This window comes from Carettochelys insculpta, chromosome 1 (genome assembly GCF_033958435.1).
Source record: "Carettochelys insculpta isolate YL-2023 chromosome 1, ASM3395843v1, whole genome shotgun sequence".
Taxonomy (NCBI): Eukaryota; Metazoa; Chordata; order Testudines; family Carettochelyidae; genus Carettochelys; species Carettochelys insculpta.
In genome coordinates, this window is record NC_134137.1 from 14,578,540 (window position 1) to 14,634,965 (window position 56,426).

General features: G+C 45.6%; 1 protein-coding gene across 1 annotated transcript; it reads left to right on the forward strand.

The window, feature by feature from the left end:
• The first annotated feature begins 2,959 nt into the window (after nucleotides 1–2,959).
• RNF169 (ring finger protein 169) lies at nucleotides 2,960–55,093 on the forward strand. Its single transcript, XM_074976981.1, has 6 exons — nucleotides 2,960–3,278; nucleotides 24,336–24,412; nucleotides 45,878–46,024; nucleotides 47,575–47,687; nucleotides 49,065–49,164; nucleotides 53,898–55,093. Exons 1-6 carry the CDS (start codon nucleotides 2,960–2,962, stop codon nucleotides 55,080–55,082), a joined length of 1,941 nt encoding a protein of 646 aa, XP_074833082.1. The 3' UTR covers nucleotides 55,083–55,093.
• Nucleotides 55,094–56,426: the final 1,333 nt, after the last annotated feature.

Here is a 56,426-nt window from a genome sequence, read left to right on the forward strand (position 1 = left end):
GTCGATCCTGACATGTCAATTCTATTTACGCTAATGGCATAGCTAGAAACGCCTATCTGGGACACGTTTTGTTCCCTAGTGTAGACCAGGCCTCGGAGATTGTGAAAAAGAGATGGGCTGGCTCGCTGGGTGTACTGAAGCGAGGGCCTGAGAGCATGGGCATGGAGGAGGCAGGAGCAGAAAAGACAATGCTGCCTGATGTCATGCATTGGACACTGAGCAGACCTGTTGCACCCGCAGCAGGGATCATTCTCAGTTTCCTTTCCAAGGGAGGGCTGTAGGGCTAGATTTTGGCAGCCCCTCTGTCCCCCTGCTGGTAAAAGCTGGCTGACAGAGAGATGGGGAAGAACAGGACAGAGAGGATGGGAAATGGGCTGCCAGTGGGAGAAGGGTGGGGCTGGTGAAAGCTTCCTGCATTTCCTTCTCTCCAAGCTCACTCCTGCCCTCATTACAACCACCTTCCCAAGACATGGCTTCCCCTCACCCCAGCCCTCCTCTCGGCTCCTTCCCCAGGCTGCCCCCTATACACTTGACTAACGTCCTGGCTCCAGATCTCCTCCAGCCCTTTGCTTCTGAGGTGAGTGGGAAACAGTGCCCTGCTTAGAGACCCTGAGGGGAATGGGGAGAAACCATGGACAGGGCGGTAGGTTTGGGAGACAGCTGGGGATGCAATAAATGGGTAGGCTAAGTTAACCCTGGCCCAGGCTGGGATAGCAGTGAGGTGCTGTGAGAGCAGCATAGGCTGGGGTATCCCTGTCCTGAATGGGGGGGTGTTGGGGTGGGGCAGGCAGGGGTGTCCCAGGCTCAGCCAGGGGAAGGTTGCGGGGCAGTGGGGTGCTTTAAGGTAGGGCAGGATGAGATATACATGGCCCAGGCAGGGGGGAAGGTTCGGGGGCATTGAGACACCAGGTGCAGATCAGTCTAGGGCATCCCTGGCCCAGGCAGAGGGTAGGTGGGGATAGTAGAGAGCTGGGGGCATGTCAGGTGGGTGTATCCCTAACCTGGGTGCCAGGGTAGGGGAAGGTTGGGGGCAGTGGTTGGTAGGGCAGGCTGGGGTATCCCTGGCCCAGGCAAGGGGAGGTTGAGGGGCAGAGGGGTGCTGGGGGAGGGGCAGGCTGGGGTATCCCCGGCCCAGGCAAGGGGAGGTTGGGGGACAGAAGGGCATGGGGGTAGAGGAGGCTGGGATATCCCTGGCCCAGGCAGAGGAAGGTTGGGGGGCAGAGGGGTGCTGGGGGAGGGGCAGGCTGGGGTATCCCTGGCCCAGGCAGAGGGGTGCCGGGGGAGGGGCAGGCTAGGGTATCCCTGGCCCAGGCAGAGGAAGGTTGGGGGGCAGAGGTGTGCTGGGGAGGGGCAGGCTGCGGTATCCCTGGCCCAGGCAGAGGAAGGTTGGGGGGGCAGCTGGGTGACACCAAGTTGTTCAGGACAGTCAAAACCAAAAGGGATTGTGAAGAACTACAAAAAGATCTCAGCAAACTGAGTGATTGGGCAGCAAAATGGCAAATGAAATTTAATGTGGGTAAGTGTAAGGTAATGCATGTTGGAAAAAATAACCCAAATTACACGTACTACATGATGGGGTCAAATTTAGCTACGACAGATCAGGAAAGGGATCTTGGAGTTATAGTGGATAGTTCTCTGAAGACATCCACGCAGTGTGCAGCGGCAGTTCGTAAGGCAAATAGGATGTTAGGAATTATTAAAAAAGGGATTGATAATAAGACAAAAGATATCATACTTCCCCTATATAAAACTATGGTACGCCCACATCTTGAGTACTGCGTGCAGATGTGGTCTCCTCACCTCAAAAAAGATATATTGGCATTAGAAAAGGTTCAGAAAAGGGCGACTAAGAGGATTAGGGGCTTGGAACGGGTCCCATATGGGGAGAGGCTAGAGAGACTGGGACTTTTCAGTCTGGAAAAGAGGCGATTGAGGGGCGATATGATAGAGGTATATAAAATCATGAATGGTGTGGAGAAAGTGAATACAGAAAAATTATTTACCTTTTCCCATAATACAAGAACTAGGAGACACAAAATGAAATTGATGGGTAGTAGGTTCAAAACTAATAAAAGGAAATTTTTCTTCACACAGCGCACAGTCAACCTGTGGAACTCCTTGCCCGAGGAGGCTGTGAAGGCCAGGACTCTATTAGGGTTTAAAAAAGAGCTTGATAAATTTTTGCAGGTTAGGTCCATAAATGGCTATTAGCCAGGGGTAAAGTATGGTGCCCTAGCCTTCATAACAAGGGCAGGAGATGGATGGCAGGAGATAAATCACTTGATCATTGTCTTCTGTTCTCCTTCTCTGGGGCATCTGGCATTGGCCACCGTCGGCAGATGGGATGCTGGGCTGGATGGACCTTTGGTCTGACCCAGTATGGCCATTCTTATGTTCTTATGTTGTTCTTATGTGCTGGGGCAGAGCAGCGTGGGGTACCCCTGGCCCAAGCAAGGGGAGGTTGGGGGACAGAAGAGCATGGGGGTAGAGGAGGCTGGGATATCCCTGGCCCAGGCAGAGGAAGGTTGGGGGGCAGAGGTGTGCTGGGGAGGGGCAGGCTGGGGTATCCCTGGCCCAGGCAGAGGAAGGTTGGGGGGCAGAGAGGTGCTGGGGGAGGGGCAGGCTGGGGTATCCCTGGCCCAGGCAGAGGAAGGTTGGGGGGGCAGCTGGGTGCTGGGGCAGAGCAGCGTGGGGTACCCCCGGCCCAAGCAAGGGGAGGCTGGGGGCAGAGGGATGCTGGGGGAGGGGCGCAGCCCTGCACTGTGCGGCCGGCTGGGACACAGTGACTATTCACGAGAGGGCGGCGCTCCTCCACAGCTGCTGGTGAATATTCACGAAGGGGCGGGGACAAGGTTCGAGCCCGCGCGGGCTCATGAATATTACCGACCCTGCCCTGCTGAATATGCAGGAGGTGGGCGGCGCCCCCAGCCAACGCTCCGTCCCCTCAGCGGGTGAGAAGATGGCGGCGGCGGGCCCCGGTGGCCGGGCCGCGGTGTCGGTGCGGCGGGGCCGGCGGCGGCGGCCGGCGGACGAGGAGACCGCCGAGTGCCCGCTGTGCCGGGGGCCGCTGGCGGAGGCCGTGACACCGCCGTGCCGCCACTCGCTCTGCCGCCCCTGCTTCCAGCGCTGCCTGCAGGGCCCGGGCCTCTGCTGCCCGCTCTGCCGCAGCCGCCTCTCCACCTGGGCCCGCCGGCAGCAGAGCCGGGCCGCCGGCCGCGCTGAGCCCGGGGCCGCCGCCGCCGCGCCAGGAGGCGGGGAGCAGCGAGCGCCCGATGAAGGTGCGCCCGCCTCGCGAACCTGCCCGAGGCCTCGCCTTGGCTGCGCAGCCGGGGGGGCGGGGTTTCATGTACTGAGCGCGCGGGGCCTCAGCCGTGGGCGGGGCGCAGGGCTGGGGGCGGGGTTTCATGTACTGAGCGCGCGGGGCCTCAGCTGGGGGCGGGGTTTCATGTACTGAGCGCGCGGGGCCTCAGCCGTGGGCGGGGCGCAGGGGGCGGGTCCACGCACTGAGCACGTGGTATCTCAGCTGTGGGGAAGTGCAGGGCAGGGTTTACATTGGCTGAGTGCACAGGCCCTCAACTGGGGCCTGGGCTGAAAGTCAGGGGTTACAGCCTGTGAGTGATTGGGATCTAGCAGGGTGCTGAGCTGGAAGGTGGGGTTACATGTACTGAATATGTGAGGCCTCAGCTGGGGGTGGGGCATAGAGTTGCGGGAGGTAGGAGTTACCTGCAGGGTGCACAGGCCTCAGATGGTGGCAAGGTACTGGGCTGGCAGGTGTGGATTCGATGCACTGAGCACAGGGCTCAGCTGGGGGTGGGGCACTGGGCTGTGGGGTGGGTTTAGTGATAAAGTGGGATGTGGGAGTTATATGCACTAAGTGTATGGGGCTCAGATGCGTTGTGGAGTCCTAATCTGGAGAGGGGGATCAGTGGCACAATGAAGTGCTAGGTTATATTCAGTGAGTGTGTGGGGAAGAGCTGGGGGGTGGGGTGCTGGCTGGATCATTGGTACAGGGAAGTGGTAGGGGGTTACATGTACTGAGTGTGTTGGGCTCAGTGGGGGAGTGGGCCTCTGGTCTGTGAAGGGGCTTCTCCCCTTCTGGGGATCAGTGACAGAGAGAGGAAAAGGGGATTACATAAATTGTTTCTAGCATTCTTAGCTGTACAGTGAACTTTACAAATAAATAATCCATGAAGGGCTGTCTGCTTGAATATACCAAAAGCCTGAAATACTGACTTAGAGATGTCAGAACCCTTTTGACCCCATCTTTCTAATTGGGGTAGCTTATAAAATTGTCAAGATGTATTGTGATTATGTTTTCTCAGTGTTAGCGCTGCCTCCTCATTATTGCTTCTCAACATAAGTCGTTTCATTGTCCCATACGACTGACTCAAAAATGGTAGCTCTATACTGGGGGAGAATGTAACCTCAGGGTTACATATCATATCACATCGGTAATTAACCATTAGGCCGTAGGCCACACAAGCTTTCAATAAAGTAGAACAGATTGCAGTCCCTCTTTAATGTGCAGAGATGTGGCCCATGGAGACTACAGGTTCTTGCATATGGATCTTGCAGCTTTATGGGAGCTGATAGTGTCTCATACTGTCCGCATTGCTTATTCAACTGTAGTCAACAGACAAGACCAACTTTTTAAAAAAAAAACAAAAACTCAATGTGAGAACTGACCTGCTAAAAGATGGAAAGGTGTTATGCCACTGTACCTTTAACTATTTCATGTAATTCAGTGATGGGCAATCAAAATAGGGATTGGACTGCATGAGAGGCCCTCCTTCACTTCAGTGGGCCCCAGTGGCCCTGAAACCCCCCTGTTTTTCCCCCTCCCTCCTGGTCCTCTCACACACAGGGGCACCAGATCCTTGCACTTCGTACTTCTCTCTCTCCCTCCCAGCACTTTAGGAACACCACAAATCACCTCATTCGCTCTTGGTCTGTGCTCTTCCCTTGCCCTCCCAGAACTGGAATGCCGTAAATCAGCTATTTGTGGCAGTTGCAGCTCTGGGAGGGAAGGAGAGAAGTGGGAACTAATGCAAATCAATGGACTTGTGGCAGTCCTAAAGTGCTAGGAGAGTGGGGGTGGCAAATGGGGTCTGCAGGTGGCGCCACAATGGGCCACAGGTTGCCCACCACTGATATATTTAATCAGTTGTGCTATGTCCTCTAAATAGGTGGTCATTTTCCCATTTTATGTATCTCTCCTACCAACATGGAAGAGAAAACATGACTCTAATACAGTGTGATTTAAATGCCACAGACACTAACAGGTGTACTCTCAGTCAAGTGTAGTACCTAGATTTACTTTCAATTAACTTTTTGAAATTGATTGTGCTGGAGTTGACAACAGCAGCCATAGCCTAATATCTTGTCTCTGATAGTGACCAGTGCCAGATGCTTCAGAGAGAGTAAACAGAAGAGAACAGTTTTGAGTGATTGGTTCCCTGGGGTGCAGTCCCAGCTTCTGGCAGTTGTAGGTTTAAGGATATTCAAGGCAGAAGGGTGGTGTCCCTGTCAGCCTTAGCTAATAACCTTTGATGAATTTGGCCTCCATGATTTTAGCTAATTCTTTTTCACCTGCTTATGAGGTTCTTTTAAATAAAAAAAATTGGCATCAACTAAACATTTATAGTGCTTAAGCTGTATTTGTCCTTATTTTGTACTTTGGTTACCCCTCACCTTAAATGTTGATTGAATGGTGGATGTGCTGAGAGCAACCAGGGGCAACAAACCCCTAGATCATGGTTTCCTAAACTGGTGGGGCATGAGGTGACCCATCCCCCTCCCATCATTTGCTCTACCCAAAGAAAGTCTTCCTTTGCTTTTGGCTCTCAGCCCCTGCCATTTTACATGGGTGACCTGGCACAGCTGCTATTAAAAGGAGGCAACTGGCAGAGACCCATGTAGAGCTAGCTGCCTCTTGCAAAGATGAGTGAGTGTGGGTTGGGGAGGAGGATGGGGTAAGAGTTTGGGAGGGCTGGTGGTGCCTGGGTTTGGGGGAAGGGAGGGGAGGGGTTCAGGCAGGGGGGTTTGGGGGCCTGCATGTGGGGCTTGGATGGCTGGCCCTGGCTTCGTGGTGCTCAGGCTGGCAGGCAGGCAGGCAGCTGGTCCCAGCAGCGTGTGGCTCAGGCGGCAGGCAGGCAGGCAGCTGGTCCCAGCAACATGGGGCTCGGGTGGCTCAGGCTGGTGGGTGGGTGGGCAACTGTCCCTGGCAGCGTGGGCCTTGGGTGGGTGGCTTAGGTGGCTGGTAGAGTGGGTGGCTGGCCCCGGCAGCGTGGGCAGCTTGGGCTGCTGGACCATAGCTGGGGCAGCTGGCAGCGCAGGGCCCTGACAGCTGGTGGGCAGGCAGCTGTCCCCAGTGGCTGGTGGGCGGGTCTGTGGCTGGCCCTGGCAGCTGGCAAGTTGGTGGGCAGGCGGCTCTGGCAGCACAGGTGGCTGGCGCAGACTGCTCTGGCAGGAGGCAGCTGGTGCAGGCAGCTGGCCAGCTGGGGCTGCATGAGGCACCTGCAAGGGGCCAAGAAAAATTATTTGTACTTATTTTTAATTTTTGTGTTTGTTTTAAATTACAAATAGAATTTTTTGTTGAGGCGGAGGGGGGTTGGGTGGTGCTAAAGAAGAGGTGGGGGCATGAGGGTTTCTCAAAAATGGAAAGGGGGATGTGATGCTGAAAAGTTTGGGAACCCACTGCTCTAGATGGAAGATCCTGGAGCACCACAATTTGGTTATTTTATAAAGAGAAGAAGTCAGTTGACAGAAACAGCAGTTCTTACCATTGAATTGAATGCCTGGTTATTGTCTGATCTATTTGTGTTTTAGAGTGTTTGTCTATTTGTCTGATTGATCAAGAACTCCTCCCAAAGGTAAGAGCTTAGACCACCAATCCAGTATATCAAAACAAAAAAGCAGTCCAGTAGCACTTTAAAGACTAACAAAATGATTTATTAGGTGATGAGCTCATGGGACAGAACCACTTCTTCAGATCATAGCCATACCAGAACAGACTCAATATTTAAGGCACACAGAACAAAAAATAGTAATCAAGGTTGACAAATCAGAAAAATTATTATCAAGGTGAGCAAATCAGAGAGCAGAGGCACAGAAGGGGAAGGGGGAGTCAAGAATTAGGTAAAGCAAAGTATGTAGAAGAGTCCTTATAATTACACAAATAATTGCCATCCCAGTTCAAACCATGTGTTAATGTGTCAAATTTGAACATAAAGGAGAGTTCAACAGCCCCTCTTTCCAAATGTCTGTTAAAGTTCCCTTTAAGTAGAGCACAGATTTCAGGGCATTAACAGAATGGCCCGCTCCATTAAAGTGCTGGCTGGCAGGTTTCTGAATCAGGAGTGTTTTTATGTCTGTGTTATGCCTATTAATTCTTTGTCTAAGAGAGTTTGAAGTCTGTCCAATATGCAAAGCATGTGGGCATTGGTGGCACATGATGGCATATGTGATGTTAGTTGAGGAACGTGAGAATGTGCCTGTGATTTTGCGAATAACCTGGTTAGGTCTAGTGATGGTATCGCCAGAATAGATATGTGGACAAAGTTGGCAACGGGGTTAGTTGCAAGGAAAAGTTCCAGGATTGGTATTCTCATGGTATAGTCTGTGGTTGTTGGTGAGAATCCTCATAAGGTTGGGAGGTTGTCTGTAGGAGAGAACAGGCCTGTCACCTAGGGCCTTCTGGAGTGTGGCATCCTGATTAAGGATAGGTTGTAGGTCTTTAATAATGCGTTGCAGTGGTTTGAGTTGGGGGCTGGAGGTAATGACCAGTGGTGTTCTGTTACTGGCTTTTTTTGGGCCTATCTTGGAGTAGCTGGTCTCTGGGTATTCGTCTGGCCCTGTCGATTTGTTTTTGTTTTTTTATTTCTCCTGGCTTATTTCATTCAGGTTTATGAATATTTGGTAGTGATCTTGTGGTTTTTGGTCTCTGTCAGTAAGATCTGAACAAATGTGATTGTACCTAAGGGCTTGACTGTAAACAATGGATCTAGTCCTGTGTGCAGGATGGAAGCTAGAAGTGTGTAGTTAGGTATAAGCGGTCAGTGGGTTTCCAAAAGAGTGTGGTGGTGATCATGCCATCCTTGATTTATACTGTAGTGTCCAGGAAATGTATCTCTCACGTGGAGTAGTCAAGGCATAAGTTGATGGTGGGGTTCAGATTAGTTTCCTCTTATTGTAATTTAAAGCAACAGAAGGGTTTGGTTGTGCTAGGAAAATAGGATGTGCCTAGAATGGGAATGCTTCTCTTAAAACCATACAGAGAAGAGACAGAATCACAAAATCAAGTGCAGTTCTCAAAACTGACATAACTCAGTGAATGTTGAAAGAGACTGAACCAAGATGAGCCATGAGAATAGGATGAGCCTGGACTAGGATTGCTTCTGAATAAACCTTACAAAAAAGAGATAAAACAGAGAAATTTGGAACAGTGCTGTGTTTTACCCCAGCTAAATCAGTGGCTTAAGGTTTGGAAATTAGTAGAAGACTTATTGGAAACCAAATTGACTACATCCCTTTTTTATTAAAACAAAGTAAATGACAAGAGTTTATAGGGATAAACTAAAAATACACTTCATGGAATTTCCATTTAAAAATACTAAAAAATTAAATGGAAAGATTTTTCCCTTTTTAACGAAATCCAAAATAAAAACTTCTTAAGATAGCACTGGTTAAATACAATCATGTAAATAAAGCATGTACATTTTCCCTTTACATTTTTTTTTTTAAATTGAGTTAAGGATCCAAGCAATTCAGGTAAATTGGCTAGTATATTTATAAATAAGATCCCAAGACAAAATACTTCAGACTTTAAGCTTGTGAATATAGGGCAGTTACCTTAAACCAGTATTATTACAATGTTGAACTTTTAACACATTTCTTTGCAGTGAATTGTAATAGGTCTGGTTTTAGGGGAGGGGAATAAAAGGAGATAAAATGACTACTGTATTAAAATAGCATGTGGCTATTTTAGTCAACAGATAGTAACATCAATTTATTTAGTCAACAAATAGTAACAACATCAATTTCTTTTAGAAAAAAACAGAACAGTGGGGACTTGGGGAAGTGGATAAATATATTCTTCTTTCCAGTATATGCTTCAGATTAAATAATAATGCAAACTCTTTAAACTCATTACCATGATTTTTGGGACAAAAGTTGAAAACTTTCCTGTTGACTGAGATGGAAAGATCCCTGGTTGTGTTGTAGTTGGCAAAATATATAATCCAGAAGTAAATGATTACTGAGATATTTTCTTTGGTATCAGGTTAGTGAGCTGATTAAACGTAAGGTCAGTTCATCTGAATGTTAGGAAGGGTGTTAAGAAAATAGTTTGGTGCCAAAGGGAGTCTCTTGGCAAAATGTTTACCAGTACTAACTTTCTTTCTTCCTGTGTCTAATTCCTTGTCCATCTGTAAAGCAGGCAGCCACACAGTTGAGAGAACACTCACTACAAAGAACTTTCTTCTAAAAGATCTACCTATAACAATAGTTTATCATTTAAAAAATTAACTCTTCACTGCTGGTGCTTTGTCATTAGCAATGCGTCATTAATGCTGATGTTTACACTCTAGAGACTGGACAGTGTATTAAGATTACAGGTTAGCTGGTTTCACTTTCTCCTTCTCAAACATTAAGTAGGGTTTGTCTTCATTGCAGCAGTTACCTTGAGTTACTGTGCTCTGCTCTGAAACAACATGTGACTGCATAATCTGATTGCTAGTCCATTTGTTCTGCTTATCCAGGTGTTGAGTGTTACTAGGGCCAGGTCTACACTGGGAGGTAAAATCGTTTTTTAGATATGCAAATCCAACTACAAGAATTTCTTACTGCATAGCTGGAGTCGACTTACCTAAAGTTGATTTTTGCTGCCATTCACACGGCAGGAGATCTACAGGAGAAACTCAACTTCCTTTACTCCTTGTGACTGCCAGGAGTACTGGGATTGCATCTCCCCACTAGATGCACTAAATGGAACTCGGAAAGATTGACACACTGGAAGTCAGTCTTCCCATAAATGTAGACATATCCTAAGCCTACGTCTACACTATGAGATACATTTGAATTTAAGACAGTTAGCTCAATATTAAAACATCACTGTCTTCACTGTGAATACTATTAGTTTGAATTAGGAAGCACTAATATAAATAACATAATATCGGAACCCACTGGTTGTAGTGTCAAGTTTGAATTTAAAATTTCAAATAAAGGCCAGTGTGGAAGTGCCATGTCTTAAAATCAAATTTATTAGCCTCAAGAAGTGTCCTCATATGTATCCCACAAAGATACACGATTACCTGCCTGGTATGGCCGCTGCTTTCCAGGTACACAGGAAGGAGGTCACAGGAAGCCCACGAATTTGAATTTGAACTCATCAGCACCCAGTCCTTGAAATATAAAGGGCGCTCATAATGAAAAATTTCTTTTACCCATCGTATTACACTGCATCGGTAGCCATCTCCTTTAATTATGAGCACTCGGGGTGTGATCTGCGTGGTAATTCCCAGTTTCATAGAGAGCTCCAGCATGGAGTCATCAGGAGATTCTGGATCTTCTTGCATTTTGGGGAGATGAATCAGTGGTGAGCAGACTTGGGGTGTCCAAGAGAAACATGAACATATATGGTAAGATCTGGCAGTTGATGACTACCAGAGGTTACTCCTGGGACTCTGCCAGGTGAAGGTGAGCGACTGCTGGGTGAAGGTGAAAGAACTCCAGCAGGCCTGTCTCAGAGTTCGGGAAGCCAACCGGTGTTCTGGGTCATCTGCACAGAGTTGCTGCTATTATGAACAGCTGCACTTGCTTCTTGGGGGGCACCCCACCACATTGTCCACTTTTCATTACGACAGTTGTAGAGGCTCTGGTCTGGAGTGAGCCGACATGAGCTGGAGGGTGGGGAGGAAGAGGCCAATGGAGAGGAGGATGGGGGCAACCAGCAGGGGCTCAAGGAAGTTTTTCCTGTGAGCCCGGAGCTTTTTGCCGTAGAGCTGGAACCAGTCCCTTCTACGTGGGTCCCCAATCCCCTGGGACCAAGCTGTTCTGGTAAGTGTTTGTTTCTGAATGCTAGAAGCAGGTTGTGAGTGGATACAGGTATAGGTATGGTTATGGGTATAGGTTTTGTATGTATCTGTGCCCCTCAGAATAGCGTGTTAATATTTCGGGGGATGGAGCTCTTATCCTTTTTGGAGATCTCCTTGAAGGCCTCATCCAGGTACTCTTGTATTTTTCCCACCAGGATTTTGTGCAGACTTGACTTACTGTGGCTTCCACGGTAGCACACCTTGCCATGCCAGGCAGCCAAATAGCGATCTGGTATCATGGCGCCACACAGCATTTCGGCAAATTTTCCAGGCTTGTGGTCACACGGGATGAGCAGCTCTTCTCTGTCAATTTGTTAGTTTTAGGAGGGTAATATCTTTTTTGGCAACCTAAAGCAGCATGGGAATTTGGACTGGATTTTTTTGCAGTGCTTCCTGCCCTTTCACATTTCCCTGGAATGCACAGCCGCACTACGTGACTAGCGCACCTTCCACCTTTCCCCCCGGCGTGGGTGGCAGGCTCTTAGGACCTTCTCCCCTTCCATTTCCCTCCCCCTCCCATTTGTTTTCAGTTTACAGGGATCCCTCTGCACCCAGCCATCCATGCGGCTGGAATGGAACTCTTACCCACCCTTTCCCGTTGCCACATGGCTGCCAGACTCTATGGACCCTGCTACCACAAATCGGCATGTCCAGCACAGGTGGGTTTGACCTCCTGTACATGGCCTTATTTCCTTGATGAGGGCTGCTATAGTGAACTCTGAGAAACTTTTTTACCCTGACCCGGCAGACAGCTGGAACCCCCACACTTCCAGCAGTTTTTTTAAATTTACAGGGATCCCTCTACACCCAGCCATCCATGCAGCTGGACTCGAGCCCGTCCCCCTCACCATGCAGCTGCCGGTCTCTACAGGCCTTGCTATTTGCAGGGGATTGCTTCAGGAACGGGTGAAAAAAGTTATTCCCCTGCTCCAGGAGAATGGATGGCTTAACCTCCTATGCAGCCTTCTCCTCCCTCCCCGCCCCCCGCATCCAAAAGCAAACAGTCGCTTACCATGTCTACAACTAAATATTCTGGATAATTATGGTAAATGATGGCTTGTGCAGTGTGCACTTTAAATGCAATCCTAGTAAGCCTTAAATGGCCTTGCAGAAAGAAATTTTCCCTGATAGTAGAGACAGGCTACGTCTACACGTGCCCCAAACTTCGAAATGGCCATGCAAATGGCCATTTCGAAGTTTACTAATGAAGCGCTGAAATGCATATACAGCGCTTCATTAGCATGCGGGCGGCAGCGACGCTTCGAAATTGACGCGCCTTGCCGCCGCGCGGCGCGTCCAGACGGGGCTCCTTTTCAAAAGGGCCCCGCCTACTTCGAAGTCCCCATGAGCTCATGGGAATAAGGGGACTTCGAAGTAGGTGGCGTCCTTTTGAAAAGGAGCCCCGTCTGGACGCGCCGCGCGGCGGCAAGGCGCGTCAATTTCGAAGCGTCGCTGCCGCCCGCATGCTAATGAAGCGCTGAATATGCATTTCAGCGCTTCATTAGTAAACTTCGAAACGGCCATTTGCATGGCCATTTCGAAGTTTGGGGCACGTGTAGACACGGCCACAGAGACCCATTCATTCCATGGGTAAGGGCTTGGTGTGAATTGTATCTCAATTTTGACCTTCACTTTCCAGCTGGAATGCCCAGAGTGGGAGACAGGCCAAGGAAGCGCAAAAGGTTCAAGCAGGATCTGATCCAGCAGCACATGCAGTGGTCTGAAGCAGAAACCAGTGACATGAAAAAGGGAGACAGCACAGTGGCGGCAGAGTACAGCAGAGTGGTGGCAGAGTATGCTCTAGAGAGAGCAAGCAGCAAACCAGAGGGAGGATGCAGTAAAGCTCATGATGGCAGTAAGCAACCAAATGGAGGTCCTGTGCTTAATGCTGGAGACGCATAGGGGCTCCCAACACAGCTATTGGGAGTCCTCTGAAGATAGGTCATCCACCCCTCCCTCATCATTGCAGTTCCCCAAACGTGGGGAGGGTGGGCAAGGGCAGCCTGCCACTACAGCCCCAGGGGCCACTGCAAAAGGCTGTTCCACCAACCTTGACCACACATCTTTTCCCTGCCACTTAACCCTTTCTTCCACCCAAAATAAACTTATTCTTTTGAGCTTGGTGTGATTTTTATTTTTTTTCTTTTTGCATGCATGAGTCATTGTGGGGAACCAGGCAATTGCACAGTTGCCCACTGCTACGCCAAGGTCCACAGGGGACTCAAGGCAAAGGCACTCAGGTGGGGTGGGGAGGGCCAATAGCACAGCTGCCCTTATTTTAGGAAAATAACCCTCCCTCCACATCCATTCTTATGCCTGCACTTAATCCCTTCCCCCCACCCCAAGTAAAAGCATTTGTGTAAGACATGGTCTGATTTATTGGCTCACATTTGGAGGGGAGCATGAATGAGTTTTGTGAGTGGGAGTTGGTTGTTATTACAGCAGAGAAATACATCACAATCACGTGTGGCAGATCATATATGAAGCTATTTTTTAAAGTGTCCCGGATTGCTGCTACCTCCTCATGGTTACTGGTGAATGGCCATGTAGGCAGTTGTGAGTAAGCCCTGCCTATGGCCTGAGCTTCGATATTGCAGGAGTTCAGGAAATTCTCCTGTCTGGATTCACAAATGTGATGCAAAATAATGCACGTTGTAATGACAGTGGGGACCTAAGTTTAATCAAGGTCCAAATATGTCGATAAACATCTGAACCTTGCTTTTAAGTGGCCAAAGGCACATTCAGCTGCTATTCTGCACTTGCTGAGTCTTTGATTGAAGTTTTCCGTGCTGTAGTCTGGGGCTCCTTTGTAGGGTTTCATAAGGCGAGGGAGCAAAGGGTAAGCAGGGTTACCCAATATTACAGTAGACATTTCCACGTTGCCAATCTTGATTTTTCCAGTCTGGGAAAAAAAAGTCCCATCCAAGAGCTTTCTGTACAGCCCAGAATTTCTGAAGATGCATGTGTTGTGAACCTTCCCCAACCATCCCACGTTGATGTCAGTGAAACAACCTTTGTGATCTGCCAATGCCTGCAAGACCATGGACAAGTACCCCTTTCGGTTTATATGCTCAGAGGGTAGGTGAGGGTGGACCAATATGGGGATGTGTGTGCCAGCTATTGCCCCTCCATGGTTAGGAAATCTGTGGCCAGCAAAATCATCCACTATGGCCTGTACATGGCCCCCACTCTAGACGTGCCCACCCTGAATTGATTTGCCATTAACTGATAAGTGTTGGGTGTTGCAAATTGCCACTCGCTTCTGAACTGTTAAAGCCAGCCTCATTCTTGTGTTGCTGTGCTGCAAGGCAGGTGCCAACACATCACAAAGTTCCATAAAAGTGACTTGCACATGTGAAAGTTCTGCAGACACTGTTCATCAGCCCGCTACTCCAAAACAATGTGGTCCCAGCAGCGTGTGCTAGTCTCATGAGTCCAGAACTGCTGCTCCACTTTCAGCAATGTCTTCGGGGCAGCCAGCAGTTGTGAGTTCTTGGCCTGCAGTAGAAGGATTTTCCTCTTCAAAACCATCATAATACTCAACCATTATCTCACTTTGTAATTGACAGAAAAATTGCACTACAGTGTGTGAAATTGCTGTAACGGTGTGCAATGCCTTGAAGCATTTGAGGGTCCATCATTACACTAGCACTATCTCCCGTTCATTTACAGGCGGTTACTGGGTGCTCTGAATTCTGGGACAGTACTTTGCATTCTGGAATAGTGACATCAAAGACCCACAAACAAGTGGGTCTAAGGCACTGTGGGATACATACCCACAATGCATTGCTCACACAATCAGACTTGGATCATGCAATGGGGATGCGGAAACTCGACAGGGAGAAACAGAGGGTCGAATTTCCGGAAGGTTTGTGGACACTTAGATTTGAATTCATAATATCGAGGTTAAGAAATTGAATTTATTAAAAGTCAAATATATCTCGTAGTATAGACATAGCCTTAGTCTAGTTGTAGCCTGCTGCATATCTTCACTGCATTACTGGCTTGAGCAGCAGCACTTGAGCTTCAGTCTTTGTCCCCAGAACAGTGTTTCCCAATTTTATGTGGCCATGGAACCCTTTTAAATTTTGAATGAATTTTGGGGAACCCCATTCCCAGGTTCTACCCCCTTTGGCCCCCAAACCCACTTCAGCCTCCCTATCCCCAAGCTTTAACCCCTGCCCTGCAATTCTTCCCATCCCAGGCTTAACCCCCCCTCGCCCCACCATCCCCAGGATTAACATTAGCATCAAACCAGACCCTGAGACTAACCTATCCGTGACACTAGCTGGGGACTGTATGCCAGGAGGTCACATGCTCCCAGCAGAAGGAAGGCTGGAGTGAAGGTGTTCTGCTGGTGGAGGTGAGCTGAGGCATGTCCACCGGAAGAATACAGCCACTCAGACAGTGGGGCAAGTGAGGGACTCTCTGCGGCTCCCTGTTGTGCCGCTGCTGAGATAATAGAACTAAATTCCATTGGTTTAACAGCCGAATCCCTGCTACCGCCCTGCCAGCTGTTAAACCAATTAAATTTAGTTGTACTGTTTCAGCGGCAACAGGGTAGGGAGCCACAGAGGAATTTTGTTGCGGAACCCTTATTTTCAGTTCATGGAGCCCCATTTGGGAAACACTGCCCCAGAGAGTAAAAGGCATGGTTGAACCTGTAGACTGTTCTTTATGTATATCTTTTTTTTTCTGAAAAAGTAAGTAAATTTTTAGCTGCTTTGTTTCTGAGCAAAACATTCAGAGTGAAACCAATGAGTTGCCTTGCAGTGGGTGTTCTGAGTGATCTTTTAAATGTCCATATTGTTGGAGAAGAGTGTGTAGATCTTAAGAATATGATACTCTCTCTTGATTTAGAGTTGTGATTAGGTGTTTAACAACTGGGAACAGTGAAGGGGGACTGGATTTAGCTTTCAAAGTTTGGGAAGCTGTGTAGGGGAAGTGTTAAAACAGTGGTATTCCTCTGCTATGGTTAAGGTAATGTAGACAGGACTTTGGGGTGGGAGTCATGAGGGAAACTAAAGTGCTTAACTGCCCCCTTAGATACCTACTACATCTAAAATTTGAATCTCTGCTCAGCTGCTGCCTAACCTGATAAGTGACTGAATTCTCACAATGCCTAAGTTTTTGCTGCTGGGAATGTGCATAGCCATGTCAGTCCTGAAACCACTGAGTCCTCAGTGCTGAACTGAAGCCTAAGACTCTGCAAAGTTCACAAAGAAGTATTGGGTTCTACTGGCAAGATGCAGAAGATGTGCTCTGAGGCTACATTAGGGAATATCTACCAAACTGGGCCCCAGACAAAACACAGAAGAAGGAAAGGATGCTCTCTAAGACTGAGGGCCAGCTGGTCAGATGTGGAGCAGTTGTTCTATGAAAAATATTCACCCACAGGTGATATGGTGCTTCTGTTTCCCAGCATTTCTCTGTGTCACTTCATTTGAGAGCACAGTGCTTGACTAGTTTCATCCACATAATTATTAGGGTATTCAATATGTTGTGGTAAGCATGAGTGAAACCCATTAATTCTGAAAGGTCTTTTGGGGGGATATTGACCATTATAGCAGTGCAGATTTGTCTCCAGGTTTTTGATCTGTTGTGGTAACAGGACCTAGAGCCGCTTTGAGCAGGTGCGTCTTGTTCTGTATGGAACCTGTTTCTGCTGATGATTTCAAGGCATTGTTTGAAGGCCAGAAGAACAGGTTTAAGAAAAATTTCTTTCAATTTGTGGTCCTCGTTCATGATCCACCCTACGCTGGAAACCATAGAAGCTATGTGACAATTAGGTGCATGTAGTCATAGGGTTTATTTGTGTTTTCCCATATTGAAGCAGGTTGTCTCTGGGTATTTGGTGACCCATTCCATAATGCAATATATTTCTCTAATGGAATGTCCTTGCTTGATTAAGAGTGTTAAGGTGTGTGTCCCAGACTTTCTCCTAGGATTATAGCCTGTGGTGCCTGAGTGCCTGGCCATAGCTAACTGATTTCTTGGTGTGTTGGGTGGTTACTGTGGACAGGTCTACACATGAAATGTTGCTCTGACACAGTTGCTCTGATGCATCTAGGCAACTACGGTGCTTTAGTGAAGGCGCTCTGTGCTGGCCAGAGAGAGCTTTCTTGTCATTGGAATTAATCCACCTCTGCAAGAGGCAGTAGCTATATCTATGGCGGAGGGATGTGGACCCTATGTCCGTAGGCCAGAACCACTTGGTGGGGAGGGGAAAGGAAGCAGCTCTGCGCTGGGAACCACAGCCCTGTGCTCAATTGCAGGTTCTAACCTGTTGCATCCATGGCCAGGAATCCTGGCCAATGGGAGCAGCAGGGGGCGGTGCCTGCCAGCATAGGGCAGCATGGAGCCACCTGTGCCCCCCTGAAGCTGTGCAGATGGGTACCCCAATTCTCTACCCCCTCCCATACTGCCCTCCCACCCAGACCTCACTCCTGCACCCCTCCTATCTCCCAGATGCTATTTCACTCCAGCCTGCTCCTGCACTCCCAGCCTCCTCCACCCACTCGACATCCTAACTTGATTTATTTCTAAAATGTATGATCTAGTTAAGCTGCAAGTTATTAAGCTGGAGGCAGGAACCACTGAGTGAAATTCAGTGGCTTATTTTACATATCCATAGTACTTACGGATCCTGCTTATGGACCAGTAGCCCTCTGTGCCTGTGACTGTACAAAGAGACAGACAACAGGTGGATACTGACAGACGTGGCAGCAGAAAGAAACAGCATGACAGTAGTCAGCATGATGGGCAGAAGTCTAATCATATTTGCTGTCTCCCTGTTGTCAAGTTTTTTCAGGCAGATGATTTTGGAGATTATTACAGGTCCCATTTGTCTTTGAAATATATGAATCCTCCTCTTTGGGTGCCTTAGCCAACCTGGTTCTCCACTGCACCAAAGTGCCCTTTCACCTTTTGTTCCTTTCTATTGCAGGTTGGACCTCCCTGGTCCAGCACCCTTGGGACCTGACTGGTCTCAAGCAAAGGAGTTTGCCAGAACAGGAGAGGTCAAAGCCAGCTCCACTGCTGCCAGCTCAGCAGGGCTCCTGGTAGGTCTGCTGGTCCTGCCAGTGCCAGTACAGCTGAGCTGCTATTTCCACAGCCCTGGCAAGGCTCCTGCCGGGCCACCAGCCCCTTTCTTCCATCATGGCAGGCCCACTGCCAGCCCTGTTGCCACCAGCACAGCAGGGCTCCCAGCCCCAGCAAGGTTCCCAGCCCTGCTGCCACCTACCCTCCTGCCACTGGACCTCCTGCCTGTTGCCTCGCTATCCAGTGTGTCTCCTTCCCAAAGCCATTTCATGTCCTGATCAGCATATACAACTTCCCTTATTCCTCCTTTATGCATTTTCAGTATCCTTCACCTTTTTGCTGGCAGGGGTTCTGAATGCAGTTTCTGAAAGCTCCCTCTGTCCCAGTGCTACTGTGGTTGCTGCAGCTCAGGTCTGACTCCTGGTACTTAGTAGCTTTTATTGCCTACATGTTTTGTAATATCTCCATAGCCTTCCCAAAAGTTACAGTCTTTGGATGGTTATAAGGTGTTGTTTTCCCTACTTTATGTTCACATCATTAAATCTTTTGTAGGCCATGCTGGCTGTAAAAAATACATTATTTTTTTTTCCTGAAAATAAAAGAAGAAATAGGTTTTTGTCAGGGCATTCTTTCCTCCTAACCCGATTTCTGTACTTCTATATTACTGAAATATTAGCGTAAACAAAAGCAGCTCGATCTGAAAACATTTGCTACTTTAAAAAGTAAAAAGGGAAGTAGCGAGACCCTCAAAGTTTTGATGTCTACCAGGAGACCAAGAGTGATGAAGTGATTTAAGTGCTGGAAGAGAAAGTGGTATGTGGGTTACACTTGAAGTCATGTAACTATGAAGGCCCTAAAGGCAGAAAGACCAGAACAAATACAATTAACCCAAACTTTATTTCTGAGATTCTCATCTCATGCTTTTTGAACTTTTGCTGTTGGCACATACGGGTTCCTTCCTTCTAGCATTTAAAATTGGAAGCTCCAAATCTGTGCCCCAATTTTACCCTTGTGAAGAAGCTTGTGTTGTGTGTCTGAATCAGAATGCTGGAAAATCATAAAAGTAAAGTCATGGAAGATAGGAGAGTTGAATTCAGAATTTTATCAACTTTAAAATGTATGTACTGTCCAGCCAGCTCTGTTATCAGTTGAAGGGTTGGAAAAGCAAGTTGAGATATTGTTACCAAAAAGCAGGTAGGAAAGAGTGGTAACACTTCACTACCTAGTAGATTGGAGACTGAGTTTTTGTGTTCTTTTGTTAATTACACAGTTGTGAACTTTTCAGTTTGGACTGTAAGGATGTTTTGTTGCATTTGAGAAATAAATGTGCTTATAAACAGAATTATGTATAAAAATAATCCTAGGTTGCCCATAGTAGTAGTAGGCATCCTTCAGTCTACGTAGACTATGGATCGCGCCCTTTATTGTTTCAATTTAGGACTTCACTTACAGCGTCTACTGTGACTATGAAGACCCACACGAGAGTGACAGTCCTTGCTGCATCTCTTGCAGATGTGGTGGGTGTCTGGCAAGTCCTTAGTGTGCTTTCTGTGCGCTCGCTTCGCCTCTGCTAGCTGTCTGATCCTCATCTCACCCTTCTGAAGGCCCTTGTGTAACCCCTGCCTCCATCTGCTGCGGTCGTCTGCTAGTTCTTCCCAGTTCTCCAGCTCGATGTCTACCTCTCTGAGGTCTCTCTTACAGACATCTTTGTAGCGCAACTGGGGGCGTCCGGGAGGTCTTTTGCCAGAGGCTAGCTCACCATACAGGATGTCTTTTGGAATCCTTCCATCATTCATCCTGTGGATGTGGCCAAACCAGCGGAGCCGACGCTGCCTGAGGAGGGTGTGCATGGTTGGGATTCCAGCTTGCTCAAGGACGGTGGTGTTGGTCACTCTGTCCTTCCGTGATATTCCAAGGATGCGCCTGAGGCAGCGCAAGTGGAAGACGTTCAGCCTCTTTTCCTGGTGGGCATACAGGGTCCAAGTCTCGTTGCCATAAAGGAGGGTGCTGAGGATGCACGCTCTGTAGACTTGCATTTTGGTGTGAGTGTACAGCTTGTTGTTATTCCACACTCTCTTGCTGAGTCTGGACAGAGTTGTGGCCGCTTTTCCGATCCTCCTATTTAGCTCAGTGTCCAACGACAGGGTGTCAGTGATGGTGGACCCGAGGTAAACGAACTCGTGGACGACCTCTAACGTATAGTTGTCAATGCTGATTGATGGGGATTCAGCAACATCCTGACCGAGTACGTTTGTCTTCTTTAGGCTGATGGTAAGCCCAAAGTCCTTGCACACTTTGGAGAACTGATCCAGCAGTTTTTGAAGCTGGTCTTCTGTGTGAGACACTACAGCAGCATCGTCTGCGAACAGCATGTCTCTGATGAGGACTTCCCGCACCTTAGACTTAGCTTTCAGTCTTGCAAGATTAAACAGTTTCCCATCAGATCTTGTGTGCAGCAAGATGCCCTCTGGTGAAGATCCAAAGGCATGCTTCAGGAGGAGTGCGAAGAAGATCCCAAACAATGTCGGAGCAAGCACGCATCCTTGTTTGACGCCGCTCCTGATTCTGAAAGCATCCGATAATGTGCCGTCATATTGGATGGTTCCTCTCATGTCTTCGTGGAACGACTGGATCACCTTGAGAAACGGTGGAGGACAGCCTATCTTGTGGAGCAGTTTGAACAGACCATCCCTGCTGACCAAGTTGAAGGCCTTGGTCAGGTCGATGAAGGCTATGTAGAGTGGCTTCCTCTGCTCCCTGCACTTCTCCTGCAGCTGCCTTAGAGAGAAGACCATGTCAACGGTAGACCTCTCTGTGCGGAATCCGCACTGTGACTCGGGGTACACCCTCTCAGCAATCTTCTGGAGTCTGCCAAGGATGATGCGAGCGAACAGTTTACCAGTGACGCTTAGGCGGGAGATTCCACGGTAGTTGTTGCAGTTGCTTCTGTCTCCTTTGTTCTTATACAAGGTTACAATGTTGGCGTCGCGCACATACTGTGGAACCTCACCCTCTTTCCAGCACAGGCACAGTAGCTCGTGTAGGGGTTCCAGGAGTGTGTCCGCGGCACACTTGATTACCTCTGGTGGTATACCGTCCTGGCCAGGGGCCTTTCCTGCTGTAATGCTGTCGATGGCTCTCTTCAGTTCATCCACAGTCAGTTCCTGATCCAGTTCGTCCATTACTGGTAGGAGCTCGACGGCATCGAGGGCTGCATCAACCACAATGTTCTTGCGTGAGTACAGCTCGGAGTAGTGCTCAGCCCAGCGCTCCATCTGTTTGGCTTTGTCAGCGATGACTTCACCAGATTTGGATTTCAGAGGTGCCATCTTGTTCTGGGTGGGTCCTAATGCCTTCTTCATACCCTCGTACATTCCTCTGAGATTACCAAAGTCAGCACAGGTCTGGATGCTGCTGCATAGCTGGAGCCAGTGGTTGTTGGCACAGCACCTGGCTGTCTGCTGTACTGTTCTTCTGGCCGCTCTAAGTGTTTGCTGGGTACTCTGGCTCAGTGAGCATTTGTACTCCAGGAGTGCAGCGTGCTTCTTTTCAATGACTGGAATCATCTCATCTGAGCTAGCTTCGAACCAGTCGTTCGTGTTTCTAGCTTTTCTTCCAAACACTGACAAGGCCGTATTGTAAACTGTATCCCTCAGATGTTGCCATTTGGATGTCACATCGGTGCCCCCAGGGCTGCTGCGCAGATTTTCCTGGAGGGTCTTTCTGAACTTTTCAGCTTTCTCTGAGTTTGCTGTCTTTCTGGCGTCGATGCGGGTCCTTCCAGCAGGTTTAGAGTGGTACAGCTTCTTGGGTCTCAGCTTGAGCTTGGAGCAAACTAGCAAGTGATCTGTATCACAGTCAGCACTATGATAGCTGTGTGTCAGAAGGACGTTTTTGAGGTTATTACGCCTAGTGATGACCACGTCTAGTTGATGCCAGTGCTTCGAGCGTGGGTGTCTCCACGACACTCTGTGCTGTGGCTTCGTTTGGAAGAATGTGTTTGTGACGCACAGATTGTGGTACGTGCACAATTCAAGGAGACGCTGTGCATTGTCATTCATTTTTCCCACACCGAAGTGTCCTAAGCAGGAAGGCCATGAGGCCCAATCAGCTCCAGCTCTTGCATTGAAGTCACCCAAGATGTACAGTTGTTCACGAGCAGGTATTTGCGCTACAGCAGCACTAAGCATGTCATAGAACTTGTCTTTTACTTCTGGTGTGGCACACAGGGTTGGGGCATAAGCGCTGATCAGGTGGACGAGACCGGCGCAAGTTTGAAGCGTGATCCGAAAAAGTCTTTCTGATCCGCCCATGACTAATTCCACCATTTGTAAAAGGGTGTTTCTGATAGCAAAGCCAACACCATGCTCTCTGGGTTCTTCTTGGGCTTTACCCTGCCAGAAAAAGGTGTAGTCCTTTTCCTTTAGAGATCCCGAATCTGCGAGTCGCGTCTCTTGCAGTGCAGCGATATCAACTCGGAGCCTCTTCAGTTCCTCGTTGGTGACAGAGGTCTTTCGGGTGTCACTGTTGGCCTGAAGATCTTCAGTCCAGCCGGTCAGCATGGTCCGCACATTCCAGCAAGCAAGTTTAAATTGTTGATGTTTCTCATTTATTGTTGATTTTCTTATTGGTTTGCCTGGTGCCCAAATTTCCGTCACTTGTCAGGTTCAGGAACCTTAAGCCTCATGCACCCAGCGAGGCAGGTGAACTGTGGCGGGACAGTACCCTATTGGCTGGGGGCTGCCCAGCTTGAGGTGGGCGGTGACTGTCCAGTGAGATGCAAGGATCTCTCCCACCGTCGAAGGCAACCCCTGGCGCTCGTTCTCTACGCCAATCGAGCAAGAGCTTATAACCGGTATCTGTTGCCTCCCGTGTTGACGCAACGTTGTTCAGCGGTGCCGGAGTACCTCTCCGGGTGCGAGCCTGGGCACTTATTATGGAGACTCTGGGCTGCCCAGACACCAGTGTCCCCCTCTCAGCTTTGCTGATATAGTCCAAAGGAGAGGATAACCTCCACGTCTGGTACCAGCTCAGCTGCAGGAGTTGCTGGGACAGTGCCAGAAGTTGACACCGAACCGCCTTCGGACTCCACTCCGGATTTTCTGTCAGGGTTTACTCCCTTAGCCTTTCTCCTTCCCAGGATAACCCACAAGGCAGTGGGGTGATATTAATAATGTATTATGGGAATTTCCTGAATTCATATTAGTAAGTAGGTGAATTCAGATTGAAGCATGTTTTTTCAGTTTGTTTCCTCTTTTGGATTCATCTTAAAAATTTACTGAGTTCAGAGTGTAACTTGTCCAGACTTGTGCTTTATAAAGTGGGTGGGAACTTTTAAAGCTGATAATAGGAACTTAACAGAGCAGCCAAACCTACTGCTGTGGAAGCTTAGAAGTGACTGTTCACCAATGTGATAAACTTTTATTGGTTTGTTTGTTTCTTAGGTTCGGTCATCATTTAATAGGGAAAGAGTTGAATAAATTTTGCGTGAGACTTAAAAAATGCTGAAGTTAATGCATTGCAAAGAAAACAAAAGCTCTGCTTTTTAATTAGTTAAGACAGTTCATTGAGATGATCACACTGCACAATGTGTAGGTGAATGGAATTCATATCTCATGGGTGTGTTGATAAATGTAACAGACGATTTAAGTCAAATTTACAAGATGTGTTCAACCAACAGATATATAGGAATAAGGCTATTGTACTACCTTTGTGAATAAAGATTTGTAAATGATCTTGCTAGTGTGGTCTAGTAGAGCATAGAACTGTTTTCTATTTCTGGCTCTGCCACTGATTCACTGTGACACCTCTAGTAAGTTGCTTAATTGCTGTTTGTTTGGATATATGAAAATGCAGATAACATCTCCATGGTGCGATATGATGCTTAATTGTTTGTAAAATGTTTAGAGAACAATAGAAGTACAATAGAATAGCAGAATATTACTATTCGGTATTTAACTCTCAGAACACGTTGTGTGTGGAGTTGGGAGAAAAAGACAGTGCAACAAGGGCAGCCTGAATAATTGCTGTATTAATACACTCATATGTTCTTTAGACTCGACCTCTAGAAATACACTCGAACTAAAGGCACTGGAATGCAGCATAGCAGAGCTTAAACTTTTGGTTATTCCTTTTCAAACATAAAAAATAATCCTTATTATCATACCTTAAAGGATGTTCTCTTTTTTCTTTTCTTTCTAGACTTTATATTCAGAGAACCCATCAAGTTAAGCAAACCAGGGGAATTGCGTGAAGAATATGAAAGCCAGCTGAGGAAGGTACAGTATTCTGTCTCATGGTGACTTTCTTTTAAAATAAGTTGGTATCCTGACAGATAAGCCTGCTTATCTATGTGGGGAATTCAAGTGGTTCTCTTCTAAAACAAAGGTCGTTTATCCCTTTACATCCTTCAGTCAGTTCAGGAAAATGTTGGCAGTTGCCAGTGTTTTTGGAACCAGCTAACTGCTGTCTTAAGCCATGTCTACACTACAAACATCAGTTGACACAAGTTACATTGGCTTCTTGCATCAGTGTTTTGTGTTCACCAGGAGTGTTGGTGTTAAAAAGGACTCCCGTCACAGGTAGGCATCCCAGTGTGCCACGCTCTGCTGTCTGGTGCGATACTTTTCGGGAACTTTTGCTGTGGGTTGTGGTGTGGAAATGAGTCTCTCAAGATTTCTGAGTGCTAGGAGTCAAGTTCCCAGCGTGGAACTTTCTCAATCCTCTAACTAGGCATTTCCCAAACTGTGTTCCATTCAGTGTGAAAAGGTGTTCTGTGAAAAAATTTTGATGCAATATTTTTCCTGCTCAAATATAAAATAAGAAATTGTGTGTATCAAAAATGCTAAGGTAGTAGTATTTGGATTGTAGATCTATTCGCATTTATAATACATTCATAATAGTATAGTTGTTATTGTGTGACTTGTGCTGAAAGATGAAAAAACACTCTTCCCATTATAAAAAACTGTCAAATGTTACTTATTTTTATTTTCCAGCAGTCTTCTATAAAAATAACAAATTTATAGAATCACAAACTTTAAAAATCTTTTTCTATACCTAATCTGTTTTCAGTTTCTTTTTCATAAAAACATTTTTTTAAGATTTAAGGAAAGACGGTACATTTTTTTCAACAATATTGTCCTTTCTATTTTTGTATGAAAGAACAACACTAACCATCCTTTTTTTGGCTGTTACATTGATGTTTTATTTTGGGTTTGTACTTAATTATAGAACTGCTGTCGCTAACTGTCTTCCTATCAGAAGGACATTAGATTTCATTCAGATGATTTTCTTTTGTTGTTTTTGGTTCTTTGTAAAATAAAAGACATCTAAAAAGATAACTCTTAAATCAACTTCTGAACATCGCATGTGGCAATTTTTTGGCATGAAACACCCTTCCACCCCCCAGGACCAGCATGTATGTGTTCTGTCAATATATTCCAAGCCCAAAAGCAGTCTGTGGCCAAATTAGTTTGGGGAATGCTGCCCAAATACCATCCGGATACCATACGTTTTTCACTTTTTTTTTTTATCTCACAAACTTGAGCAGCACTTTTCAGGGTTTGCCATCTCTAGCAAAAGCGTGGCGTCTACAGACCTCTCTCATTTTCATGAAGGCAGCAAATACAGAACACACAGTTCCCATGTGTTTTCAGACTTGCTGGAAGTACTGCAACAATGGTGGACGTAATGATTTCTTAGAGGACAGTTTGCTGAGGGATGTAGCAAAAAACAATTCCGGGTTGTTGGTGACATTCACAGAGCAGTTTCAGATGGTGGAATGCTGCTTCTGGGCCAGAGAAATGAACACTGGGATTGCATTTTAATGCAGGTTTGAACAGTGAGCAGTGGCTGCAGAACATTCAAACTCAAAAGGTCATATGGAATAATCCACAATGGGGGCTGTTGTCATGAAAGTGTGTAGGGCCATTAATTGCTTCTGCTGCATAAGACTAACTCTCAGCAACTTGGAGGCCACAGTGGATATATTTGTAGTACTGGGGTTCTCAAACCAGGGTGATAAATGCATGCACATCCCTTTTCTGGCACCTTGGATGGAGTACTTTTCTGTGGTTAAGCAAACATTGATGGATCACCAGGGATACTTCACCAATATCACTGTGTGCTGGTCCAGGAAGGTGCCAAGACACGTTTATCTTCAAGGACACAGGACTGTTCGGAAGGTTGCAAGCAGGGACCTAAGCTGTCAACCATCCAATTCCCACTAGTAATATTGAAATCCATGAGTGATTCCGAATTCCCCAGAATACCATTTGCTCCCCAGCTCACTAGGCTGTATGCTGGCCGTCTCAGCAGTATCAAGGATCTATTCAGCTACCAGCTGAATTGGTGCAGCATGACGGTTGAATGTGCTTTTGGCAGGGTGAAAGGACGTTGGCAGTGTTTACTCACTAGATTGAATCTTGGTGAGAAAAATATCCCAATGGTTATACCTGCCTTTTGTTTCCTGCATAATATCTGTGAGGCTGCCTCCAACGTGAAGCTGGATCTGGAGCAGCTGTCTCTTGATTTTGAACCGCCAGACATAAAAGCCATTAAAAGGGCTCAGCGTGAAGCTATGCAGTTGAGAGGCGTTCTGAAAGAACGTGTAAATAGTCAGCCACACTTACGTTCTATGCTGCAGCGTTCTCTAGGCCTGGAGCTTTGGGTGCTGCTAAGAACTGTGTTGTAATTGGGCTGTATATTTATAAATTACTGTTTTCCTGAATCTCTGATTTACATTGTCCTTGCTGTTTGTTTAGAAGTAGTGTGTGTTTTGAGTACTGCTATGCATTCTGCAGCATGCAGTGTGAACTAATAAAGATAACCTTATTGGCCTCAACTAGAACTTCATTGAGTGTTAAAAACAATGTAAAATATGCATTAAACAGGTACATTTTTAACATAAATGAATGGACTGGAAGTTTAAAATTGGGAAGGTAGCAAACATTTGTATCCATTGCAGTACACAAATGCAGTCCATTATGACTACATATACATCAGTAGTGGTTCTCAGGGTATGTGATGCTGTGGTTTTCCTCCTTCTCGCTTGGCGTGGAGTGAGAGGGATAAGGATCTTAAAGCTCATGATGACCTGTGGAATGTTGGGTGGTGCTGGGAGCTGCTTCCACGGAATTGTACCAAAACAGAAAAGGGTACGGAGTTGTGGGATTTTTTGGACTTGTAGGCCTATCTGTGTCAGCAACATTCATGTTTGCTGCCTAGGTTGACATGTTATGTGCTGTTGCCCTCTTCTTTTCCTGTTGTGATTCCTGGGCCTTTCTCCTGTCTGCTCTTTCTGTCACCGTATTCCTCCATCCCTTTTGGGGTTTTTTGGAATAAGGGTTCTTTTGAAGATGGGATTTATTTTTGAAAGAGCATCGTCTACACTGCTTTTTTTTCTTTTGAAAGAATCTCTTCTGAAAAGAGATTATGCAAATGAAGCACGAGAGATGTAAATCAGTGCCTCAGTTGCATTTTCGATTTCCCTCATTTGCATTCCTATTTTGAAAGAGGAATGCAAATGTAGATGCAGCCTACATGGCTAGCTTGTTAATTGCAACTATGCTAGCTGAACTCATCATGCACTGGTGTGGGAAAGTGTCCTACCTCAGAGAAAAAATAAGGCAGCCATCTCTAAGAAACATTTGGAAGAGGATTTCAGAGTATCTCCATGAAAGATTTTCATGGATATGTCTCAGGAGGATAGCATAAACTACTTTGCCTTCCTACCTGCCTAAGCAAACCAGGGAATAGCAGATGTTGTCCCTCTAGCTCTTCTCATATAAGTAAAACAGTGAAAAATTCATACTTACATCTTATTAATTAGGACTGGGTGACATTTTAACATTCAGGCATTGTAAGGAAAAATGGAGACACACATTTTGACTAAGACCATTTCCCATTCCATGTGCTCATCTGTACTCAGCTGATGGGACTGGCTAGACTGTGGTAGAGCCTGAAAATAGTCCTGTTTGGGAGTAAAGCTAGACCACCCTCCCTCTGGTTGTGGCCTCCCCTAAATCATCTGTGTTGGTCTGAAAGGTGCTGGGAGAGTTTGCTGTGTATGGCATTCAGCTGGCAAAAGCAGCAGGTGTGCAACTCATCACATTGACTGTTGGCCTCTCAAGCATTCTGGTGTGCCTTGCCATTTCTGTCACTTTGATGCATTTTGTTGATCCTTGTCAGACCACTTTGTGTGCATGCTCATGGATTATCCTTATTGCTGTGGCTGGTCCATAGCTCTGCAAGGTGCAGGATATCCACTTTTCCTGTCTGTTCCTGGCCATGCATGTTCCTAGGCATGGTTGGTTAGACAGTTGCACTCAGAAAGGAGACTTGTTAGGTGTACCAACCAAAATGGGCGGTCAGGACAAAAAATCAAAACTACTCAAGGCGACCTAAAGCAGGGATGATTTCAGACTCTGTGACCCCCAGGCAGTAGAGGTGTAAAATGGTGACCAAAACAATCACTCTTGCAATGAATGGGGCATTGTGGGATAGCTGAGGAGGACTGTTATGATTGCGCTTGCTCTGATGGTCAATCACGGATTCATGTCATTAAAGGAGATAGGTTTGCAGTATCACTGTAATATAGTGGTTACGTTAACCAGGGATAAATATGAGGGTAGATGTATGCTCCAGTAGGATAACACAAGGCAACATATGTCAGTCTAACTTTATAGTGTAGAGCAGGCCTCTGGCTGCTTTCCAAAAGAGAAAAATGTGCCTGCTTGGTACAATTCTGCTGTCTTTGTAACACAGGATTTATAGAAGACTGGAGCATGGGGAAAGTAATAGATGGGTTTGCAAAGTCAGTTGCAGTATAAATATTCCCCTTTTCTACAACATTCACTCATAACTCTCAGAATCTTAATCTGTGAAACTGAAGTTTTCAGTGCTTGGCTTTTGCCAAAACATGAACTAAAAAAAAATTTGTAGAAGAAGCCATTAAAATCTTTTTTTCTTAAACTGTGTGAGGGTGTTTCCCTAAAAAAATTGTTTACACACACACACACATCTCTGAAATGACTGAACTCTGGCCCTAAATATCTAGATTTAATTGTTCTAGAAGTATCATAATGGTTGCAGTGACTGCCATAGTTAAAGTAGGATACATTTCCATTCTAACGCCTCCTCACATTTCTGAGTTACTCATAACTTTCTGAAACTTACATTTTTTTCAGGCTTAAGCCCTGATCCTGCCCTCAGATCTGCTAGTGTGGACACATGGAAACCCCCTGTTTATTTCAACAGGGTTCCATACAAGAGCAAGTGCCTCTGTCAACATATCCATTTGCTGGATTGGGGCCACTCGAAGGTGGGATTTTTGGGTGCTTTGTGGTTGGGGTTTTTTGTTGTTTAAACTTGACCAAAGTGGTTTTTCTGTTTTTTAATTATAAGGACACTAAGTGTGCATTTCTGCATAGGGATGGAAATACATTTTTCCAATGAAATGAAGAGAATTATTGTTATAACTGCGTCTCTTGGCTTAAAAAATGAATAACATTTGTTTGGGGTCTAAAATAGTCATGCTGGGATTTTCTAAATGTATTTCTTAATGGTGAGGAGGAGATCTCCCCTGGTGAGATACTGACCTCACTCATCATTTCTGCAGAATTTGATTTTTCACTGTGTTTCCTTGGAGACTCTATGCAGTTTTTCTTCCTGAATCTGAATTGTGTAAACTGCAAATAGCCCAAATCCTGAGCTCAACACACAACCCAGCCAAATTAGGATGCATACTAGAGATTTTTGCTGAGCTTGAGGGAACTTATTTCTTCATCAGTTGCTGGCATCTTTGTTAATGGTTGAGGGCTTCTACTGCACCCTCTGCTACAGTGGCCTGTGGTATCTAGAGGGGCTTGAAGTGCAGACTCTGTGTGTTTCAGTGAAGCATTAATTTTCCAGATCACTAGATGCCTAGAACTTCTGGGGCAGGGATTCATCCTTCCTCCTCCCTATATTCCACAAACCTTTAATGTGAGCACCATCACTGCCAGGTATATCTCCTGCTTAGTGAACTTGTAGCTGTTTTATAGCTTTTTGCATAACTCTCTTCAGTCAACAAATATTGACTGTATAGTAGACCTAATTTAAATGCTTGTTCACTGTGTTTGGGTGTCAGTCTTGATTTTTTTTTTCTTTTTTAAATTTTGAAGTTCAGTGTAATAAGTCAATTTTCATAATTTTAATCAGCTATAAAGCATTGGAATCTTTTTATAGAAAAAAAAACCTGATACTCTTTCTCATTACCACTGCAACAAAAAGGAAACATTTTAATGTATTTCTAGTATTTTGATCATGTCACTTGAATGTTTTGGGGGTGGATTTTTTGTCTAACTTCTGTTTGGCCTAATCCGTCTGTTTTCCTCTTTTCAATCTCTGTTCACTGCCAGACTGAAGACCCTCCTTCCTTCCCCCTCACAGTGTTTATACATCCTTTATGAACCACATCTGAAAGAGATGGAGGTTGGGTTTTTTTCCCCCAACTTTTATCCTGTGAGCAAAGAACAATGTACTCTTTCTGGAAGGTTGTCAAGTGATAAAATGCTCTAGCTCTTATCACCAAACCTTCTGTGACAAATACACAGCTTTTAGAAAGGAAACATTTTTAAGCCAAGTAAAGTCTTGTGAGCTGAATACTGCCCCTCCTTGACTCTCGTAAGCGGAATTTAATAATATCACCTTGTATTGTTACTTGGATAGAGCCTGGAACTAATGGCAATGTGGCCTGAGACTGAGTATGATTCCTTATGTGTGGTACAACTTCTTATTTGTGGACCCCAGTTCCTTATTTAACAGGCAGAATTATTTAAAAATATGTATACAGGAGCCCAGACTCCTGAGTTCAGATCACGTATCTAACTTTAACTCGCTGTGATCTAGAGCAAGTCACTTAACCTTTGTCTCAGCTTCTCCACCTGCAAAATGGGAATAATACTTGTTTGTATTCCATATAAGTGTGCGTGATTATTGTTTACAGTGTTTACATTTTACTTTAAGGTACAAGAAGTCCCAGAAATTCTAAGTAATTCTAAGTGTTGACCCTAGTTATAATCCTTTGCAGTTCAATACAATATAGCACCTTCTCCCTCTTGCTCTCCCTTCATAGGTACTTATTTCACTGAAGAATGTTGATTAGATTTAGATAATCCAGTAAAATACTATTCTTGTCACTATGGATGACTTTGTTTCAGAACAGACTGGCACCTCGTGAAGTTAGAATTTTTTTTATATTACTAAGCAAAAACCTGTTGACTTTCTTGTTTTAAGCAGCTTGTTTTGAGTACTTATATTTTTTACCAAGTGCTTGCCTGGTAATGTTGAGTAAATCCATAGTTGCATCCATTTCTCTTCACACAACAGTTTTTTTCCTTTGAAGCTCTTTGTAATCAGTTGGGAAACTCTTCCTGTGGCATGTGCTGACATGTTGATTTTTAGCAGCAAAAGTATACAGAACAGTCTCACCTGAGAAGAGGGCACCTTTAAAGACTAGATGAGGTTGGACAGGTTCAAGGAAGAGAAGATGTCAAATGTGAGTTTACCAGATTTTGGGAACATAGGGGCTGTGTCTTCACTTGCGTTCCACTTTTGAAAGAGGCATGCAAATGAGGCAAATTGAAAATACAAATGAGGTGCAGATTTACATATCTGGTGCCTCGTTTGCATATTCTTTCAACAGATTTTTTTTTGAAAGAAGAAAAGCAGTGTAGTTGCGTCTTTTTGGAAGAAGGGCTCTTTTGAAGATGGGGTTTACTTTTGGAACAGCTGTGTCTACACTGCTTTTCTTCTTTTGAACGAATATGCAAATGAGGCACCATATATGTAAATTTGCATCTCATTTGCATTTTCAATTTCCCTCATTTGCATGCCTCTTTCAAAAGAGGAATGCAAGTGTAGACACAGCCCCTATGTTCCCAAAATCTGGTAAACTCACATTTGACGTGTTTTGTCTGTTCAGATCATTAGCTGGTACGCTGAGGAATGTCTGGCTCCACAGGCTTTAATATTTGTATAAATTGCGGCAAACATGTGCCCAAAAGTGACCCCCCCCACCCCATTCAGCCTGTTTGGTTTGCTTGGGGGAAGTACACTTACGTGATCACTGCTCAGTTTGTAAGGTCTTTAAGCGCAGAACTTTGAAAGATAGAGCCTAACACCTTAAAGTCCTTTTGATGGAAGCGGCTCCTAAGCCTCAAGAATCTCCAGCAGCAGCAGAGAGTGGAGCATCCTCGGTGCAAAGTGCACCGGCGCCCTCGACCACAGTGCCACTAAGTGCTCTCGGCGCTAGGAGCAGGTGGATGCACTGTCGCCTTCTCAGCGCTATAGGAATCAATCTCCGGTGCTGAAGAAGAGGCGGCACAGGAGACATCACTCGCTGCAGTCAAAGCAGGTTGGCCTCAAGTCCCAGGCTCTGGCACACACTGTTGAAGGGGAGGAGGCTCATGTGTTGAAGCTGGTGCAGAGCAGGAGCCTGCAGGCATTGGACTTGCCCTCAGCGCCAGAGACATTTCAAGCAGCATAAGGAGTGCTTCAGCTGATGGTGCCAGGTCCTTCTCTGTCTATGGAGGACAGGTGCTGTAGCACTGAAACGGAGCGATCAAGGCTCATGGACAGCCCCTGCACTCACATCAGCACCAGTGCTGACACCATATCCAGTGCAGAGCGCTCCGATGCTGAGCCGGCAGATTGTGGGCCAGTGTCAGGTGCCCAATGCGCCAGCACCAGCACCACCCTCGGTGTGCATGTCAGCACTTACTCCAATGGTCCTGCTGTGGTCATGTGCCTCTACATTGGCATCAGAGTCAGACTCCTACTTGAGCTCTGGACAAAGATGGTCACACCATAGCAGTTGCAGGTGCCGTAGTCGTCACTTGGACAATACGGGTTGGCTGCTGGCTTCGCAGATGACTCAATACTGGCCCTTCTGGACCCTGTGGGCATTTCACAAGGCGCAGGGCCAGGCCGTTGGAGTGCCTGTAATGGTGCCGGGGGCCCTGCCAATCCCGTCCTCAGCACCATCGGTGTCACTGGGCACCCCACCATTGGAACAAAGACAAGAAGTGGCAGTCATCGTGGAGCTGCCTGCATCTACCTTGGCACCGTTGCAGTGGGACTGGACCCCTTTGGTACCAGCGCTATCTGTAATTGTACCTCTAGCGCCAATGGGGCAGGCACCAGCACCGGCTCAAGTGCATGGAGCGGTAACGGTGCTGTTTGTGTCACCTGTGACGGAGTTTTCTAGCCAGCTGGTGCAGATGCCAGCTCCACCTACAGTACGCATAATTTCCATGGGTGGGGCACATGCCGGAGCAGGTCAGTACTGCCTTTCCCCTCCAAATGGAGGCACAAGGGCTATCACCTTCTTCCTCCCTGGATGAGGTGGGGAGAGGCTCATCGGCCTTACCTGTATAGAAGGATGGCAGGGCATTTCAACAGCTCCTTAGGAGAGTGGCCCAAAACTTGGGGGTGCAAGCAGAGGAGGTCAGGGATGAAATGGACCCTGTTACTGACATTTTGTCCTCTGCAGGCCCCAGCAGGTTGGCTCTGCCCATAATCAAAACAATTGCAACTATGGCTAAAATGGTTTGGCAGACCCCTGCTTCCACCCTTCCTACAGCCCATAGGAATGAGAAATGGTACTTTGTCCCATCCCAGGGCAATGAACATTTGTTCACGCACCCCTCACCTGACTCCCAGGTAGTGGATGCTACTAACTATACAGAGTTCCCAGGGTTCCAGGGTCTTTCCCCCAAAAATAGAGACGCTAAATTGGACCTCTGTGGGAGGAAGGTCTATTCAACAGGAGGGTTGCAATTAAAAATTGCTATCCAGCAGTCTCTGCTTAGCATGTATTCTTCTAATACAGTCCATGCCCTGTCTAGGTTCTCTGAGATGATGCCATCCGAAGCCAAGCAAGACTTCACAGCTGTGGTGGAGGAGAACAAACTGATTTGAAGGGTGGCCCTGCAGTCAGCATTGGATGCTGCAGACACTGCCATGAGGGCTATGGCCTCTGGAGTGGCAGTGTACAGGGGGCCTTGGTTGCAGGTTTCTGGCCTGCCTCATGTGGTCCAGCAGATGATCCAGGGCCTCCCCTTTGATGGCCCTACCCTATTTTCAGATAAGACAAATAAAAGCCTGCATAGTCTGAAAGACTCTAGGGCCACTTTCCACTCCGTGGGCGTGCACACACCTACCAACCAATGCAAGCGTTTTAAGCCCCATCCTCAGCAAAGACAGTTTCCGCAGCCACAAAGGGATAGCAGTAGAAGGCAGAACAGGATGGGCAGGCGCTGTTCAGGCCAGCAACCTCAAAGCCACCAAAAGGGCCTACAGGGACCCAAGCCACAGTTTTGATGGCACGGTCGAGAGCATTGGACTGATCTCACCCACTCTGGCATTACCCCTTTTTTCGTTCCACCTATCCCCCTTTTACCATACATGGTGCAGCATCACCACATACCGGTGGGTCCGGCGTATGGTAGAGAGGGGATACGCCATTCAGTTTCTTCATACCCCCCTTCCCAATCCCCATCCCTATCCCTTTTCAGGGACCCCTCTCACAAGATCCTGTTATGGCAGGAATTGCAATTCCTTCTGGGTTCTAGGGCCATAGAAGAAGTTCCTCCCAGGTTCAGAGGACAGGGGTTTTATTCCCTGTATTTCCTAATTCTAAAACCAAAGGGGGCTTGAGACCCATCCTGGACCTAAGAGGTTTCAATGAGTTTGTAAAAAAGATAAAATGTCATATGATATCCCTGGGTGTCATACTACTGTTGCTGGAGCAGGGGGATTGGTTTGCAGCTCTTGACTTACAGGGCGCATATCTCCGTATTTCAGTCTACCCTCCTCACAGGAGGTTTCTCAGGTTCGTGGCGGATGGGAACCATTATCAGTTTACAGTGCTGCCTTTCGATCTCTCTGCAGCCCCAAAGGTCTTCACCAAATGCATGGTGGTAGTAGCAGCACATCTACACAAGCAAGGGGTACAGCTGTTCCCGTACCCGGATGACTGGCTAGTCAAGGGTCTTTCCAGGGAGCAGGTGATTCAGCATGTACAGTTGATCCATCAAACCTTTGTAAGCCTTGGTCTCTTGTGCAATGAGGCAAAGTTGATGTTGATCCCATCTCAGTCAGTAGAGTTTGTACAAGCACAACTGGACGCCAGGTGTGCCAGGGCATTCCTGCTGGACAACAGGTTCAGGTTCATGAGGACCATCATCTGAGATATCCTGGCAGTTCCCACCATGATGGCCAGGTACTGCCTGTGTTTCTTGGGTAACGTTGCAGCATGTACCTTCATGGTTCAGCACACCAGATTGAGGATGTGCCCTCTACAGCAATGGCTGTCATCGTTGTATCGCCCTGTAAGAGACAGTTTAGACCTCGTTGACCCTGTACTGGTGGTTGGACAAGGGGGTCGTCCTCACAGGAGTCCCTTTTGCCCCTGAGCAGCCCTCACTTTCCCTAGTAACAGATGCTTCAGAGCCGGGGGGTGAGGAGAGCACCTGGGTCAGCTACGAACCCACACCCTTTGGAGTGTTTTGGGCCTTCAGCTCTACATAAATATGAGGGAGCTCAGGGCCATCAGACTAGCATGTGTGACTTTCCAGGCCAATTTGGCGGGATGTTGCATGTCAGTCAGTACAGACAACACGACAGCAATGTATTATATCAACAAACGAGGGTGCACGCTCCTTTCCCCTGTACCATGAGGCCGTGATGCTCTGGGACTTTGGCACACAGCACAGCATCATTCTGCAGGCCCTTTACTGGCCAGGTGTGCACAGTTCACTGGCGGACCAACTCAGCATGTTCTTTATAGATCACGAGTGGTCTCTCCACCCAGAGGTTGTTGATTCTGTTTTCCAGAAGTTGGGGTATCCCCAGGTGGACCTGTTCACCTCCCACCTCAATGCGAAGTGCAGGATGTTTTGGTCCTACCACAGTCAGAGCCAGGGTCCTGGGCAGACGCCATCAGTGTCCCCTGGTCGGTAGGCTGATATATGAGTTCCCTCCGATTCCGCTAGTTCACAGGGTCTTCCTCAAGATTCACTCAGAAGGGGTGCTGATCCTCTTGGTGAGACTGGCATGGGCCTGTCAGCACTGTTGCTCAACCCCCGTTCACCTGTCCATCTGCAAGCTGATGATGTTGCAATTTGGCTGGACCTGTGGACCCAACAAGAGGGAAGATTGCAACATCCCAATCTCCAGTTGCTGCACCTCACAGCGTGAATGCTCCGTGGCTGAGTGACAGAGAGCGGGCCTGTTCGGATCTCATCAAGGAAGTATTGCTAAATAGTAGAAAACCCTCCACGGTGGGTGACTTATTTGGCTAAATGGAAAGGGTTTTCAGTGTTGGTGTCTCACAGAGGGCTATCTCCCTCATAAGCCCCCATCCCATTGATTTTAGATTACCTATGGGGTCTGGTACAGGAGGGCTTGTCCTTCTTCTCGGTTCGGGTGCGCTTAGCTGCTATCTCAGACTTTCACCCAGGTCATGGAACATCTTCTGTGTTCTCTGACCCTTTAGTCGAAAGGTTTCTGAAAGTTTTAGAAATAATCAAGCCCCAGGTTCAGGCACCACTGTCCCTGTGAGATCTCAATTTGGTGTTAGCCAAGGTTATGGGGGCCCTCTTTGAATCCCTGGCTACCTGTTCCCTGCTGTTTCTGAGTTACAAAACAGCATTTTTGGTGTCAGTCACCTCATCCAGGAAGTATCTGAGTTGAGGACACTTTCAGTGGACCCCTTGTACACAGTGTTTCACAAGGATAAGGTTCGGCTGAGACCTCACCCTGCGTTTTTACCTAAGGTGGTCTCTGTGTCTCATATTAACCAAGACATTTCCCTCCCAGTATTTTACGCAAAGCCCCATGCCTCCCTGAGGGAGCAATGTTTGCATACCCTGGACATTAGAAGGGTGCTGGCCTTCTATATGGATAGGACTAGGCCCTTTAGAAGAATGCAGCGCTCTTTTCTGGCAGTTGGTGATGGGATGAAAGGCCTTCCAGTGTCCTCCAAGTGGATTTCCTCCTGGATAGTGACATGCATCAAGGAGAGTTACAAGTTCACAGGGGTTCCTCCCCCACTGGTTAGAGCACACTCCATGAGAGCGCAGGCGTTGTCTGTGGCGTATCCAGGACATCTGTAGGGCGGCCACCTGGTTCTCAGTTCATACGTTTACAGCACATTACACTGTGACGCAGCATGCACAGGAAGACACTGCGGTGCGCAGAGCTGTCCTGCACTCCGTTCAGGGCTCTGACCTCACCTCCTAGGCATTGGCTTGTATTCACCCACCTTGGAATGGATGTGAGCAATCACTCGAAAAAGAAAAAACAGTTACCTGTTCCATAACTGGTGTTCTTTGAGATGTGTTGCTCATCTCCATTCCAAAATTCTCCTGCCTTCCCCACTGTTGGAGTAGCCGGCAAGAAGGAGCTGAGGCAGCGGTGGGGGTGGCAGGCCGGGTGGTACGGTGCTTATATTGGTCGCCATATCAATGCCACTCCAGGAGGAGCCACACCGACCCTCTGGCTACTGGCTAGGGCAGAAAGCTTCTGGCAAGTGGGTGTGCGCCAGCACATATCCAACTTGGAATAGACACGAGCAACACATCTCGAAGAACACCAGTTACAGAACAGGTAACTGTCTTTTTTTTAAAAAGACTACCCTTTTTCTTCAGATTACAGGTTGAACCTCTCTAGTCAGACACGCTTGGGATCTGACCAATGCCAAACAAGAGACTATTCCTGACCACGAGAGGTCAATATCATCTAGTACATTACCAGTATTTACACTGCTTAGTTACTGGGTTCTTAGAAGACATTTAAGAGTAAATTACAGCTAAATAACAGCACAGAACACTGAGAGTCAGAATTGATGGCTGTAAACAAACTTTATGGGACTGTGGGAAACCTGATCACACCCCTAATAAGTGGTCATCCAGCTAACTAAAATCATGCACACTCATGGGAAATAATATATGGGCAAGATCAGATGTGAAACAATTGCATATAAAAAATCCAACATGTCTGTGAAAGGCGGACATATAAATAGTGGTAGTTTTTTAAAGTGCTTTTACACAAATGCTAGGAGTCTGTCTAATGAGATGGGTGAACTGGAGTACCTCATATCAAAGGAGGAAGTTGACATAATAGGCATCACAGAAACATGGTGGAATGAGGACAATCAGTGGGACACTATCATACCGGGATATAAATTATATCGGAAAGACAGAACAGGTCGTGCGGGTGGCGGAGTGGTACTATATGTGAAGGATAATATAGAATCAAATGAAGCAAAAGTCCTAAAGGAATCAAAATGTTCCATAGAATCATTATGGATAACAATTCATTCCTCTAATATGAATATGGCATTAGGAATATATTACCAACCACCTAACCAGGACAGTGATAGTGATGCTGAAATGTTAAGGGAGATTAGAGAGGCTATCAAAATAAAAAACACAGTAATAATAGGAGATTTCAATTATCCCCATATTTATTGGGTACATGTCACCTCAGGACGGGATTCAGAGATTAAACTTCTTGATGCCTTAAATGACTGCTTCTTGGAGCAGTTAGTACAGGAACCCACAAGGGGAGAGTCAATTCTCAGTCTAGTCCTGACTGGAACACAGGATCTGGTCCAAGAGGTAACTGTTACTGGACCGCTTGGAAATAGTGACCACAATATAATAACTTTTAATATTCCTGTGTTGGGAAGAACACCGCAGTGGTCAAACACTCCGGCATTTAATTTCAAAAAGGGGAATTACACTAAAATGAGGAACCTAGTTAAACAGAAACTAAAAGGTAGAGTAAGTAAACTAAAATCCCTGGAAGCTGCATGGAAACTGTTTAAAGACACCATACTAGAGGCCCAACTTAAATGTATACCCCAAATAAAAAAACACAGTAAGAGACCTAACAAAGAACCACCATGGCTTAACAGCCATGTTAAAAAGGCAGTGAGAGAGAAAAGGGCAGCTTTTAAAAAGTGGAAGTCAAATCCTAGTGAGTTAAATAGAAAGGAACACAAACACTCCCAAATTAAGTGTCATAATGTAGAAAGAAAAGCCAAAAAAGATTTTGAGGAACAGCTAGCCAAAAATTCAAAAAACGATAGTAAAATGTTTTTTAAATACATTAGAAGTAGGAAGCCCGCTAAAAAAGCAGTGGGGCCCTTGGATGAGAAAGATATAAAAGGAGCGATCAAGGAAGACAGTGCCATTGCGGAGCGATTAAATGATTTCTTTGCTTCAGTCTTCACGGCTGAGGATGTTACAGAGGTTCCTAAATCTGAGCCAGCCTTTTTAGGTGACAAATCTGAGGAACTCTCCCAGATTGAAGTGACATTAGAGGAGGTTTTGGAGTTAATTGATAAGATGAATAGTAACAAGTCTCCAGGACCAGACGGTATTCACCCAAGGGTTCTGAAAGAACTCAAATGTGAAATTGCGGAGTTATTAACAGAGGTTTGTAACCTATCCTTTAAATCCGCTTCGGTACCCAATGACTGGAAAACGGCCAATATAACGCCAATATTTAAAAAAGGCTCTAGAGGAGACCCTGGCAATTATAGACCGATAAGTTTAACATCAGTACCAGGCAAATTAGTAGAAACAATAGTAAAGAATAAAATTGCAAGGCACGTAGAAGAGCACGAATTGTTGGGCAAAAGTCAGCATGGTTTCTGCAGAGGGAAGTCGTGTCTAACTAATCTATTAGAATTCTTTGAAGGGGTTAATAAACATGCGGACAAGGGGCACCCAGTGGACATCATATACCTAGATTTCCAGAAAGCCTTTGACACGGTCCCACACCAAAAGCTTTTATGTAAATTAGGCGGTCATGAGATAGGAGGAAAGATCCTTTCATGGATCGGGAATTGGTTAAAAGACAGAAAACAAAGGGTTGGAATAAATGGTAAATTTTCACAATGGAGGGGGGTAACTAGTGGTGTTCCCCAGGGGTCAGTCCTGGGACCGATCCTGTTCAACTTGTTCATCAATGATCTAGAAAATGAGGTAAGCAGTGAGGTGGCCAAGTTTGCAGATGACACCAAGTTGTTCAGGACAGTCAAAACCAAAAGGGATTGTGAAGAACTACAAAAAGATCTCAGCAAACTGAGTGATTGGGCAGCAAAATGGCAAATGAAATTTAATGTGGGTAAGTGTAAGGTAATGCACATTGGAAAAAATAACCCAAATTACACGTACAACATGATGAGGTCAAATTTAGCTACGACAGATCAGGAAAGGGATCTTGGAGTTATAGTGGATAGTTCTCTGAAGACATCCACGCAGTGTGCAGCGGCAGTTAGTAAAGCAAATAGGATGTTAGGAATTATTAAAAAAGGGATAGATAATAAGACAAAAGATATCATACTTCCCCTATATAAAACTATGGTACACCCACATCTTGAGTACTGCGTGCAGATGTGGTCTCCTTACCTCAAAAAAGATATATTGGCATTAGATAAGGTTCAGAAAAGGGCGACTAAGATGATTAGGGTTTTGGAACAGGTCCCATATGGGGAGAGGCTAGAGAGACTGGGACTTTTCAGTCTGGAAAAGAGGCAATTGAGGGGCGATATGATAGAGGTATATAAAATCATGAATGGTGTGGAGAACGTGAATATAGAAAAATTATTTACCTTTTCCCATAATACAAGAACTAGGGGACACCAAGTGAAATTGATGGGTAGTAGGTTCAAAACTAATAAAGGAAATTTTTCTTCACACAGCGCACAGTCAACCTGTGGAACTCCTTGCCGGAGGAGGCTGTGAAGGCCAGGACTCTATTAGGGTTTAAAAAAGAGCTCGATAAATTTTTGCAGGTTAGGTCCATAAATGGCTATTAGCCAGGGGTAAAGTATGGTGCCCTAGCCTTCAGTACCAGGGCAGGAGATGGATGGCAGGAGATAAATCACTTGATCATTGTCCTCTGTTCTCCTTCTCTGGGGCACCTGGCATTGGCCACTGTCGGCAGACGGGATACTGGGCTGGATGGACCTTTGGTCTGACCCAGTATGGCCATTCTTATGTTCTTATGCCAGATTACGGATGTTGCTGGACAAGAGAATGCCAGATTTGAGAGGTTCAACCTGTACTTGCAAAGGATTATTCTTTGAGCATAGTGATAAGGCCTCTAGAATATTAAAAGGATACAGCTAAGTTAAAATAAATGTTGGCACTTATAATTACTAATAACAGCTGAGATTATCAAAATTGAAACTTCTAGGATCTGCTTTTGGTATTTCTCATAAACTGAGTGTTACCAGTAAGCTAGTCTGTTTAATTTTTTGTTTTCCTCATGCCTTAGTACAGTGTTTGCTGTAAATACTTCAAAGGACGGTTTGCATTGAAACAAAACAATTTACCCTTAAAAAGTTTTAAATACATTAATATTAGTAGAAACATTATCTTTATGTATTTTGTGTCTCAATTCCAAGGCAATCTACCATTAATTGAATGTAGGTCTGTAACGTCCAACACATTAACCACTAGCCACATGTGAGTAGTGGGCTTGAACAAGGAGTATATTTTTGGAGCAATGCAACTAGTTCACTATAGCAGTTGCCCCATAGTAGCTAATGATTCAGAACTGGTCGGACACCTTGGATATAGGTTATTTCTGCAGTGGAGGACTTTTTTGTTTTGTTTTGTTTTGTATTTATTTGGTTGGGGGGAGAGGTGTAGGATTAGGGAAATCTGCTAGTTGCAGAAGCATGTACATCTAAATTGGTACATCTGGGGAATGGTACACAGAGAATCACTACCATGCCAAATTTGGAGCTGTTGACTTGCAGACTTTTATACTATAGGGCGAACATTGCATCCATCCAAATCAAATGGAAATAAAGTTCTCAATTATCTTTGTACAAATGTGCTATTGAATAACACCTCCAAAATAGAGCACAAAAAGTATTTGTCAACAAGAGATACAAAAGAAAACAGTAAGATTTATGTAGAACTGTTGATATCCAAAGAAGACAGCCCTGAGTATTAGCTATTGATGGAAGTTACGTTTGCACCTCTGGGGCCTGATCTTCACTACACCATGGACTGATGCTGCTGCTGTCGATCCACTGGCACTCAATTTATTGTGTCTGCTTAGACACAATAAATCAACCTTCAAGCACTGTCCTGTCGACTCCAGTACTCCACCAGGATGAGAACAGTAGGCAAAGTAGATGGGAATGCAGATTCCACCGACCTTACTGCATGAAAAACATTGCAGTTAGTATGTTGACTTCAGCTGCGCTATTCACATTTCTGAAGTTGCATATCTTTGGTTGACAGGGAGCATAATGTAAACTAGGCCATACTGTTTGTTTTAGCGAGCTGATATTCTTGCTTTTCACTATACCTGAATGTTAAAATAAAATCCAAATATAATATTGACTGGGAAGCAAACAGATAATTCCATACATCTTTCTACATATTCTGGGGGAAAAGAGAAGGGATGGAAGATGTGGAGAGGATTTTGGACAGACTGCCCAAAATAACTTTTAAAAATCCTGGTTTATTTATCCCTACTTAAATCATGCGTACAGGACTTATGTGTCCCATAGCAAAACAATAAGCAGAATCTCTTTAATTCATTCTTCCCATAACTGAATAAAGACTTAATGCAAGTCCTGTAGCAAGATTCTGAATTACTCAGACCAGTTATTTTAATCATCTCCTGAGAAGTATTAACAAACCATGCATTGAAAAATGTACCCTCAACCCCAGCTTCAGCATTTGGTCATGCAGTTTTTGCTCCTGTTTCTGCCCTCCCTTTTTTCCACCCCCTACTGCTCCCCCGCAAATCCAATGTTTGTGTATTGCCTAGCTACACTTAAATTCTATAATGAGAAATTTGTGTGGGGCTCCCCACAACTTTGTTTGGATTCTGTGTACACAGATACAGTTGCAGGATTTGGCTGTAGAGTAAACTCTTCAAGGTGGGATCTTTGTGCTTATCTCCAAAGCATTTAGCGCACTTGTTTACACTGATTTAAATATTTATGCACTATTATGTTAAGAAATGTTCTACATTAAAATTATGCTTTTTCACTCAGAAGTATTTTTGCATGCATTACAGTTCTTAGCATGTTGTTTCACTAATTTCATTTGTCCTGTAAACTAAAAACACCTGGATAGCCATGCGAGGTTACACCACCAACTGACTAACAAAGGAATCTGAAATTATGGCAGTTAAAATGTTGTAGGTGGAATGAACAGTTTTGTTAAATAATGACTAAATCATCACAATCCATCAGGTTACTTGCTGGAGTTGACCTGTAGGGACAAGATTTTGGTGACGTTGCAAGCATTGGGGATACACCAAAAGTGGGAGAAGTCTAGAAACTGGGAAAAAAATCCACTGCTCAAAGGCTTTATTTTCATGTTGTCCTAGACCAAATCTAGAAGTGCTGGCTGAGAAGGAGGACATCACTCAGGAGAAGGAAGCATGAGAATAGAAAAAGTACTGTAGAGCTGCAGTGTGGGTTTAAAGAACAACTACTATGTTCCCATTGGCAGATTTTTACTGTTTATTGTCAAATGCTCTCCCACCCCAGACTTTGGGCACTCCACTCAGAGAGGGAGTTTCAGAAGGACTTCAGACTTGTGATTGATTTTCAGACTTGTGCTGCTAAGTCAGAGTGCTTTAGAAAAATGTTTAAAAATCATAAGTCAACCTCCTCCAGTTCCTCAGGAAAATCATGAGAACGGACTAAAAGTCATGAAATAGATAATTTTAAAAAATGTATGTTTTTGTTAAGTGCTTTTTGAGGTTTGAGCCTTTAAGAGAGCCCTTGGTGCAGTAGTAATGGGACTCTGTGCAGGGGTCTGACTGAGGGTTGTTGGAGAGCGTGTGTTGGATAGAGCTCAGCAGCAGAGTTTGCACCCAGAACCCCCACAAATAATAAACTCCTGTGCCGCCAGATCCCTGACAGAGCTGCCTGCACCAAGATTGCTGCATAAGGAACCCCCTCAACCTGCACCTAGATCCCCTCACACTGTTCTTCTCCACATTTTAGTCCTGCCTTCATAAACCTGCCTGCTCACACACTGACACAGAGGGGCAGGGCCCTGAGGTGTGTCAGGGCTAGGCCCGGTCATTGCCCTCTTTCAGGGTTGAGTGCTGTCTTACTGCTGAGTCGATGATATGAAGTAAACAGGATGAAGTTTAATAAAGATAAATGTAAGGTGCTGCACTTAGGAAGGAATAATCTGTTTCACACATACAGAATGGGAAAAGACTGTCTAGGAAGGAGTACAGCAGAAAGGGACCTAGGGGTTCTTGTAGATCACAAGTTAAATATGAGTCAACAGTGTGATGCTGTTGCAAAAAAAGCAAACATGATTCTGGGATGCATTAGCAGGTGTGTTGTGAACAAGACACGAGAAATCATTCTACCACTCTACTCTGCGCTGGTTAGACCTCAGCTGGAATATTGTGTCCAGTTCTGGGCACCCCAATTCAAGAAAGATGTGGAGAACTTAGAGAAGGTCCAGAGAGAGCAACTAAAATGATAAAAGGTCTGGAGAACATGACTTATGAAGAAAGGCTGAAAGAATTGGGCTTGTTTAGCTTGGAAAAAAGAAGATTGAGGGGGGACATGATAGTGGTTTTCAGATATCTTAAAGGGTGTCATAAGGAGGAGGGAGAAAACTTGTTCTTCTTGGCCTCTGAGGAGAGAACAAGAGGCAATGGACTTAAACTGCAGCAAGGGAAGTTTAGGTTGGACATTAGGAAAAAGTTCCTAACTGTCAGGGTGGTCAAGTACTGGAATAAGTTGCCAAGGGAGGTTGTGGAATCTCCCTCGCTGGAGATATTTAAGAACAGATTAGATAGATGTCTATCAGGGATGGTGTAGATAGTGGTCGGTCCTGCCGTCGGGGCAGGGGACTGGACTCGATGGCCTCTCAAGGCCCCTTCCAGTCCTAGTGTTCTATGATTCTATGATTCTATGCCCTGGAGCGGTCGGGGAGGGAGCTGCAGAGTATCTTCCACCAGTGGCCTGTTCTCCCTTCTGCTGTACTGGTGCCTTTGCTTTTCTCTGGCAAATAACATTTGCAGAATATAAAAACGTGTGCAGGATTTTTAATTTTGTGATGCAGAATGCCCCCAGGAAGAGAATGTAAATTCCTGCCAGCATTCATCTGTAAATCCCCAATACTGGGTGTGGGAGACAGCAGTGTCACCTTTGTGAAGATTAACTTTAAAAGGATGCTGCCAGTGTATCTAACAAACAATATACTTTGTTACAATTCCTTTGAAGGGCAAAACCGAAACCTGTCTTTGCGTGAGAGGGGGTTTTGTGTGTGTGTGTGTATTGCATGTTTCCAGATTGCATCTTTGTTGTAGGATCACATATAAATGGCTCTCTTAAAGTAGATGGAACTATTTGTTGTTGTGCTTTTTACAAACTGATGCAGTGGAACAATTCCAGATTAAAATTTGAACAGTGGTATTCATGTAGTGTGTAATTGTCAAAACGCCTGTCAGAAGCAGCCTCAGAATACTCCTGTGAGGTAAGTGTTGGGCCAGTTTATGGATTGGGAAACTGAGGCACATACCTGGATTAAGTGATTTTTCTCCAGTGCATGACTGTCAGAAACTTTGAATAGAATGCAGGTTTTTGTGGATCCCAGTTCCATGTTCAATTCAATAAACATATTGCCTGAATTAAATCTTTTTATCCAAGTATGTTGTCTCCTTTGTTGTTTTATTGCTAGATGAGGGAAGAAAAATTACAAGACGAAAAAGCATCTGAGGATCTGATCCACAAGCTAATTCTCGAAGACATGGAAGTGGGAAAAAGAAAAATGGAAGAACAGCAAAAAAAAGATGACCCAATAATTCTTAAAATGAATCAAGAATTTGTAAGTATATACTGCACTGTTCCTTCCCGAAATTTATCGTATTTAAACCTACTCAGGACTGATGGACTTCAATCTCTGTACCAGTAATCAATTTTCTGGACATAAAACATTACCTATTTCAATGTCTCCCACTCTTGCACAGCTGAAACTGAGAGTTGTATGTCATTGGAAGCAGTAGCTTCCCAGTACAACTTACTTGAATTGTTTCTAGCCCTAGAAGGACCTGAGGTACCAGACTGTCCAGTTGTGATATTTTTAGCTACACAAAACATACCTTAGGTAATCTTGTAGAGGTTTGATTAATTCTTCTGTGTATATTTGGCTTCCATAGTGCTTAAGACACCTGGGTCTACAGGAGAAGGAATGCAAGAGACAGTCCCAGGAACTTTTTAAAAACTGTCAAAAGCATTCCTAAACTAGCTACCTGTAATAAATGTGAGATAAGCAGAATACAGGATGGTGTGGAATGATGTTTTTATTGCTGTCATTTGGAGTGACCTGTTTAACTCAGTTTTGGCTTCCTCACTTTTGAATAATGTGACTATTTAAAATGTGGTGATAAAAGCTGTATAGAAAACCATACAATCGCATGTCTCCTCTTTCTTTCTCACTCACATATAATATTTGTAGAAATACAAAGTTATGTAATATGAGTCATGAGGTAGAAATATAAATTTGTGTAGTATGAGTCATGAGAAGAATATATGGGAGCATGACTTCTTGTTTAGCTTGGCTTTTGACCATATCAGTCATAGGCTACATGGAAAGTACCATGTAAAAAGTTATGCTGATATTGAACTATTGATCCCTTAGGCTATGTCTACACAGCAGTGTTATTTTGGAATAAGCTATTCCGGAAAAGCTATTCTGGAAGAGCTGTACTGGAATAGATTATTTCAAAATAATAGATATTGAAGTAACGCTCAGCTATTTTGAAATAGAGCGTCCACACACAACAGAGCTATTTCAGATTAGAGCCTCTGGATGCACTATTACTTGCTTTGAAATAGCCCCTATTCTCTGTCTACACAGCCTCTGTTCCAAAATACCTATTTTGGAATAGGTGCTATTCTTCATAGAATGGGGTTTACCGAATTGGAAATAAGCCAGTCACTGTTTCAGAATTATTTTGAAATAGCATTTGCATTGTGTAGACGTTTACAAAGTTATTTTGGAATAGCAGCCGTTATTCTGAAAAAACTTGCTGTGTAGATACACCCTTCTTTTAGTGCCATTTTCAGGATGACTTGCTTTGGGCTCTGAGTCCTGATAATGAAACTTTTGTCACAGAACCACAGCTGCATGCGAGTTCATTTTTTTGCAAGTGGTAGAAATGTTGGGCCATTCTTCAGAAGATCCAAATTGCTGTAGCCCAAGGCAAGTTAATAGATTTATGACCATACACACCAGTTGGCATGCACAGTCTGTTCTTTACACATTTCACACGTAACCACTGTATGGGCTTTTTTGGAGACAATTTCCCCTGGCAAAACTATTTCCTGAGTGACTCTTATGTGCTTGCCAGCTGATTCCTCCTTTCTTAACTTCAGTTTCCTGAACGCCTGTCGGATTCTGAGAATGAAGAACCATTCCAGTGCAAACACACGCATCGGTCGGCTTTTGTTTCCAAAGGCAGCACCTATTCTTTTACCTTCCTGACAGGGTAAGAAACAAACTTGGTTCAGACTTGCCATTCATTATGAATGTACCTGTTTGTCCTTTTTGTTGTTGTTTTTATTATAAGCTGCCCTGAAGTACCTGAATCTAATTCAAAAAGTCACCACAACTCAAAACAAGTTACAGCTTTTTTGGAGTTTTAGAAAATTTGATAATGAATCATTGGTAAAATATAATCAGGAATCCAGAAATATGTAGAGTAGGAACGAACCTTGAGAGGTCACTAAGTCCAGACCCTATGCTGATACAGGACCTAAGTCATCCCTGACAGGTGTTTCACCAGCATTTTCTAAAACGCTCCAGTGACTGGGATTCCACAACTTCCCTTGAAACCTATTCTGGTGCTTAACTATTAACTCTAGTTCACATCTAAAGCTTCTCTGATGCAGATTAAGCCCATTACTTCTTGTCCTATCTTCACTGGACACGGAGAACAATCACCATCCTCTTTATAACAGTCCTTAGTGTATTTGTAGATTTCTATGGTCTCCCTTGCCCTTTTCTCAAGATTAAATATGCCCAGGTTTTTTAATCTTTTCTCATAAATTAGTTTTTCTAACCCTTTGATCATGAGCAGCATCTCTTTGTCCAACGGTTGCTGTAGAATTCTTAAGGATTAGTTCATTGGATATCAAAATAAAAAACCAGTCCAGTAGCACTTTAAAGACTAACAACATAATTTATAAATAAATAAATTATGTTGTTAGTCTTTAAAGTGCTACTGGACTGCTCTTTTTTTTGATAGTATATAGACTAACACAGCTATCTCTCTGTTACCATTCAACATTCATTGGATATGTGTCTTTTGAAGGATATATTGTAAAGTGCATTATATTTACCATCTCTTTATGTAGACTATAAAGATCAATATGGGAAATTCATATATTAAAAAACAGTTTCTTTATAATGTTCTCAAAAGGATGCAGGGCACTTCGCAACACAGGTGCCAAGAGCTTGTCCCTGCTCCTAGGAGCTTATAATATAACTCTGCTCTTATTGGTTGCATCAAATGTAACGAGTGAGAGATACTGGGTAGGAAAGGACAAGGATTTCTGCAATGTCATGTATTTACTTGGAGCTAAATTGTGGCTTGCCATGAGCCCTGGGTGTAGAGCAGTGTTAATTGCAGTGCCTCAAGAAGCAGATTAGTCACAATCTGCTTCCAAGTTCCCCCTGCACTGGTAACTTAGAGTGGTCCTGTTCAAGCTTGATTCTCTCTTGGTGGCTAGCACTACTCCTGCATGACGAAGATAGCTGGCACAGGTAAGCAGAACGTGCTATGTACACATCTTAATGGTGCCATGATATCTGTTGTTTTTAAGTTAATATACAATGTAATGTTTTATACGTCCCTGCTTTTTAGGAACCTAACCTCCAAGCTGGAAAGGAGTCAGAGTTGCAGCGACACCATTCAAGATCGATCAAAGAGCAGGCAAAGATCAGTCCCAGCCAACAGAGCAAAGGTATAGGTGTGTTTGGAAATGTATCGCATCCAGTGAGGGCGAAGTTTGTACACGGAAATGCTGCCAAAGGCTGTGGAGCAACAGCTGATAATTGATAGATGATCGCCAAGTAACTATCGATTATCTATCTGTCAAAAAATTGTTGTGTCAGCAGAGGTGTGATGATAAATCTGTATGGCTAATCAGTCCCACTGACTGTCAGTCCAAGTTGGAAGTACAGGTTGAATCTCTCTAGTCCAGCAAATTCTGGTCTGGCAACATCTGTGGTGTGGCATGATTGTAGTTAGTCGGCTGTCTACTTATGGGTGTGGCCAAGTTTCCCATGGTCCCATAAAGTTTGTTTCCAGCCACCAGCCCTGGCTCTCAGAGTTCTGTGCTGTTATTTAGCTCTAATTTACTCCAGAAGCCTTTTACAAGGCCAGTGAGTGGTGGAAGTGTTGGTAATGTTGCTGGACAATAGCTACGTCTACACGTGAAGCCTACATCGAAATAGGCTATTTCGACAAATAACGTCTACACGTCCTCCAGGGCTGGCAACGTCGATGTTCAACATCGACGTTGCGCAGCACCACATCGACATAGGCGCAGTGAGGGAATGTCTACACGCCAAAGTAGCACACATCGAAATAAGGGTGCCAGGCACAGCTGCAGACAGGGTCACAGGGCGGACTCAACAGCAAGCTGCTCCCTTAAAGGGCCCCTCCCAGACACACTTGCACTAAACAGCACAAGATCCACAGAGCCGACAACTGGTTGCAGACCCTGTGCATGCAGCACGGACCCCCAGCTGCAGCAGCAGCAGCCAGAAGCCCTGGGCTAAGGGCTACTGCACACGGTGACCATAGAGCCCCACAGGGGCTGGAGAGAGAGCGTCTCTCAACCCGTCAGCTGATGGCCACCATGGAGGACCCCGCAATTTCGATGTTGCGGGATGCGCAACGACTACACGTTCCCTACTTCAACGTTGAACATCGAAGTAGGGTGCTATTCCCATCCCCTCATGGGGTTAGCGACTTCGACGTCTCGCTGCCTAACGTCGATGTTAACATCGAAATAGCGCCCAACACGTGTAGCCGTGACGGGCGCTATTTCGAAGTTAGTGCCGCTACTTCGAAGTAGCGTGCACGTGTAGACATGGCTAATATCGACCTCGTGTGATTCAGCAAATTCTCTGGTCTGGCGCTGGTCAGGTCCTGACGGTGCCGGACTGCAAAGGGTCAATCTGTAATTGTTGGAAAAATGGACAATGCCTGTGCCTGTTTGCTAGCATTGTGTGGTAACAGGGAATTAGAAGGGTACCACACCTCCTATTTGGAAATCAGATTTCTTTTCAAACCTGATTACTGGTTATTTTAAAAACATAAATCTTTCTCAGGCATGTTAAAAACCATCTCTACCCGACCTCCAAAAGTATTTCAGGAAAAAGTTATCCCACCCCCCCCCACCCCTCTCAAATGCATTTTAAAATGGAACAGAAGTGAACATTGCTGGCCTGATATCTGACTCTTTCCTGTCCATCAGCGCTGGTTAGTATCACCTGTGTAGGAACGGTAGGTCTGCTCTTGCTCTTGTTGAATCCAGCTCTGTGAGTGAGCAGGTGCTACAGGCCCAGCAGAGGGAGAACAGGAGCTCTGATTTCCAGAGGAGCTGAGTGCCTGTGGCTCCAGTAAGAGTTGTGGCTACTATGCACCTCTGAAAATCCAACCCAAAAGTTGTTCCAGCCTAACTATTAGGCTGCTGCACATCTGGCAGACTTCTTCCTTTGCATAATTTCTGGGACTCTTAAGGCCTCTGTCAGCACCATCAGCCCCAAGCTTTGGTCTCCCCAGCAGCAGCATTGATGGGATCACTCTCTGTGCTCCAGTCTCCATGCATGTAGCCATTTTCTGCTTCTGTGGCCTATGGGCTACTGATACCTGGCAGCAGCATTACACAGTGCAGCCTGGCCTGCACTGCGCAGCAGTGGCTGCCACTGAGCTGGTGATCCCAGTGTTACTTAGTGAGTCACACCAAGAACCAGAGTAGGAGATGAGGGAGATGTAACATGCTTCAAAGGGCTTCAGTGACAGGGCCTGCCCCCACTCTCAGCTGTCTGAACTGGGGCCTCCCCTGCAGCCATTGTCTGAGCCCTTGCTCCAGAGACTTCCTCCCTCCTGTCACATCTTACGTGTCCCTGAGCCTTCACTCCAGTCTCCAAAGGGGAGCGCGGCTCCTCCTCCACATCTCCCTGTCTGGCCAGAGATCATCAGGAAGTTGTTCTCCTCAGGGGGCTGACACCTTCCGAGCGCCTCCAGGCAAGGTGTGTGCAGCGGGACGGGGGGGGGGGGGGGACGGTTCCATGCCCCTGGAAAGGGTGGAGCCTTGGGCAGAAGGGACAGGGCTGGGGCAGCCAGGCCTCAATGCTGCCCTGAGCACAACACTGGCCCCTCAGCTCCAGGCCTCACAGGTGCATGGTGAGGTGCTCAAGTGGCAATTTAAAGGGGCTATGGGCTCCAGCCACTGCGGCAATAGCAGTAGCAGCAGTCGTGGCTGGAGCCGCAGGACGTTTTCAGTCACAAGACTTCAGGGAAACTGCCCTCTTTGCTGCCGCCTCACCTCCCACCTGCCCCCGGCTCCTTCCCCGCCGCTCTGTTGGAGGCCCTATTTTCCCATCTCTCTTCTGCCTGCATTTGTCCCCCCCGCTTTCTGCACGCAATCCCCTTCCCTTCAGCTCCATGCTACAAGATGGGGGGGAATCATGCTAGAAATCCAACAACAGTCAGAAACCTGAGGAACCCTTGGGCAGCCATTTTGGTGGGGAATCCTACTTGCAAGATGGGGAGATCTTCAGGAGGTCCAGCTAGGAAGATGTGAATGGTCTGACCGACAAGGCGCAGGGTACCTTAGACCTCTGAGGTCACAGTCATGGGATTCTTAGATGACCTAATCTAACTTCCATGCAAGTTAGATGTTGTTTGGCTGAAACTAGAATAAGGCCTTCCCATGACAAAGGTATTTTCAGGTAGACTGTGAGCAGACTTGCCTGGAGAACAAGTCCTGCACTAAAAGGGTGTTTCACAATCTGCGTTAACTCCAGAGACATAAACTTGTTAAAAATCCACCTCTCTGTAAGCTGCTCAAAGAAAGGCCAGAGGCTACCCACCACATCCCGTCATCTTGACTTTGAAAAAGACAAATGTCGTTTGCATTGGTGTGTATAGTTTTTTTCCTGTCTTATTTGTAGTTGTGTGCTCTTGTGCTTCTAAATGTGACAGTGTTAGAAATGGCTTTGAACGTGGCTGGCCATGTTGCTTTGAAGGCGTGTCAGCTGCCAGCTGCATTGTTTAATCACTAGCAAACTGGAAAACATGCTGAGTATGCTGATAATGTAAAAGGAAGACCCACTCCATGTCATCCAATTAGCCTTTTCTCTCTGCTTCTTGTAGTAAGTGTGTGTTGAGCCCTGGATCAGACATCTAGTATAAATCAGTTGATGACAAGAAAACGTCTGAGTTTACATGCTACAAATAGTGCACCCCGGCAGCTCATTCCTGCTGTGCCCTAGCTTCCAAGGCCATAAGGGACCATTGTGATCATCTAGTTTGACCCCATGTGTAACACAAGCCATAGGATTTCCTCTCCCCCTTGCCCACCCTTTTCCCCTAAAAAGTCCTAGACCAGATTATTTAAGAAAACACCCAACCCTGATTTATACATTGCCAGTGATGGAGAATTCCTCATGTTCCTTGGCACATTTTTCTTGAGTTAGTCTAATTCTGTGGGTATCAGCCTCTCTTTGTTCCTGTGCTTCTAGCTTTTGCCACTGCCTTGACTAGCCATTGTCCAGTCCTTTGATGTCCCAAGCACAGCCCTAGTGCTAAGGGTGAATTTGGGATCCAGCCTCTGCTAGGTTCTGGTGCACCCTCATAATCTGTGGAGCTGTTCAATGCACTCTAGCCAACTGCGGTCATTCCATCTTCCTCAGACAGCATTCTCACCACCTTCTGAATTGCTGCAAGATCTTGGGCACCCCAGATTTCCTTCCATAGTAGAATGTGCCCAGCTGAATAGAAGGCAGGCAGGGCTGTAGGGCCTAGCCCAGGGGCTGGGTAGTCATTTTTAACGTGGAAGGATAAGGAAATCATTGGCCAGAGAGCAAGACGGTGGCATCTTGGCCTGATAAACAGGTACAGATGCCTAAAAAGTTAAGAACTACTTGTCTAGTAAATTGTTTAAGTCAGGCGTGTCCAACCCGCGGCCCGCGTGCAGCCCTGGACAGCTAGTAATGCGGCCCCACAAGATCGTAAACTTTTAACATTATTATGTGATTTATATACATTAACTACATTATATATTTTATATGCGGCCCAAGACAATTCCTCTTCACTCAGTGCGGCCCAGGCAAGCCAAAAGGTTGGACACCCATGGTTTAAGTGATCCACGGGCTGTACTGTTCTCCTACAGAGTCATCCATTTTATTCTTACTCTGGGACAGGGTTCCCTCTAATTTTTTCCATCCCTGGGCAGAATAAATTTTATTATATGCACCAAGGCACATGCTGATGTGCACCACCAGTAGAAATACATGCTGTCAGCTGTAAGTGGCTGTGGGTGCTCTGCTAATTAGCTGGGCAGCACCTGAATTTCTCCTGGGTGGCTGCGCAAGCGCTTAGCTTACAGGGAACACTGCTCTGGGACTTCTATTTTGATCAAACTTTTGACAAAACTTTCTAAACTGATGACTTATCTTACAGGTTACCTCCATAACAAGTACATCAACTCCTATTGTTGGCGTTTTGTCATCCACCCAAAACAATCGCTGCCTCTCTGCCCCAGATTTGACTGCTGAAAAGCGCTTGGTTTTCAACTCCATTTCATCACTTTCCATCTTGCACAAGCCGGAGCGATCCATCAGCCCTGAGAGCAATGACAGTATCTCAGAAGAGCTCAATCATTTCAAGCCTATAGTCTGCTCACCATGTACTCCTCCAAAGAGGCTACCCGATGGCAAAGTCTTGAGTCCTCTGATTATAAAATCTACTCCAAGGAACCTGACCCGAAGCCTGCAGAAACCAACCACCTATGAAGCTAGTCCCAGAATCCTGAAAAAGTGGGAGCAAATATTCCAGGAGCGCCAAATTAAAAAGACTTTCTCTAAAGCTACCCTTACATCTCTGGCTTCAGAGACAGGAGAGGACAGTGCTAACTCTACTAAAGAGCAGCCACGAATGTTAAATGATCAAATTCCACCTGATGCTGCGGTGCACACAAACACAGAGTTTGATTATTTCCCTTCTATCAGTGACATGGAGCTCGAATGGACTGGTATCAAGAAAACTGTCTCACTGCCCTTAATGACGGGTGGCAATTCCTCGGAACCAGAAACAAGGGCAAATGGAATCTCTCTGAATACTCAAGTTTCAGATGTGTCTGAAATAAAAACAAATTCATATCTGGACAAATCTTGTGTCAGCATTGGGGCAAAAATAATGACTAGAATAATTGGAGTCAACCCAGTGCTGCCAGGGAACAGCGTGCTAGGAGTTGCGGTCAAGACAGCAGGAAAAAAGCAGCTTAAATACCTGAACAATAGTGAATTGATCAACGTACAAAACGGTACTTGCAATTCTGTTGAAAATATTATTGGTGAACAGTCACCTTCCCTGAGACGGGGACGCAAGAGACACTGTAAAACAAAGCACTTGGAACAGAACGGTTCGATTAAAAGACTGAAGCAGACAGCTGGCGAGATGGGCTTGGCCACGGAGGATCCTCTTGTGAGGGAGATGGACGAGAAGCTGCAGCAGGAGGAGGAAGACAGGAGGCTGGCCTTACAACTGCAGCAAATTTTTGACAGTGAAAATAGGATAGTGGATAGGCGGAAAGGAAGAGTCGATCAATATCTTTTGCGTTCAAAGAGCACTACAAGTGCAAAGTAGCACTTACGAACAACGTTGCCTTTTGTAGAGGACACGAGGTTTATGAAAATATCCTGTAGGAAGAACTATTTTCTTGTCATACTTCCACCCACTTCTACTTTTTTTTTTTCTTTTTGACAGTAAGGTATTCTAGATCCAGTTCATGCTGAAGCCCAGGGTCCTTGCAGGTTAAAAACAAAATTCACCTCTCCCATTTTCTCCATCAATTGGAAAGACACATGATCCTCACCGTGTGTACTTGAAATGTGTTTGAACATGGTGACATTTCTGAGTTGAATGCTGGTGGTGGCCATCTTGCTAAGGCATTGAGCTATCAGGAGTGAAGGAGCTCAGTGCTAAGAACATTGTAAATCCAACGTCCAACTTGCACCATCACATCAGACAGAAATTAGGCATTGAAAGCACATTTAGGCTCTTCTCTCCAACATTTCAGTCCTGTGCCCATTTCACTCTTTCCTTACACTGCAGCTAGATGCTGTGAATGGATCATAAGTCAGACCACAGTGACGTAAATTCCCGGGTTTGTCATAACCTTGTAACAGTGAAACTCTGTGACAGTGAGGCTGAGTCATGCTTTCTCCTTTTTGTCCTAGCAAATAAGGAGCAAATGGACGTACTAACAGTGGATATGATTCGGTAACATGGTTTCAGGGGCACAGAAAATGGAAAATGTTAGCACAGATTAGAAGTTATTTTAATGAGGCCAGATGAAATGGAGGAAATATGCAAACGAAGGATTTTACAGAAAATACATTGCTGACAACTAGTTAATAGACATTGGAAGTATCACAGACAAAGCTATAAAGAAAAGGTCAAGTAACTACTTCCTACCCATCCTTTATGGGTGGCATCTAGCCACAAAGAGAGGCTGGTTTTGCCATCCTGTGTTCTGAGACAGTGGTTGGGTTAGTGAACTGAAGGTGAAACCAGTAAACATTGTTTTACTCATATTAGACATTGAGACATTAGAGAAGCATCAGTAAGTAATAAAGAGAGCCTTTCCCCTCCTCCCCAACCACATAAATCCATGTGACATTGGCAGCGTGGGAGCCTTCTGTAATCCTGGCTCGTGTGACGTAAATCGGTCACGCTTGGGTAGGGGAATGTGTGCACCACGGTAACAGTAATAAACTCAGCACTTATTGCACTATTTACTCAGAGGTTTCAAAGTGTCTTGTAGCCGTAAGTATCCGTTATCTTCACTTTTTACATATATCAAGTGAGGCACAAAACGTAATTTTCAAAGGCAGCTGTTGCTTTTGGGTGCCTCCATTTCTGGTTGAAGTCACTGAGAGCTGTGGGTCCTCGGCACTTTTAAAATGAGTGGCCCTAAATCTCCCAAAC

What these genes read in the sequence shown, in the direction of transcription:
- RNF169 (XM_074976981.1), top strand. Translation starts at nt 2,960, where the DNA reads ATGGCGGCGGCGGGCCCCGGTGGCCGGGCCGCGGTGTCGGTGCGGCGG. An exon ending in ATGAAAGCCAGCTGAGGAAG is followed by an intron (nt 24,413 to 45,877) that starts GTACAGTATTCT and finishes TTTTATTGCTAG; the next exon opens with ATGAGGGAAGAAAAATTACA. An exon ending in TCCCAGCCAACAGAGCAAAG is followed by an intron (nt 49,165 to 53,897) that starts GTATAGGTGTGT and finishes CTTATCTTACAG; the next exon opens with GTTACCTCCATAACAAGTAC.